The 72,089-nt window shown below is 44.2% G+C and overlaps 2 protein-coding genes across 7 annotated transcripts in view; both read left to right on the forward strand.

Annotated features, from left to right (window-relative positions):
* Positions 1 to 2,595: 2,595 nt before the first annotated feature.
* On the forward strand, positions 2,596 to 17,971 carry Psg16 (pregnancy specific glycoprotein 16). The gene is given in 5 exon segments (NM_001025679.2): positions 2,596 to 2,845; positions 3,857 to 4,213; positions 14,464 to 14,823; positions 15,908 to 16,267; positions 17,601 to 17,971. Coding segments are annotated over 5 exon segments (1,443 nt in total). The 5' UTR covers positions 2,596 to 2,763; the 3' UTR covers positions 17,885 to 17,971.
* A 42,026-nt stretch (positions 17,972 to 59,997) lies between these two features.
* The window catches only part of Ceacam3 (CEA cell adhesion molecule 3), a 12,621-nt gene continuing 529 nt past the window's right edge, over positions 59,998 to 72,089 (forward strand). Inside the window, exons 1-7 of one of the 6 annotated variants that reach the window (XM_087623900.1) lie at positions 59,998 to 60,250; positions 61,265 to 61,624; positions 65,268 to 65,634; positions 67,055 to 67,401; positions 68,597 to 68,950; positions 70,492 to 70,839; positions 71,574 to 71,857. In XM_087623900.1, the coding sequence (XP_087480026.1) occupies positions 60,187 to 60,250; positions 61,265 to 61,624; positions 65,268 to 65,634; positions 67,055 to 67,401; positions 68,597 to 68,950; positions 70,492 to 70,839; positions 71,574 to 71,857 (2,124 nt within the window). In that variant the 5' untranslated portion in view covers positions 59,998 to 60,186. 6 annotated transcript variants of the gene reach the window in all.

Consider the following 72,089-nt stretch of genomic DNA (forward strand, 5'->3'; position numbering starts at 1 on the left):
GGAAGCTCTGGTTGCTTGGCATTGTTGTACTTTTGGGGTCTTGAGCCCCTTCAAGCTCTTCCAGTTCTTTCTCTGATTCCTTCAACAGGGGACCTATTCTCAGTTCAGTGGTTTGCTGCTGGCATTCGCCTCTGTATTTGCTGTATTCTGGCTGTGTCTCTCAGGAGTGATCTACATCCGGCTCCTGTCGGTCTGCACTTCTTTGCTTCATCCATCTTGTCTAATTGGGTGGCTGTATATGTATGGGCCACATGTGGGGCAGGCTCTGAATGGGTGTTCCTTCAGTCTCTGTTTTAATCTTTGCCTCTCCCTTCCCTGCCAAGGGTATTCTTTTTCCTCATTTAAAGAAGGAGTGAAGCATTCACATTTTTTTTTTTTTGTTACTCTTGTGGTACCTGGCACCATTTTTTTTTTAAATTAGCTTCTCAATCATCATCTGGAAAGAAAACATTCTGAGCAACATCATTAAAAACAGCTCTGATAAAGCACGGTCACTACTACGTATCATAAAGCAGGTACAAGCTATTTTACATCCACAGAGGTATGATACAGTACTGTCCTACATCTATAATACTAGAGGATACAATTTAAAAGGCATTATTTGAGACTTGATTCTACTTTTCCAGCAGAGGGCCCAAAGGATGGTGTGACACAGCTTTGTAAAGAAACATACTCTAGACAGGATTTCCTTTCACTAGTGGCACACTTCTAAGGATTCATTCTCTCCATGAATGTCAGCTAAAACCGTTATTAAAAAAATGAAATATCCCTAGAACAAAACCGTATAACCACCGGATTCACATGAAGATGACCTAGTGGAGACAAGCTGGACCTCACCTTACCAACAACTGTTTAAAATAGTGTCCTAGTTAGCCTTTACTGGCACCTTGACACAGCCTAGATTCACCTGTGGAGAAGCGTCTCAACTGAATAACCATCCTTATCCAGTCTGGCTACGGATGTGTCTGTGAGGGATTGTCTTAACTGATGCAGGAGGGCCAGGCCACTGTGGGTAGCAAAATTCCTAGGCAGATGGTCCTTAATCTTATAAGAAAGCTATCTAACCATGTGCCGGAAAGCCAGCCAGTGCATGAGCCAGCCAGAATCATGGATTTTGCCTTCATATCCTTCCCTGCTATTAAATGACCCAGACTCAAAAGGAAAACAAACCTTTTACTCTCTCTTAAGGTGATGCTGCTCAGAGCATTTTTATCACACCAAGAAAAAGATACTTAGAACAGTGTATGGGGAAGAGTAGATGGCACATCCATTTGAATCAATGTTCTACGTACTCAAGAGCTGATGCCCTCAGCACCCTGTGGGCAAAGAGAAGGAAGGATTGAGACCCCAGAGATGGGCCAGCTGGTAGAGGTGCAGTCCTTTCATTATATTCCTCTCCTTTGACTCTGAAGAGAAATGTCCCAGGAATTTCCTCTGAAAGTTTTTGAGAGCAAGGCTCCTCCTGAGGGTGCCCATCCACTGGATGCACACTTCTTCCAACTTTAGTTTAATTCTTCCAGGAGCTCCCAGGAAGAATCTGGAACCCTGCCTAGACCCACCCTACACTAGATGGAAACAGGAGTTCTGCAGAGTACAGTGAGCAGGATGACAGGCACTGCATCCACTTATGCTGAAGGGATCAGGGCAGGTCACAGTTGACTTTTTGACTACCTCTGCTGTAGCCGTAAACATGAGATTGCAGTTCTCTGAGAGAACTCCAGGGGACAATATAAGGACATTCATCCATGCGTGTCTGGGCATTCACACACACACACACACACACACACACACACACACACACACACACACACACACACAATCAGTCAGAAAATTTTTTCCTGAGCCATGACCTTGCCTTACACAGAGGTTTTCATTCCTATCCCTATTAACCTGGGGCACCCTCCCAAGGTTCTTTGTCTGAGAACAGCCCTCTGTCTAGAGAACCTGAAAGTTTCCTTTCTTCTGTCATCTTTGACAAGGGAAGACAGAATTTCTCCAGGGGAATTAACCAGAGAAAGGGTAAAGGTTAATTAAGAAGACTAGAGAGAGCTCAGCTAATTCATAATGCTAGAATGTTGCCTTGAAACCCTCCATACAAAGAGGAACACGTAATCCCTTCCAGGTCACACAGGTCACCTCTTCACAGTACTCAGGACTTGAAACTTGTCATTCAACTGCTTCCGTGCCTATGTCTTGGGTCAGGAACTTGATTGGTTATTATATTTTTATTGGTTATTATTGATATTAGTGATAAAGGATTAATCTTTTTCTCTATTCATCACTCAGGTGGTCCCTTTCCAGCCCTCATAGGCATCTCTGTCATCTTCCTGCTGGGAAATCTCACCTTCCATGAGCACTGAGGACACAGGGCAGACTGGGTGCTCAGCTGAGTCTCTCTGTCACAGGGACACATAGGCAGGATGGAGGCTCCCTCTTTGACACAGACAAACTCAAGACCAGGACTCAGCAGATGTCAGCCCTGGGATGAGCCATTGTTCTCTGAGGGCATGGGGATGTTTATCAGCCTTGTTTCTCAATGAGTGTCTTGGAGGAGAAACATAAAAAGAGAAAAGTTGAGAGAGATGCAGGCAGCAACGAGGGTAGAAAGGACTGAGCAGTGCCTTACACACAAACCCCATGCCCACAGCCCATTGGATTCTGGGAAGTGCTCCTGCCTGAGAGGAAACTCAGTTCAGAAGGAGGAAGGACAGCAGAGGCCAGCTGCCTTGTTGGAGTTGAAGGTCTTCTCCTCAGAGCAAGAACATGACAGTGAGAAGACAGATGGAGGCATCCTCTGTGTTTCCCTTCAAGGGGTGTACCCCCTGCCAAGGGTTCCTCCTCACAGGTAAGAATGCCTACTCCATGATTGTGTGTGGGGAGGAGAACTCAGAGAAAGGCTGAAGTTTCTTGAGAAGACAGGAGCCCTAGAGGAGACTCGGAATTTTGTTTAAAGTCATAGGGCAGAAGGTGCAGTGAGGGCTTAGGTGTAGCAGGCTGAAGCCCTCAAAGGACAGGAGCTAGCTGAGAATGGAGAAAACCCTCAATGTTCTCTACTGAAAGTCAGCCACACTGTCTGCTCTGTTGTGAGTCCCGATGTGTCCAACCATCACCGAGTGACTCTCCAAATGGAAGTCAAACGGATAATAAGATGGCTCAGTGTGCAGACATGACCATCTCCATTCAGTCCTCAGCTCCAGCGTGGTAGTCAGGGAGATGGGACTCCTACAGGTCTTCTCTGCCCTCCACAGCTATGCGGTAGCTTTAACAGTACGTGAAAACACTGAGACATGTGCTGTGGCACATACCCAAACCAGCTCACGCTGAGACATGTGCCTTCGTGAACCTACACATACAATACAGAAGTGTAAGGAAAATTACAATACCCTTGATTATAATTATTGTTGTTAGCTACAAACCTAGAACTATGTAGATTAATCCATGGACACATCCATCCATCCATCCATCCATCCATCCATCCATCCATCCATCCATTCTTTCCTTTTTAATTCTTCATTCCTTTCCTCCTTCCTTGTCCCTCCCTCTCTCCCTCCCTCTCTCTCTCCCTCTCTCCCTCCTTCCTTCCTTCATCCCTTCCTTCCTCTATTGATGCCTGAAAATTTCTCAGGAACCGAGTCTTCCTAATGTCAGATTACTCCCTGTCCTCCCAGAGCCCTGATTCTAGTGGGTCAGAGATCAGTGTACCCAGAGAGTTGATGACACAGTGAGAGTCTTTGAGGGAATGGAGGTCATGGTGCTCACCTCCATCAAGAAGAGTGGGAATACCATACCCATACCCTTAAGGTGAATGCTAATCTCACTTGCTCAATATCAATGGTTGCTCTGTCTTCCCTTTTAGCCTCCCTTTTAACCTGTTTGCTCCTGACCACTGCCCAAGTCACCATTGAATCAGTGCCATCCCAAGTAGTTGAAGGAGACAACGTCCTTCTTCTTGTCCACAATCTGCCAGAGAACATTATAGTCTTAGCCTGGTTCAGAAGGCTAAGGAATATGAACCGTGCAATTGGCCTATACGCACTGAACATTAAAGTAAGCATGATGGGGCCAGTGCACAGCGGTAGAGAGACAGTGTACAGCAATGGTTCCCTGTGGATCTGCAATGTCACACAGAAGGACACAGGATTCTACATCCTACAAACCTTAAATAGACATGGAGAAATGGTATCAAGAACATCCATATATCTCTACGTGTACAGTAAGTGATACTTTGTGAACTCTGGGTGCTGTGTGGGGTTCATTCCAGTAGACACACATAGAAGAGGTAGGCTTCCTACCCCTTTGCAATGTGTCCTCCCATTGGGATGTAAAGATGTAGTGCAGGACAAACTAGGAGAATAGTGACAGTTGAACAGAATCCTTCATTTGACCTCACCTTGCAATCAGCTGGATGTGTGGTTAACTCAGTGAAGGACATCAGTCCTTGTCTAGACTTCTGGGGTTCTTAGCAGTAATATGTTCTTGTGAGGGAGGGGAATTGGGTTTGAATGTGGTACATAGGATCCTCATGGAAGTGAGAACCAGAAAGCCTTGTCTCCAGACCTCTGTCCTGACTCATCTCCTGATGGCCCGAGAAGCATTTTACAAAGGCTGGATTCTGACATCTGTTGGCAGGGAACAGTGCTTTTGAGGAGCAAATCCTTGTGCCACATACAATCACCTGGTGCACGGCCATGAGAGCCACAGTTAGGCGAGGTCTCCTGGATCTCTCCAGTGACTCATCAGGGAGAGAATAGAAAGACAGATGTCCCGGCCACTAAGTTAACTGTTATGATGGCCTTATGAGACTTCCAGGAAGGTCATGGTTGCCAGGAAGAGGGACAAAGGACACAGATCCCCCTGACAGTTGCTTGTCCTTTGGGGTCCAGCTCATAGAAGTCTGTCCTGCAGGCAAATGACACCAGGCTCTGCTGATGTGGATAGCTCCCCAGATGTGAGCTGCAGTTCTCCCAGCGATCAGCAGGGGCCGCCTCAGGGAAACACAATTAACACCCAGAAGAGTATTTGTCTAAACCAGGAACTTACCTCCTCCTCTGGCTAGCTCCCCTGTTCCTACAGACATGGGGGTCACACAGCCTTCTCAGACCTACCAGCTGCCTCCTTTTCTGCTGCCTTGCTAGGGAATTATGTGTAGTGGCTGCTTCGTGTATTTTCTCTGGAAAAGATAGAGTATCCTAAGGGAATCACCCAGACAGAGGTTCAAGGCATCTCTGAAAGGCCAGGCAGCACATGGGCAGAGCCACCTCACAGCTCAGGACCCAGAGGAAGTGTGCCCACCATCTTGAATCCCTGCATGGGATGATGGAGCCCAGAGCAGTCCTTCCAGGACTCAGGTCACCTCCCACACACTCAGGAAGTGAGGCTCTTGACACAGCTGCTCCTGGGCCCCTTTTCTCCCTGAGAATCCTGACTGGTGACTGCAGTGAGAACGCATCTGTCCCCTCCCCAACTCGTCACACAGCTGGCCCCTTGGGATCCTCACACACATCTCTGTCTCCTTCCTCCTGAGAGCAAACTCCATCTTTGCAGGGCACTGAGAACACAGGGCAGACTGGGTGCCCAGCTGGTTCCTGGGTCACCCAGGGAGTGCAGAGGCTCACTCACTGGTGCTGACTGAGCCAGAGTCAGGACACAGCAGGTGGCAGACCCTGGATAAGCAGCTGTTCTTGTAGGGCACAGAGATGCTCATAAGCCTTTTCTTTCACAGCCTGTTCTAGAGGACTGAAACATTAAGAGAGAAGAGGAGAGGGGCATGGGACAGCTGTGAGAATAGAGAAGGGAGTGTTTTCAATAGAGACCTCCCTTCCTCCCCACCCCCATAGCCTGTGGAACTCTGGAAGATGCTCTTGCCTGGGAGGAGGCTCAGTTCAGAGAGGCAGGAAGAGAGAACTAGGGGGCCATACTGGAGCAGATGTGCCACAGAGGGAGGACAGATCTGGCCACAGAGACCAAGGAGGTGCACTCCTTAGCATCGGCAAAGGGTGCAACACCCATCTGGGCTACTGGGAGGAGACCACACAGTGGAGTATAAGAAGACAGGGCTCACCCACTGTCTGAAGTCTCTCTCTCTTTTTTTTTTTTGGTTCTTTTTTTCGGAGCTGGGGACCAAACCCAGGGCCTTGCGCTTCCTAGGCAAGCGCTCTACCACTGAGCTAAATCCCCAGCCCCTGTCTGAAGTCTCTTAAGAGGCACAAGGACCTGAGAGTTGTCTCAGTGTTTGGGGAGGAAAGATGATAGGAGCTCAGCAGCAGAAGGATGCTCTTGGTGAAGAGATGAAATGAGGGGAGAGAAGATTGTTGTTACCCAAAGTAAGTAATCATAAGCACAGAATTCTGAAGACTGCTCTTCTCAGCTATGATGTCCCAAATAAGAAACCAATCTTATCAGTGACATGGCTCAGTGATGTAGGTATTCACTTCATTATCTGACAACCTGAGAACTAATGATCACAAATTGTCCCCTGACCTCCACCTAGGGACTGTGTCCTACACCTACTCCCACACATTGGGACATGCCCTTGATAGAAACACACATACAGACACACAGACACACAGACATACAGACACACAGACACACACAGACATATAGACACACAGACACACAGATATACAGACACACATACACACATACACACACAGACACACAGATATACAGACACACATACACACATACACACACAGACACACAGACACACAGATACACAGACACACATACACACAGACACACACAGACACACAGACATACAGACATACAGACACACAGACATACAGACACACAGACATACAGACACACAGACATACAGACACACAGACACAGACACACAGACACACAGACACACAGACACACAGACACACATACACACACAGACACAGACACAGACACACAGACACACATACACACACAGACACACAGACATACACACACACAGACACACAGACATACAGGCACACAGACACAGACACACAGACACACAGACACACACAACCAAACCCACACACACACCGAGACACACCCTTGCACACAAATTCATACACCGATATAATAAGTAAAAGTGAAAAAAATCATAGCCAATGGAAACTGTCAACACTATGTATACCCTAACATATGAATTTATTTTTTTTAGAATTCAAATATATTTATTAATGCATTTATGTTCTTACGTCTATAAATATATAAAGTTATCATTTTATGTCAAAGTAATTTTTCCTGACAGTTCTAGTAGACAAGGAAATACTAAAATATTGTTTTTTTGCTGGGGTGTGGCACCATGGAACCCCAATGAACCTACCTGTTTTTGTCCTTTTTATTAAATTTATTTATTTATTTATTCAATTTACAGCCTCATATCAGCTCTTTCTCTCCTCCAAGTACCCTTTCTTGTTAGTCCTTTCCCCATTCCGCCTTCCTGTTCCTGAGAAGGGGAAGCCCCCCTCTCAGTGTTGACCCCTTACCTATACCCCTCTCCCCAGCACATCAAGTTGCTGTGGGACTTGGCACATCCTCTTCCACTGAGGCCAGACTAGGTGGTCCATTTAGAGGTTGGCGATTCACAGGCAGCCAGGCAACAGGCTCAGGGACAGCCCCTCCTCCAGTTGTTGGGGAATACCCATAAAGACCAAGCTGCTCATCTGCTACATATGTGCGTGGGGCCTAGGTCCAGCCTGTGCTCACTCTTTGGTTGGTGATTCAGTCTCTGGGAGGCCCCAAGGGTCCATGTTAGGTGACTCTGTTGGGGTTCCTGTCCTCTCCAGTCCCTCCAATCCTCCTCTCAACTCTTCTGTGGGTCTCTCTGAGCTCTAGCTAATGTTGGGGTTTGAGACTCTGCATCTCTCTCCATCAGCTGCTGGATGGAGCCTCTCAGAGGACAGGTATTCTGGGTTCCCGTCTGCCGACATAACCGAGTATTATTAATAGCCTAAGGGATTGATTCTTTCCTATAGGATGGGTCTTAGTTTGGGGCAGTGATTGGTTGGCCATTCCCTCAGCCTCTGCTCTATCTTTGTCTGGGCCCATCTTGTAGGTAGGACACTTTTTGGGTCAAAGGTTTTGTGGATGGGTGGCTGTCCTTATCCTTTTACTTGGTGTCCTGCTTGGCTACAGAAGATGGCCACTTCAGGCTCTACATGCCCTGCTGCTAGGAGTCTCAGGTAGAGCCAACCCACTGACACTCTGCTGCCTCTCCCAACCCAGCACTCTGGCATGTTCTAGAGAGTGTCCCCTCCCCAATTTCCCTTTTCTCTCCCCTGCTCTGTCCTACATTTGATTTCCCCCTCCCTCTCCACTCCCATCCCCATCCCCTCTGCCAACCAGTTCCCTCCCTCCATCGAACTTTGATATTTATTTTGTTTCCCCTTCTTAAAAAGATTCAATCATCCTCCCTTGGGCCCTTGTTGTTATTTGACTTCTTTGTGTCTGTTGATTACAGCTGGATAACCTGAACTTCATGACTAATATCCATTTATAAGTGAGTCCATAGCATGCACGTCCTTTTGGGATTGGTTACTTCACTCAGGATGATATTATCAAGTTCCACTCATTCCCCTCGAAAATTGATGATATCTTTGTTTTTAACAGCTGAATAGTATCCCCTTGTATTCATATACCACATTTTCTGTATCCATTTTTTTTATGTTGATAGACATCTAGGTTGTTTCCAGTTTCTGGCTTTTACGAATAAAGCTGCTATAAACATAGTTGGGCAAATGTCCTTGTGGATGGTGGAGCATCTTTTGGGTTTATGCCCAGGAGCAGTATAACTGGGTCTTGACGTAAAAGTTGCCCCAATCTTCTGAGAAAATGCCAAATTGATTTCCAGAGTGGCTGTACAAATTTGTACTCCCGCCAGCAATGAAGGAATGGTCCCCTTGCTCCACATCCTCCATAGGATGTGCTGTTCTTTAAGGTTTTGATCTTCATCATTCTGATGGGTATCAGATGGTATCTCAGAGTCGATTTGAAATGCATTTCCCTGATGACCAAGGAACTGGTATCTAACTTTTTGAGTTCTTTATATAGTTTGGATATCAGTCCTCTGTCAAATGTATGTTGTCTGAATATCTTTTCACATTCTGTAGGCTGCCTTTTTGTACTAAGGATGTTATCCTTTGATTTGCAGTAGCTTTCAGTTTCATGAGGTTCCATTCGTTTATTCTTGACCTCAGAAAGTTGTCTCCTGCACCAGTGAGTTCCAGGCTATTTCACACTTTCCATTAGATTTAGTGTATCTGGTTTTATTTTGAGGTCTTTGATACATTTGAACTTGAGTTTTGTGCAGGGTGATAAATACAGATCTATTTGCATTCTTCTACATGCAGACAGCCAGTTAGACTAGCACCATTTGTTGAAGATGCTTTTCCTTTTCCTCTGCGTGGTTTTGGCTTCTTTGTCAAAAATCAAGTGTATGAAGGTTTGTGGGATTATTTCTAGGTATTTGATTCGATTCCATTGATCCACCTGTCTGTTTCTATACCCATAGCATACAGTTCTTATCACTATTGCTCTGTAGTACAGCCTGAGGTCGGAGACGATGATACTTCTAGATGTTCTTTTATTGTTCTGGATCATTTCAGCTGTCCTGCTTTTTTCCAAATGAATTTGAGAATTGTTCTTTCAAGATCTGTAAATATTTATGTTCAAATTTTGATGGGAATTGCACTGTATCTGTAGGTTGCTGTTGATCAGATGGTCGTTTTCACTATGTTAATCCTACAGATTCATGAACATGGGAGATCTTTCCATCTTCTGATATCATCCTGAACTGCCTTCTTCAGAGACTTGAAGTTATCATACAGGTCTTTCACTTGCTTGGTTAGAGCTGCAGAAAGCGATTTTATGTTATTTTTGGCTATTGTGAAGAATACTGTTTTCCTAACTTCTTTCCCAGCCTGTTTATTAGTTGTGTAGAGGAGGGCTACTGAGGGCCACATTGCCAAAGCTGTCTAACAGCTTAAGGCATTCTCTGGCAGAATTTTTGGTGTTGCTTATGTATACTATCATATCATCCACAAGTAGGGATACTTTGATTTTTTTCCCTTCCAACTTGTATCTCCTTAATCTCCTCCGGTTGTCTTACTGCTGTGGCTAGGACTTCAAGTACTATATTGATTATGTAGGGAGAGGGTCACAGACTTGTCTTGTCACTGATATTAGTAAAATTGCTTTAAGTTTCTCTCCATTTAGTTTGGTGTTGGCTACTGGCTTGCTGTCTATTACTTTTACTATGTTTAGGTATGTGCCTTGTATCCCTGATTTCCCCAGACTTTAAACATGTACTGGTGTTGGATTTTGTCACAGGCTTTTTCAGCATCTAATGATATGATGTAATTTTTTCTTTCAGTTTGTCTGTATGGTAGATTATGTTGATAGATTTTCATACATTGAATCATTCCTGCATCTCTGGGATTAAGTCTACTTGATCACAGGCACGCATGATACTGAGACATCATTCATTCCTTCATTTATTCATTCACTCTCCACAGGTATTTGAGTTTTTTAATAAAGTCTTTCTTTTTTGTTTTTCTTACTTATTTTTATTAATCGTTGTATTTATTTATATTTTAAACATTTTCCCCCTTCCAGTCTTCCCTCCTAGAGTTCCACCCCCTCACCTTCCCATTTGACTCTAAGAGGGTGCTCTCCGACCCAGTCAACCACTCCCACCTCAGACTTCTAGAATTGCCCTTCTCTGGGGCATCAAGCCACCAGAGGATCGAGAGAATTCCCTCACACTGAGGCTAGACAATGCAGCACTCTGTTACATATTTAGCAGGAACCACAGATTGACCCGTGAATGCTCTTTGGTTGGTGGCTTAGTCCCTGAGAGTTCTGAGGGGTCCAGTTAGTTGATACTGTTATTCTACTTATGGGGTTTCAATCCCTTTCACCTCCTTCAGTTCTTTCCCTAACTCTTCTATTGGGGGTCTCTGGGCTCAGTCTGATGGTTGTCTGTAAGTATCTGCATAATGTAAAGCTATTCAAGAATCTCAGAAATCTATGACCAAATCACAAGACTAAGTCCTTTTTTTCCTTTTTCTAAACAACTAACATTGAACAGAGATAATCATTTCATTAAGTGAATGCTCAAAAGAATTATTTGATCAATTTTTTTTTCAGAGCCGAGGACTGAACCCAGGGCCTTGCACTTGCTAGGCAAGCACTCTACCACTGAACTAAATCCCCAACCCCTTGATCAATGTTAAGATGTAAATGATTTAATAGAAAAAAAAATCTCTGGACTACAGATAAAAAAATAATCAACTGTGTTTTCTAGTTCTTCAATTAACGTTAAGCAACAAGAGGTTAAGGGGGTATATCTTTTTTATTGGATTTTTTAAATTTACATTTCAAATGTTATTCGCTTTCCCAGTTTCCCAGACATAGCACCCTATCCCCTCCTCTCCCCTTCTTCTATAAGGGTGTTCCCCTCCCCATCCATCCCCTTCCCATCCCCAACATTTCCCAACACTGGGGGTCCAACCTTTGTAGGACCAAGGTCTTCTCCTTCCGTTGGTGCCCAACAAGGCCATCCTCTGCTACCTTTGCAGTTGGAGCCATGGGGTCAGTCCATGTATAGTCTTTGGGTAGTGGTTTAGTCCCTGGGAGCTCTGGTTGGTTGGCATTGTTGTTCTTATGGGGTTGCAAGCCCCTTCAGCTCTTTCAGTCCTTTCTCTGATTCCTCCAACAGGGGTCCCGTCCTCAGTTCAGTGGTTTGTAGCTAGCATTCGCCTCTGTATTTGACATACTCTGGCTGTGTCTCTCAGGAGACATCTATATCCAGTTCCTGTCAGCATTCACTTCCTAGCTTCATCAATCTTATCTAGTTTCTGTATATATGTATATATATATTTGGGGTACATGTAGGGCAGGCTCTGAATGGCCATTCCTTCAGTATCTGTTTCAAACTTTGCCTCCATATCCTCTCGTCTGAATAGTTTTGTTCCCCCTTTTAAGAAGGACTGAAATATCCAGATTTGGGTCATCCTTCTTCTTGAGCTTCTTGTGGTCTGTGGATTGTATCTTGGGTAGTTTGAACTTTTGGGCTAATAGCCACTCATCAATGAGTGCATACCATGTGTATTTTTCTGTGATTGGGTTACTTCACTCAGGATTTGTGTTCTCTTAGGGTCTGTATGACATCTGCCCAGGATCTTCTGGCTTTCATTGTCTCTGTTGAGAAGTCTGGTATAATTGTGATAGATCTGCCTTTATATGTTACTTGACCTTTTTCCCTTACTCCCTTTAATATTCTTTCTTTGTTTTGTGCCTTTGGTGTTTTGAGTATTATGTGATGGGAGGAATTTCTTTTCTGGTTCAATCTATTTGGAGTTCTGTAGGCTTCTTGTATGTTTATGGGCATCTCTTTTTTAGGTTAGGGAAGTTTTCTTCTACAATTTTGTTAAAGATATTTACTGGCCCTTTAGGTTGGGAGTCTTCACTCTCCTCTATACCTATTATCCTTAGGTTTGATCTTCTCATTGTGTCCTGGATTTCCTGGATTTTTGGGCTAGGAGCTTTTTGCATTTTACATTTTCATTGACTGTTGTGCAATGTTTTCTATGGTATCTTCTGCCCCTGAGATTCTCTCTTCTATCTCTTGTGTTCTCTTGGTGATGCTTGCATCTATGACTCCTGGTCTCTTCCCTAGGTTTTCTGTCTCCATGGTTCTCTCCTTTTGTGCCTTTTTATTGTTTCTATTTCGATTTTAAGTCCTGGATGGTTTTGTTCAATTCCTTCACTTGTTTGGTTGTGTTTTCCTGTAATTCTTTAAGGGATTTTTGTGTTTCATCTTTAAGGACTTCTACTTGTTTACTTGTGTTGTCCTGTATTTCTTTAAGGGAGTCATTTTTCATTCTTAAATTCCTCCTCCTCCTCCTCCTCCTCCTCCTCCTCCTCCTCCTCCTCCTCCTCCTCCTCCTCCACCACCACCACCACCACCACCACCACCACCACCACCATCATCAAATGTGATTTTATATCTAAATCTTGCTTTTCTGGTGTGTTTGGATATCCAGTATTTGCTTTGGTAGAAGAACTGGGCTCTGATGATGCCAAGTAGTCTTGATTTCTGTTGCTCAGGTTCCGGTGCTTGTCTCTCACTATCAGGTTATCTCTAGTATTAGCTTCTCTTACTGTCTCTGACAGTGGCTTGACCCTTCTGTAGGCCTATGTGTCAGCACTCCTATAAATCTGTTTTCTTTCAGTTGGATCTGAGAACAGAGAGCTCTACTCTTAGGTGTGCTCCTGGTGACTGGCTTTCAGGCTCTTGGTGCAGGCAGAAACCTAAAGGATCCTGCTTCTGACTGCTTCTAGGTCCCTGTGCCCAGGGGTCTCAGATGGCACTAGGTGATTTCCTCTTGGGTTGGGAATGTGGGCAGAGAGTAGTCTCCTCTGAGTTCTTAGGAGTGTCAGCATTTCTGAGGGTCCAGTTCTCTTACCCACGGGATTTGGGTGCAGGGAACTTTGTGACTGGTTCAGTTTAGTTCTGGGCACAGGCGGGACCCAGCAGGTTCCTTCTGCTGACTGCTCCTATATTTCTGTATCCAGAGGCACTATGCCATTTCCTTTTGGGCCAGGGATTTGGGCAGAGGTAAGCAGAAGTGGCTGTCTGTCCTGTGGTCTAAGGATTATCTACACTTCTGCCTGTTCCATTCTCTCCCCCACGGGATTTGGGTACAGGGAGCTGTTGGATAAGTTCAGTTCAGTTCCGGACATAGCCAGAAACCAGAAATGCCCTGTCCCAGAGGACTTCTGCCTTTGAGTCCACCGGGCAGGTCGATTGGAGCAGAAAAATTGGTCTTACCTCTGCTCTCAGATGTGTAGGCGCTCCTGGCAACTGGCTTTCAGCTTTTGGCGCAGGCAGAAACCCGAAGTTTCCTGTCCCTGACTTCTCATAAGTCCCTGTGCTCAGCGGGCACAGATGGGACTAGGCAATTTTCTCTTGGGTCAGGACCAGGGGCAGAGAGTAGTCTCCTCTGAGTTCTCGGGAGTGTCTGCACTTCTGAGGGTCCAGCCCTCTCCCCCTTGGGTGCAGGGAACTGGGTGTGAAGCTTTTCTTTCAAAAGTATGAGACAAATTCCAGTTCTCACAGTTCCCTATTCCTAGTGGACTGGAAGCTCGACCAGCAAAGAAATCTAGAAGGTGAAATCAGGTATAGGGTGTTATCACTAAAGGACAAAAACAAAGAGAGTGTGAAGATTGGGAGGCTTCACCCCAACACCAATCTACACTGAGTGTGGGCAGGGGCCTGAGGACATTGAGGTGGGGCCATGTTGACACCTGAGGAGAAAGAGCATCAAAGAGAGGGAGGTAATGTCCTGACCTCCATCAAGTAAGGCAGGGAGACCCTCACCCACACTCCTCAACTGAGCAACACATACACCTGCTCAAGACACAGGACACCATCCTCTCCAAATACAAAAGCCATAATATTGATGGATCTTTTTTCCCCAGGCTCACTTTTGACTGGCAGACACACTCCTACCTTTTCCCAGCTCAGTATTGAATCAGTGCCACCGAATGTTGCTGAAGGGGCAAGTGTTTTTCTACAGGTTCACAACCTCCCAGAGAATCTTCGAGTGCTTTTCTGGTACAAAGGGGTGGTTGTGTCCAACAATCTCGAGATAGCCCGACACATAAAAGCCAAGAATTCAAGTGTGCCAGGCCCTGCTCACAGTGGTAGAGAGACTGTGTACAGCAATGGATCCCTCCTGCTTCAGAATGTTACCCGGAATGACACTGGATTCTACACCCTACGAACTCTGAGTAGATACCGGAAAATAGAATTGGCACATGTGCAACTTCAGGTGGACAGTAAGTGATTTTCTATGATTGTTCAGTGCTGGGTGGAGCTTTGACACACAGGACTGTCACCCCTGACATGTGGGTAACTCCTCTTTGCCTTTTTATCCCCATGTTGGAGTTGACCACTATGTGCAGGACACATGTGATAGAGAGAAAGGCCCATGGGTCAGACTCCATTGTCTGATTCTCCCCTGTGTCAAGGAGGACCTTGACAGAAAATAACTCAACACTAGATGCCAGACTCTGCCCAGTCTTCTGGGGACTTTTGCCATGCACGTGAGGAAACAATGGCATCCTCACAGAGTGGTGAGCAGTAGGAAGCTCTGGTCAGTCGCCTGTCCCAGGCTTGACTGCAAATGTCTCTGGGAGCATTTTGTCAGCAGTGCTGCTTACTGCCTACATCCTCACAGCCTTCCTATCCTGATCTTGTAGCACCTAAGACACTGAGCCCAGGAGTGGAAATGCTTGCAGTGGCCTAGACTCTCCCACATCAATCACCAATTAAAAATGTACTATAGGTTGGCCCACAGAATATTTTGGTGGTGGCATTTTAAATCGAGGTCCCTTGTTTCAAAAGGCTGTAGCTTGTGTTAATTTGATGTAAAGCCAGCCAGCATGATTCCTGAGCCCTTCCCAATACCTAGGTTTGCCAAGAAGACCACATTCTTCCCACCCATCACCCAGCCTTAGTCCTGGGAACTGCAGGTTGAGCAGTGAGAACATGTAAAATGTGAGACCAGAGGGTGACTGCAGGTACAAAGGAGATGAGAAAGTCAGAGAGTGTGTAGAGACCAAGGTCAGGGGAGGCATCATCTCAAAGCACTATGTGCATGGATGTGTGCAATGTCTGAATGAGGGTAGTGAGGGGACAGTCATGGAGACACAGAGGATGGAGCTCCATGCAGAGGAAATTACAGATTCTAGGGCACTGAGGGAGTGGAGGCCATGTTGCTGACTTCCATCAGGTGTGATAGACACACCCACACCTGCATCTCTAGGCTGAGTGAAGAATCCATCTGCTCAGTATGGAGGTCACCATCTTTCCATCAAGCACAATGATCCCATGTGATGACTTTTCTCCTTTCACTTCCAGCCTCCCTTTCCTCAAGCTGTTACCTTGTCACCTCTGCCCAACTCATGATAGATCCATTGCCACGGCATGCTGCTGAAGGGGAAAGTGTTCTTCTCCAAGTTCACAATTTGCCAGAAGATCTACAGTTTTTTTCCTGGTACAAAAGAGTGTCTAGCATCCAGGTCTTAAAAATTGCAGACTACATCAGAGCCACAAATTCCATCATCAAGGGCCCTGCACAAAGCAGAAGAGAGACAGTGTACACCAACGGATCCCTGCTGCTCCAACATCTCACTGAGAAAGACACAGGCTTGTACACATTACAAACGATAGACAGAAATTTCAACATTGAAACAGCACCTGTGCAAGTCACCGTGCACAGTAAGTGACTCTCAATGACTTCCAGCTGCTGGGTGTGGTTTATCCTATTTCATAACTGGACTGTGAGGAGTGGGCTGTGCCTGCTCTCCCCGCCAGCATTATTTCCTCTCATTGGTGTTTGGGCACTTACTGCAGGGCCCACATGGGGTAGACCAAAAGCATTAGAGCAGAACCCCTCTCCTGTCTTTATCTGTAGAGAGGAAGGCCTGTGTTTGTAAAACTCAGGCCAAGGATGTCACACTCAGCCCTGATCCTTGGGTCTCTCCGCATGCACATGCCTTTTAGGAGGACTCTGTGGGGGAAGAGATCAAAGAGTCAGAAAGTGAGAATTGGGGATTGTAGAGGAAGAAGTGAGGGAAGGCATACCATCTTCACATCTTCTGAGTGTTAGCAGGCATGTGAGGACAGTGAGGTTGGGGCACATGAGGACAGAGTTCCACACAGAGGAAGTGACAAATAGTCAGGTGCACCAAGGTCATGGAGATTGTTTGCTCATTCCTGCCTGTATGTGCAGACACTGCCTCCTACCTCTCCTGAGTGATGGATCCAAGCTTCTGTGGTCACAGACCCCATCTTTTCACCAAAGACAAAGATGTCATTATTGGTGAATTTGTCCTTTTCTATTCTATCTTCCCTTTTAACCCCCCCTCCATGGTCTAGCTTACTTTTGAATCAGTAAAAGAAGCTCCAGGAAGGCAAGGATCCAGACTCAACTGTAGTTGGTCCCAGAGAGCTTCTCTTCAGGGCTAGCATTAAATTTCCTGTTAGAGCTGACAGGGAACAAGACTTTGCTGACTGCCCAAGTCACACAGGGTGTGGGATCAGCTGTGCACCACCATGACAGCTGTAGTCATGTAGGTCACCTATGTACCTCCTTTACTTGAGCCTCAGTGGACAGGTGTCAGGGCAGAAGCCAATTGTTCTGATGGACTTAGGAGACTCAGATGAAAATAGGGAAGGGACAGAGGTGACAGTTCTCCAGGCAGCTTCTTATTCTCAGTAGTCTAGCCTAGGGTAACTGGTATAGATGCTGCTGATGTGAGCAGCTTCCCCACCCCGAGTTCAGAACATTGATCATACCTAATCTTAACTATAGGCACTGCAATGATCATGCACAGGGTGTCCTAGTAGAGGGAATCTGAGGCACATCAAACTCAGTGGTTAATCAGGGTCACACAGCCCTTGGGTCACAAATGCAAAGCACAAGATATGACTGTAGTCACAGCTCCAATTTCTCCTCCCTGGAAGCTTTATTAGGTGTGAGCTATAGAAGGGCTGGTTGAGGTGTCTGAAGAACAACTGTCATTTGGTCCCCTCCTTTGTTTCTTTGCAGAGCCTGTGACACAGCCCTTCATGAGAGTCACCAACAGAACAGTCAGAGTACAGAGCTCAGTGGTCTTCACTTGCTTCTCAGACAACACTGGGATCTGCATGCATTGGTTCTTCAATAATAAGAGTGTCCAGCTCACACAGAGGATCGCACTGTCCCCATCAAAATGCCATCTCAGCATAGATCCTGTCAGTTGGGAGGATGCTGGACAGTATCAATGTGAAGTCTCCAATCCAGTCAGCTCGAAGACCAGTCTCCCAGTCAGCCTGGCTGTGATGGATGAGTGACCCCTCCTCTCATGCTACAGCAGAGCAGTGGCATTCCTTTGTCAAATGGAGAAAAGTTACATGGTTAAAATTGTCAGTAAGCACTCATGTACTGCCATCATGGTGGATTTTGTCTAAAGTCCTGTCAGAACCGTGTGTAGAAGAATAGGCCAGCATTTAAAGTGAGAGTAGTTGTCAAAAGGAAAATAAATACATTGATACAGTAAACAGTATTACAAATGTGTTAAGAGTTTAGATTGTGGATCGAATGTACCACGAACCCTGAGAATCTATGGCAACTAGTATCACAAGTCTCTAAATTTCCGATGCTCCACGTGTTCTGTTAACATGGCCTGGTGTTTGCACAGAGACAAACATGCACTCATATGCTCCAATAGCATCACCTAACCACAAGGCTACCTGGACACCAGTCACCAATGAGAAGTGAGGAAGATGACAGTAGAGACTGCCCACATTTCTCAGTGCACATAACTGGCTACTAAATAGTTTTGATCCAGTTACTTTGATGCACAGAATTGAAATCCTTTGTGTAAACACTAGCTGGAATATTTCTATCCAAAGAGTTGTGGTCACAGTGTGAACTTGCACACAATTTTTTGATATACATACATACATAATACATACATTATATAATACAAAAATGTAAATATATATGTGGTTTCCTTCTGGTACCCAGAGTTTGTTGGCAGTGATGCCCTTAGTACCCTCCATTATTGATGTTAATATTATAGTTAGAGTTAAGTATGACTGGGTTCATGGAAAATCCCCAGCCAGCTGTAGAAGATCAATACAAATCGGGTGGTCAGGATGCCTAATGATATGACAAATTTGTGACCTTTCTGAGAAACCAACATCCTGTTGACTAATGATATGACAAACTTGTGACCTTTCTGAGAAATACAAATCTGGTGGTCAGGATGCCTAATGATATCACAAACTTGTGGTGGTCAGGATGCCTAATGATATCACAAACTTGTGGTGGTCAGGATGCCTAATGATATCACAAACTTGTGGTGGTCAGGATGCCTAATGATATCACAAACTTGTGGTGGTCAGGATGCCTAATGATATCACAAACTTGTGGTGGTCAGGATGCCTAATGATATCACAAACTTGTGGTGGTCAGGATGCCTAATGATATCACAAACTTGTGGTGGTCAGGATGCCTAATGATATCACAAACTTGTGGTGGTCAGGATGCCTAATGATATCACAAACTTGTGACCTCTCCAACATCATGTTGATGTCAGGTGATTGCCTGACCACAAGAGCCAGTGTCCTTGGCTTGCATAGATGTTTCCCACTTCCCTCCTCCCTCTGTTATCCCTGCTATGGTATAAATTCAGCCTTGGGAAAAAAATAAAATTTATCTCCTTGATCAGACTCTTGTCTTGGTGTCCTACTTCGAGTCTCTTGTCCCCCATTCTCTTCTAGTTGGTCCCCAACCTCTGCTAACTGCCCTATGGGCCAGGGAAAACTGGAGCCCAGACATGAGGCTTTTGGGGGTCACAGAGAAGAGAATACCACTCATCAGTGAAGGATAGGCATATCCGTTTATCACAGTAGCACCAGAGAGTGACTTTGGCACAATATGATGCCACGGGACCTGCTGTAAGACTGGGAGATTATAGAGCAGGTGCAGATCTTAAGGTAAGTTTAAGTGATGGAACAAGCATTCTACAGTCACATTTTGTGACAGGACTCAAGGAGTCATTCAAGATATGAGGAATAGGGTTAAGAAAAAAGATTTAAAGAAATTTTTAGACTTTGTGGGAAATATTTGTCCATGATTCCCCCAGGAGGGAACAATTGATGCAAAAAGATAGCAGAGAGTTAGTGATTTTTTTTATTAACTTGGGTATTTCTTATTTACATTCTGAATGTTATTCCCTTTCCCGGTTTCCGGGAAAACATCCCCCTAGCCCCTCCCGCTCCCCTTCTTTATGGGTGTTCCCCTCCCCATCCTCCTCCCATTGCTGCCCTCCCCCCAACAATCACATTCACTGGGGGTTCAGTCTTAGCAGGACCAAGGGCTTTCCCTTCCACTGGTGCTCTTACTAGGATATTCATTGCTACCTATGGGGTCAGAGTCCAGGGTCAGTCCATGTATAGTCTTTAGGTAGTGGCTTAGTCCCTGGAAGCTCTGGTTGCTTGGCATTGTTGTACTTTTGGGGTCTCGAGCCCCTTCCAGCTCTTCCAGTTCTTTCTCTGATTCCTTCAACGGGGGTCCTATTCTCAGTTCAGTGGTTTGCTGCTGGCATTCGCCTCTGTGTTTGCTGTATTCTGGCTGTGTCTCTCAGGAGAGATCTACATCCGGCTCCTGTTGGCCTACACTTCTTTGCTTCATCCATCTTGTCTAATTGGGTGACTGTATATGTATGGGCCACATGTGGGGCAGGCTCTGAATGGGTGTTCAACTGTCTCTGTTTTAATCTTTGCCTCTCTATTCCCTGCCAATATTATTCTTGTTTCCCTTTTAAAGAAGGAGTGAAGCATTCACATTTTGATCATCTGTCTTGAGTTTCATGTGTTCTAGGCATCTAGGGTAATTCAAGCATTTGGGCTAATAGCCACTTATCAATGAGTGCATACCATGTGTGTTTTTCTGTGAATGGGTTACCTCATTCAGGATGATATTTTCCAGTTCCAACCATTTCCCTATGAATTTCATAAAGGCATTGTTTTTGATAGCTGAGTAATATTCCATTGTGTAGATGTACCACATTTTCTGTATCCATTCCTCTGTTGAAGGGCATCTGGGTTCTTTCCAGCTTCTGGCTATTATAAATAAGGCTGCTATGAACATAGTGGAGCACGTGTCTTTTTTATATGTTGGGACATCTTTTGGGTATATGCCCAAGAGAGGTATAGCTGTATCCTCAGGCAGTTCAATGTCCGATTTTCTGAGGAACCTCCAGACTGATTTCCAGAATGGTTTTACCAGTCTGCAATCCCACCAACAATGGAGGAGTGTTCCTCTTTCTCCACATCCTCGCCAGCATTTGTTGTCACTTGAGTTTTAGATCTTAGCCATTCTCACTGGTGTGAGGTGAAATCTCAGGGTTGTTTTGATTTGTATTTCCCTTATGACTAAAGATGTTGAACATTTCTTTAGGTGTTTCTCAGCCATTCGGCATTCCTCAGCTGTGAATTCTTCGTTTAGTTCTGAAACCCATTTTTTAAGAGGGTTATTTGTCTCCTTGCGGTCTAACTTCTTGAGTTCTTTGTATATTTTGGATATAAGCCCTTTATCTGTTGTAGGATTGGTAAAGATCTTTTCCCAATCTGTTGGTTGCCATTTTGTCCTAACCACAGTGTCCTTTGCCTAACAGAAGCTTTGCAGTTTTATGAGATCCCATTTGTCGATTCTTGATCTTAGAGCATAAGCCATTGCTGTTTTGTTCAGGAAATTTTTTCCAGTGCCCATGTGTTTGAGATGCTGCCCTAGTTTTTCTTCTATTAGTTTGAGTGTATCTGGTTTGATGTGGAGGTCCTTGATCCACTTGGACTTAAGCTTTGTACAGGGTGATAAGCATGGATCGATCTGCATTCTTCTACATGTTGCCCTCCAGTTGAACCAGCACCATTTGCTGAAAATGCTATCTTTTTTCCATTGGATGGTTTTGGCTCCTTTGTCAAAAATCAAGTGCCCATAGGTGTGGGGGTTCATTTCTGGGTCTTCAATTCTGTTCCATTGGTCTATCTGTCTGTCTCTGTACCAGTACCATGCAGTTTTTATCACTATTGCTCTGTAATACTGCTTGAGTTCAGGGATAGTGATTCCCCCTGAAGTCCTTTTATTGCTGAGGATAGTTTTAGCTATCCTGGGTTTTTTGTTATTCCAGATGAATTTGCAAAGTGTTCTGTCTAACTCTTTGAAGAATTGGATTGGTATTTTGATGGGGATTGCATTGAATCTGTAGATCGCTTTTGGTCAAATGGACATTTTTACTATATTAATCCTGCCAATCCATGAGCATGGGAGATCTTTCCATCTTCTGAGGACTTCTTCAATTTCTTTCTTCAGAGTCTTGAAGTTCTTATTGTACAGATCTTTTACTTGCTTGGTTAAAGTTACACCGAGGTACTTTATATTATTTAGGTCTATTATGAAGGGTGTCATTTCCCTAATTTCTTTCTTGGCTTGTTTCCCTTTTGTGTAGAGGAAGGCTACTGATTTATTTGAGTTAATTTTATACCCAGCCACTTTGCTGAAGTTGTTTATCAGCTTTAGTAGTTCTCTGGTGGAACTTTTGGGATCACTTAAATATACTATCACATCATCTGCAAATAGTGATATTTTGACTTCTTCTTTACCAATCTGTATCCCCTTGACCTCCTTTTGTTGTCTGATTGCTCTGGCTAGAACTTCAAGAACTATATTGAATAAGTAGGGAGGGAGTGGGCAGCCTTGTCTATTCCCTGATTTTAGTGGGATTGCTTCAAGTTTCTTTCCATTTAGTTTAATGTTAGCAACTGGTTTTCTGTATATGGCTTTTACTATGTTTAGGTATGGGCCTTGAATTCCTATTCTTTCCAGGACTTTTATCATGAAGGGGTGTTGAATTTTGTCAAATGCTTTCTCAGCATCTAATGAAATGATCATGTGGTTTTGTTCTTTCAATTTGTTTATATAATGGATCACGTTGATGGTTTTTCATATATTAAACCATTCTTGCATGCCTGGGATGGAGCCTACTTGATCATGGTGGATGATTGTTTTGATGTGCTCTTGGATTCGGTTTGCCAGAATTTTATTCGGTATTTTTGCATCGATATTCATAAGGGAAATTGGTCTGAAGTTCTCTTTCTTTGTTGTGTCTTTGTGTGGTTTAGGTATAAGAGTAATTGTGGCTTCGTAGAAGGTATTCGGTAGTGCTCCATCTGTTTCAATTTTGTGGAATAGTTTGGATAGTATTGGTGTGAGGTCTTCTATGAAGGTCTGATAGAATTCTGCACTAAACCCATCTGGACCTGGGCTCTTTTTGGTTGGGAGACCTTTAATGACTGCTTCCATTTCGTTAGGAGTTATGGGGTTGTTTAACTGGTTTATCTGTTCCTGATTTAACTTCGGTACCTGGTATCTGTCTAGGAAATTGTCCATCTCCTGCAGATTTTCAAGTTTTGTTGAATATAGGCTTTTATAGTAAGATCTGATGATTTTTTGAATTTCCTCTGAATCTGTAGTTATGTCTCCCTTTTCATTTCTGATTTTGTTAATTTGCACACACTCTCTGTTTCCTCTCGTTAGTCTGGCTAAGGGTTTATCTATCTTGTTGATTTTCTCAAAGAACCAACTTTTGGTTCTGTTGATTCTTTCTATGGTCCTTTTTGTTTCTACTTGGCTGATTTCAGCTCTGAGTTTGATTATTTCCTGTCTTCTACTCCTCCTGGGTGTATTTGCTTCTTTTTGTTCTAGAGCTTTTAGGTGTGCTGTCAAGCTGCTGACATATGCTCTTTCTTGTCTCTTTCTGCAGGCACTGAGAGCTATGAGTTTTCCTCTTAGCACAGCTTTCATTGTGTCCCATAAGTTTGGGTATGTTGTACCTTACTTTTCATTAAATTCTAAGAAGTCTTTAAGTTCTTTCTTTATTTCTTCCTTGACCAGGTTATCGTTGAGTAGAGCATTGTTCAAGTTCCACATATATGTGGGCGTTCTTCCCTTATTGTTATTGAAGACCAGCTTTAGGCCGTGGTGGTCTGATAGCACGCATGTGATTATTTCTATCTTTCTGTACCTGTTGAGGCCCGTTTTTTGACCAATTATATGGTCAATTTTGGAGAAAGTACCATGAGGAGCTGAGAAGAAGGTATATCCTTTTGCTTTAGGATAGAATGTTCTATAAATATCTGTTAAGTCCATTTGGTTCATGACTTCTCTTAGTCTGTCTACGTCTATGTTTAATTTCTGCTTCCATGATCTGTCCATTGATGAGAGTGGGGTGTTGAAATCTCCTACTATTATTGTGTGAGATGCAATGTGTGTTTTGAGCTTTAGTAAGGTTTCTTTTACGTATGTAGGTGCCCTTGTATTTGAAACATAGATATTTAGGATTGAGAGTTCATCTTGGTGGATTTTTCCTTTGATGAATATGAAGTGTCCTTCCTTATGTTTTTTGATGAGTTTTAGTTGAAAATTGATTGTATTTGATATTAGAATGGCTACTCCAGCTTGCTTCTTTTGACCATTTGCTTGGAAAATTGTTTTCCAGCCTTTCACTCTGAGGTAGTGTCTGTCTTTGTCTCTGAGGTGTTTTTCCTGTAGGCAGAAGAATGCAGGGTCCTCGTTGCGTATCCAGTTTGTTAATCTCCGTCTTTTTATTGGGGAGTTGAGACCATTGATGTTGAGAGATATTAAGGAATAGTGATTATTGCTTCCTGTTATATTCATATTTGGATGTGAGGTTATATTTGTGTGTTTTTCTTCTCTTTGTTTTGTTGCCAAGACGATTAGTTTTCTAGGGTGTAGCTTGCCTCCTTATGTTGGGCTATACCATTTATTATCCTTAGTAGTGCTGGATTTGTAGAAAGATATTGTGTAAATTTGTTTTTTTCATGGAATATCTTGGTTTCTCCATCTATGCTAATTGAGAGTTTTGCAGGATACAGTAACCTGGGCTGGCATTTGTGTTCTCTTAGGGTCTGTATGACATCTGTCCAGGATCTTCTGGCTTTCATAGTGTCTGGCGAAAAGTCTGGTGTGATTCTGATCGGTCTGCCTTTATATGTTACTTGACCTTTTTCCCTTACTGCTTTTAACATTCTTTATTTTGTGCATTTGGTGTTTTGACTATTATGTGTCGGGAGGTGTTTCTTTTTCTGTTCCAATCTATTTGCAGTTCTGTAGGCTTCTTGTATGCCTATGGGTATCTCTTTTTTTTAGGTTAGGGAAATTTTCTTCTATGATTTTGTTGAAGATATTTACTGGTCCTTTGATCTGGAAGTCTTCACTCTCTTCTATACCTATTATCCTTAGGTTTGATCTTCTCATTGAGTCCTGGATTTCCTGGATGTTTTGGACCAGTACCTTTTTCTGCTTTACATTATCTTTGATAGTTGAGTCAATGATTTCTATGGAATCTTCTGCTCCTGAGATTCTCTCTTCCATCTCTTGTATTCTGTTGGTGAAGCTTGTGTCTACAGCTCCTTGTCTCTTCCTTTGTTTTTCTATATCCAGGGTTGTTTCCATGTGTTCTTTCTTGATTGCTTCTATTTCCATTTTTAATTCCTTCACCTGTTTGATTGTGTTTTCCTGGAATTCTTTCAGGGATTTTTGTGATTCCTCTCTGTAGGCTTCTATTTGTTTATTTATGTTTTCCTGCATTTCTCTAAGGGAGTTCTTCATGTCTTTCTTGAAGTCCTCCAGCATCATGATCAAATATGATTTTGAAACTAGATCTTGCTTTTCTGGTGTGTTTCGATTTTCCATGTTTGCTTTGGTGGGAGAATTGGGCTCCAATGATGCCATGTAATCTTTGTTTGTGTTGCTTGGTTTCCTGCGCTTGCCTCTCGCTATCAGAGTATCTCTAGTGTTACTTTGTTCTGCTATTTCTGACAGTCGCTAGACTGTCCTGTAAGCCTGTGTGTCAGGAGTGCTGTAGACCTGTTTTCCTGTTTTCTTTCAGTCAGGTATGGGGACAGAGTTTTCTGCTTTCAGGTGTGTAGTTTTTCCTATCTACAGGTTTTCAGCTGTTCCTCAGGGCCTGTGCCCTGAGTTCACCAGGCAGGTCGCTTGGAGCAGAAAAGTTGGTCTTACCTTTGGTCCCGAGGCTCAAGTTTGCTCGTGGAATGTTGCTTATGAGCTCCCCCTGGGGGGGGGGCAGCAACCAGGAGGAGGATCGGCGCCGCTGTCTCCGGGAGCCCCCGTGCACCAGAGTCCCAGATGGCGTTTGGTGTTTTCCTCTGGGGTCAGAGATGTGGGCAGAGTGTAGTCTCTTCTGGTTTCCCAGGCATGTCTGCCTCTCTGAAGGTTTACCTCTCCTTCCCCTGGGATTTGGGTGCAGAGAACTGTTTATCCGGTTGGTCCCTTCACGTTCCAGCGGTGTCTCAGACGCAGTGGACTTGCTGCTCCTGTGCCCTTATCCAAGGGAACCCAGAGGCCCTATACAGTTTCCTCTTGGGCCAGGGATGTGGGCAGGGGTGGGCAGTGTTGGTGGTCTCTTCTGCTCTGCAGTCTCAGGAGTGCCCCAAGTTAGTGATTTTTTTAAGACTATTATGAGAGTTCTGGCCCTGGAACAATTCCAGTCACTGCCTTCAGTTACTGGTTTCTTATTAATGATATCCTTAGGACTATCCCCGAAGTAGCCAGTTCCTGCTCCTGTGGTCAGAATACCCCAAGTTAGAGGGCAGGGGAGCCCCTAAAGTAGTTCCAGAAAGAGTCTCCAGCAGATTGAGAGGAACTTTGTTTTGCCAGACAGAATTCAGAACAGGCTTTGGCTGGGTTTACCCTGGGATATCAGGAGGAAGCCTTGGCACTGGATCTTCTGCTTACTCCAACTGGAGCCTGTGGCCAAGGTCAGGATCAATGTTTTCTTTTCCATGGGCCTTTTTCACAGTGAGACAGTTTGGTGAAGGGCTGGGAACTGCTACTGGAGTCCTGGAATTCAGAGGTATGGGTAGGGCTGTAGTTCTATTAAAGGCCAGTACTCCAGAGTTAGTAATCTCTTTATTGGATGTAAGAGGCAGGAAGCCCAGCTCAACTATGACTCCTGCCTCAGGAATGGCAGTGGAAAGAGTCCCTATAGCCCCAGGTGAGCCAGTTATCTCTGACTATAGCTTACTCTCTGATACTTGAGGGTTCAATCAGATCACACCTCACCCTGTGCAAGCCTCCCTTCAACACTCTAGAGGCTCAAGCTTTTCTCCCCTGGACTCTTGGCAGAGACAGCTGATTTGGTGTCCCAGGGCCTGAAAACCCTTTTTTAAACAGCTAATTTTTGAAAATGCCAACCCCTCTAGGGGTTCTTCCTTCTGGACACTGGACTCCCTAGACTCTGGGCATGCCCAGTGCTCTCCCCACCAGTCCAACTAGAGCTGCCCTGGAGCTGGAGCTCCAGGTCTGCAAGCGATCCTAGGTGGGGTCAGGGCAGTGTAGTCCTAGGACTCCCAGGTCTGTTGAAATTTCCCAGATGTGACTTCATCTACAGCCTGCACTCCACCTAGAGGAGCTGCTTGCTCAAAGAGCTGCACTGCCATCGCACAAGAAAAATTGGAAGTTCTGCCACCCATTCCAGGACAGCTGAGACATGTATTCTTTCATAATGCGATACCTTTCACAGGGTTTGGCTTTTTGGATAACACAATTATGATTGTTGCAGGAACCCAAATTGAATTGTCTATTGGAATTATTCTGAGAATTTCAACAATGGCAGTCAACATGCTATCTTTTCCTTCTACGTATCAACATATTGTTTAACTTTCTGTCATTGATACTGTACTGTACTGACTTGAGGTTTGCTTATTTCTTACATAACATGCACTGGATACCCATTTATGTCTTTATTTTTTTCCTGATGGTTATAGTTCAATGCTGAGGTTTCTCCAAATTATTTAACATGTTTAATGTGAGTTAAAATTGTAATTCCCTGCCTGGTGGCATCCCTTCTGTGATATTTCACAGTAAATATTTACAATCATATAAATTCATTCAATTTTTAAACCTCCACATCTATCCAAAATGGAGCAGTGTTTTAAATATATCTGACTTTTAATTTTGGCCCACACTGTCTTTAAGAGTCAGCGGTTAATCAGAAAGAATAGTTGTCTGGCCCCCTTTTACATAAAACATACATGCTAACAAGTGTACTTATTTCTGATTGGCTTTTTACCTTTAATTTCTCAACTTTGAACAATCACAGTGAATTCTGGTTTGTGAGAGAAAGGCAGTACTTGGATACTTCTTGTGTCTTAGAATAGGGTTAGAGAGCATGAAAAAGGTCAGAGAGGCTTAGAAAAGAAAAAAATGAGAAAGAAAAAGCTGAGAGCTGGTATCAAAATTGGTTCTCCACCTCCCCTTGGTTGTCCACCCTGCTTCCCTCCCTGTTGGGTCCCCTATTAGGCCTTCTTTTGCTTATATCTCTTGACCCATGGGCATTTAATCATTTAACCAGCTTTATTAAACAACAGGTAGATACTATGTTAGCGAAATCTATTCAGGTATATTATCATAGGCTAGCTATGGAGGATCCTTTTGATGAGGGCTGAGCTCACCTACACATCTCCTCCCAGACCAGGCAAGGACCTTTTTGTCCTTGGGCCAAAGGAGGTCAATATTCTTTTTCCTGCCTGTTGTCCTGATGCCTTTGCTGAAACATCAATGAATCGTCACCCCTGTGTGCTGAGCTGGACAGTCAACGACGGGTAAGAGAATGATATACTCACGAGTAAAGGGCCTAAGACATGAGGGCCACCATTAGCTGCTGCCTTATCTCATGACAGACCCTGGGCATGACATTCTCTTGGCCATGTGACAAATATCGTTCCAACCTAAGACAGACACAGTTCCCAAGGGGCTCATTCCAGGCTATTGGTCACCTTTTCATTTGATTATAAGGAAGGGGGAGATGTTGGGAGCGATGACCTTAAAACTCTCCATTATTGATGTTAATATTATAGTTAGAGTTAAGTATGAATGGGTTCATGGAAAATCCCTAGCCAGCTGCAGAAGACTAATACAAATCTGGTAGTCAGGATGCCTAATGATATGACAAACTTGTGACCTTTCTGAGAAATACATCTGACAACAGGATGCCTATGATATGATACTCACTATGACAAATTTGTGACCTTTCTGAGAAATACACCTGGTGGTCAGGATGCCTAATGATATGACAAACTTGTGACCTTTCTGACAAATACATCTGGAGGTCAGGATGCCTAATGATATGACAAACTTGTGACCTTTCTGAGAAACCAACATCCTGTTGACTAATGATATGACAAACTTGTGACCTTTCTGAGAAACCAACATCCTGTTGACTAATGATATGACAAACTTGTGACCTTTCTGAGAAATACAAATCTGGTGGTCAGAATGCCTAATGATATCACAAACTTGTGGTGGTCAGGATGCCTAATGATATCACAAACTTGTGGTGGTCAGGATGCTTAATGATATGACAAACTTGTGACCTTTCTGACATCCTGTTGATGTCAGACAACTGCCTGACCACAAGAGCCAGTGTCCTTGGCTTGCATAGATGTTTCCCACTTCCCCTCTCCCTCTGTTACCCTTGCTATGGTATAAATTCAGCCTTGGGAAAAAATAAAATTTGTTGCCTTGATCAGACTCTTGTCTTGGTTTCCTTCTTCGAGTCTCTTTTCCTCCATTTTCTCCTAGGTGGTCCCCAACCTCTGCTAACTGCCCTGTGGGCAGGAGCAGGAGCTGACCCTGTGCAGCCACTCTCAGCACCTTTCCCTGAGATAGTCTGTCTCCCAGGAGTGCTGACACACTTAAGCTCACGGGTTTGACTACCACTAATACTTGGCCCAACTGGGACCTTCCAAGAGTCCACAGGAGGCAGGAACCACTGAGCAGCTGGGGACATGATCCTTCTAGTTTAATCTGCCCCCTGGAGCTGACCCTATGCCATAGCTCTTCACACCCCTATCTTGCTTGGAGATAGCTTGTCTCCCAGGTATGCTGAAACGCCCAGGCTCACAAGCTCACAAGAGGGACAAGCTCCTCTCAGAGACAGCAAGACCAGCTAGCTTCAAAGATAAGTGGAAGGCAAGAGGCAAAGGCAAGAACCTAAGCAACACAAACCAAGGCCACTTGGCATCATCAGAACTCAGTTCTCCTACCACAGCATGCCCTGGATGCCCCAATACACCTGAAAAGCAAGATTCTGATTTAAAATTACATCTCATGATGATGATGGAGGGATTTAAGAAGGATATAAATAACTTCCTTAAAGAAATACAGGAGAAAACAAGTAAAGAGTAGAAGTCCTTAAAGAGGAAACACAAAAATCCCTTAAAGAATTACAGGAAAACACAACCAAATATTTGAAGGAATTGAATAAAACTATCCAGGATTTAAAAATGAAAATAAAAACAATAAAGAAATCACAAAGGGAAACAACCCTGGAGTTAGAAAACATATGAAAGAGACCAGGAGTCACAGATGCAAGTATTACCAACAGAATACAAAAGATAGAAGAAAGAATCTCAGGGTCAGAAGACACCATAGAAAACATTGACACAACAGTCAAAGATAATGTAAAATTCAAAAAGCTCCCAACCCAAAACATCCAGAAAGTCCAGGACACAATGAGAAGATCAAACCTAAGGATAATAGGTATAGAAGAGAGTGAAGACTCCCAACTTAAAGGGCCAGTAAATATCTTCAACAAAATCATAGAAGAAGACTTCCTTAACCTAAAGAAAGAGATACCCATAAACATACAAGAAGCCTACAGAACTCCAAATAGATTGGACCAGAAAAGAGAGTCCTCCCGTCACATAATACTCAAAACACCAAAGGCACAAAGAAAGAATAATAAAAGCAGTATGGGAAAAATGTCAAGTAACATATAAAGGCAGACCTATAAGAATTACACCGGACTTCTCAACAGAGACTATGAAGGCCAGAAGATCCTGGGCAGATGTCATACAGACCCTTAGAGAACACAAATGCCAGACAAGGTTACTGTATCCAGCAAAACTATCAATTAACATAGATGGAAAAACCAAGATATTCCATGACAAAGCCAAATTTACACAATTTCTTTCCACAAATGCATCCCTCCAAAGGATAATAGATGGAAAACTCCAACACAAGGAGGGAAACTGCACCCTAGAAAAAGCAAGAAAGTAATCTAATTTCAACGAAACCAAAAGAAGAGAGACACACAAACATAATCCCACCTCTAACAACAAAAATAACAGGAAATGACAATCACTAATCCTTAATATTTCCTAACATCAATGGAAACAATTCCCCACTAAAAAGATATAGATCTATCTATCTATCTATCTATCTATCTATCTATCTATCTATCTATCTATCTTATCTATCTATCTGTAATTCATACACTTAAACATATAAAGAACACATTGTATTTTCAAAATGGAAATAATGTAGTTTCATTTTTTCTCACCACTATATGATAGAACTGAAAATAACAATTGTATTTTGATATATCTGTATCACGTTTTTCAATTATAAACTTCTTTTTGAAAAGAAGTTTGATAATATATTTTCCATCTTAGCAGTAGAGAAAGATGGTACACATTTATTTTAAGTTATTTTAAGTATTTTACTACTACTACTGCTGCTGCTGCTGCTGCTGCTGCTGCTGCTGCTGCTGGTGCTGCTTTCCCAGATACAAAGTTCTTTCTGTATTTCAAAAAATAAATTATTATTATTGCTTTCCTAAAAAATCCAATAAAATATATCTAATATAAAAAAGAAATCTAAATTAAAATATCCAATAAAAAAAGAAAAAAGACATAGACTAAAAAACTGAATATGTAAAGAGGACCCAACATTTTGCTGTATACAGGGAACATATTTCAGTGATAAAGACAGACACTACCTCAGAATAAAAGGCTAGAAAACAATTTTCCAAGCAAATGGTCCCCCAAAACAAGCTGGAGTAGTCATTCTAATATCGAATAAAATCGACTTTCAATCAAAAGTTATCAAAAAGATAAGGAAGGACACTTGATATCCATTAAAGAAAAAATCCACCAAGATGAACTCTCGATCCTGAATATTTATGCTCCAAATGCAAGGGCACCCACATTCATAAAAGGAACCTTACTAAAGCTCAAAGCACATATTGCTCTTCACACAATAATAGTGGGAGACTTCAACACCCCACTCTAATCAACAGACAGATCATGGAGACAGAAACTAAACAGAGACATAGAGAACCTAACAGAAGTTATGAACCAAATAGATTTAACAGATATCTACAGAACATTTCATCCTACAATACAAGATTATACCTTCTTCTCAGCATCTCATGGTACCTTCTCAAAAATTGACCATATAATCAGTCACAAAGCAGGCCTCAACAGACACAAGAAGATTGAAATAATCCCATGCATCCTATCAAGTCACCATGGACTAAGGCTGGTCTTCAATAACAACAAAAAACGACAGTAAGTCCACATACACGTGGAAGCTGAATTCTCTACTCCATGACAAGTTGGTTAAGGAAGGAACAAAGAAATTAAAGACTTTTAGAATTTAATGACTATGAAGGCAGAACATACCCAAAATTATGGGACACAATGAAAGCAGTGCTAAGAGGAACACTCATAGCTCTGAGTGCCTCCAAAAAGAAACTGGAGAGAGCATACACTAGCAGCTTGACAGCACACCTAAAAGCTCTAGAACGAAAAGAAGCAAATATACTCAAGAGGAGTACATGGCAGGAAATAATCAACTCAGGTCCTAAATCAATCAAGTAGAAACAAAAGGACTACACAAAGAATCAACAAAACTGGGAGCTGGTTCTTTGAGAAAGTTAACAAGATAGATAAACCCTTAGCCAGACTGACCAGATGGCAGAGAGAGAGAGAGAGAGAGAGAGAGAGAGAGAGAGAGAGAGAGAGAGAGAGAGAGAGAGAGAGAATACCAATTAACAAATTCAGAAATAAAATGTGAGACATAACAATAGAAATTTTAAAAAATCATCAGATCTTACTTCAGAAGCCTATACTCAACAAAACTAGAAAATCTGGAGGAAATGGACACTTTTCTAGACAGATACCAGGTACCAAAGTTAAATCATGATCAGACAAACCATCTAAACAGTTCCACAATGCCTAAAGAAATAGAAGCAGTCATTAAAAGTCTCCCAGCCAAAAAAAGCCCAGGACCAGATGGGTTTAGTGCAGAATTCTATCAAACCTCCATAGAAGACCTCATACTAATACTGTCCAAAGTATTCCACAAAATAGAAACAGAAGGAGCACTACCAAGTTCCTTCTGTGAAGCCACAATTATGCTTATACCTAAACCACACAAAGACCCAACAAAGAAAGAGAACTTCAGACCAATTTCCCTTACGAATATTGATGCAAAATACTCAATAAATTCTTGCAAACAGAATCCAAGAACTCATCAAAATGATCATCCATTGTGCTCGTGTAAGCTTCATCCCAGAGATGCAAGGATGTTTCAATATATGAAAATCCATCAATGTAATCCACTATATAAACAAACTGAAAGGAAAAAAAACCCCACATGATCATCTCATTAGATGCCGAGAAAGCACTTGACAAAACTCAACACCCCTTCATGTTTAAAGTCTTAGTAAGTTCAGGAATTCAAGGCCTATGGGCTAAACATTTTAAAAGCAATATACAGCAAACCAGTATTCAACTTCAAACTAGAGAGAAACTTGAAGCAATCCCACTAAAATCAGGGACTAGACAAGGCTGCCCACTCTCTCCCTACTTATTCAATACAGTACTTAAAGTCCTAGCCAGAGCAATCAGACAACAAAAGGAGGTCAAAGGGATACAAATAGGAAAGGAAGAAGTCAAAATATCACTATTTGCAGATGATGTGATAGTATATTTAAGTGATCCCAAAAGTTCCACCAGAGAACTACTAAGCCTGATAAACAACTTCAGCAAAGTGGCTGGGTATAAAATTAACTCAAATAAATCAGTAGCCTTCCTTGGCTCAGAAAGAAATTACGGAAACCACACCCTTCGCAATAGTTCCGAATAGCATAAAATACCTTAGTGTGACTCTTTTTTTTTTTATTAACTTGAGTATTTCTTATATACATTTCGAGTGTTATTCCCTTTCCCGGTATCCGGGCAAACATCCCCTTCCCCCCTCCCCTTCCTTATGGGTGTTCCCCTCCCGACCCTCCCCCCATTGCCGCCCTCCCCCCACCAGTCTAGTTCACTGGGGGTTCAGTCTTAGCAGGACCCAGGGCTTCTCCTTCCACTGGTGCTCTTACTAGGATATTCATTGCTACCTATGAGGTCAGAGTCCAGGGTCAGTCCATGTATAGTCTTTAGGTAGTGGCTTAGTCCCTGGAAGCTCTGGTTGCTTGGCATTGTTGTACATATGGGGTCTCGAGCCCCTTCAAGATCTTCCAGTTCTTTCTCTGATTCCTTCAACGGGGGTCCTATTCTCAGTTCAGTGGTTTGCTGCTGGCATTCGCCTCTGTATTGCTGTATTCTGGCTGTGTCTCTCAGGAGCGATCTACATCCGGCTCCTGTCGGTCTGCACTTCTTTGCTTCATCCATCTTGTCTAATTGGGTGGCTGTATATGTATGGGCCACATGTGGGGCAGGCTCTGAATGGGTGTTCCTTCAGTCTCTGTTTTAATCTTTGCCTCTCTATTCCCTGCCAAGGGTATTCTTGTTCCCCTTTTAAAGAAGGAGTGAAGCATTCACATTTTGATCATCCGTCTTGAGTTTCATTTGTTCTAGGCATCTAGGGTAATTCAAGCATTTGGGCTAATAGCCACTTATCAATGAGTGCATACCATGTATGTCTTTCTGTGATTGGGTTAGCTCACTCAGGATGATGTTTTCCAGTTCCAACCATTTGCCTACGAATTTCATAAAGTCGTTGTTTTTGATAGCTGAGTAATATTCCATTGTGTAGATGTACCACATTTTCTGTATCCATTCCTCTGTTGAAGGGCATCTGGGTTCTTTCCAGCTTCTGGCTATTATAAATAAGGCTGCAATGAACATAGTGGAGCACGTGTCTTTTTTATATGTTGGGGCATCTTTTGGGTATATGCCCAAGAGAGGTATAGCTGGATCCTCAGGCAGTTCAATGTCCAATTTTCGGAGGATCCTCCAGACTGATTTCCAGAATGGTTGTACCAGTTTGCAATCCCACCAACAATGGAGGAGTGTTCCTCTTTCTCCACATCCTCGCCAGCATCTGTTGTCCCCTGAGTTTTTGATCATAGCCATTCTCACTGGTGTGAGGTGAAATCTCAGGGTTGTTTTGATTTGCATTTCCCTTATGACTAAAGATGTTGAACATTTCTTTAGGCGTTTCTCAGCCATTTGGCATTCCTCAGCTGTGAATTCTTTGTTTAGCTCTGAACCCCATTTTTAATAGGGTTATTTGTTTCCCTGCGGTCTAACTTCTTGAGTTCTTTGTATATTTTGGATATAAGGCCTCTATCTGTTGTAGGATTGGTAAAGATCTTTTCCCAATCTGTTGGTTGCCGTTTTTTTTTTTTTTCCCTCCATCTTTATTAACTTGGGTATTTCTTATTTACATTTCAACTGTTATTCCCTTTCCCGGTTTCCAGGCCAACATTCCACAACCCCTCCCCCTCACCTTCTATCTGGGTGTTCGCATCCCCGTGCTCCCCCCATTACTGCCCTCCCTGCAACAATCACATTCACTGGGGATTCAGTCTTGGCAGGACCAAGGGCTTCCCTTTCCACCAGTGCTCTTACTAGGCTATTCATTGCTACCTATGCAGTTGGAGTCAAGGGTTAATCCATGTACAGTCTTTGGGTAGTGGCTTAGTCCTGGAAGCTCTGGTTGGTTGGCATTGTTGTTCATATGGGGTCTCAAGCCCCTTCAAGCTCTTTCAGTCCTTTGTCTGATTCCTCCAACAGGGGTCCTGTTCTCAGTTCAGTGGTTTGCTGCTGGCATTCACCTATTTGCCGTTTTGTCCTAACCACAGTGTCCTTTGCCTTACAGAAGCTTTGCAGTTTTATGAGATCCCATTTGTCGATTCTTGATCTTAGAGCGTAAGCCATTGGTGTTTTGTTTAGGAAATTTTTTCCAGTGCCCATGTGTTCCAGATGCTTCCCTAGTTTTTCTTCTATTAGTTTGAGTGTGTCTGGTTTGATGTGGAGGTCCTTGATCCACTTGGACTTAAGCTTTGTACAGGGTGATAAGCATGGATCGATCTGCATTCTTCTACATGTTGACCTCCAGTTGAACCAGCACCATTTGCTGAAAATGCTATCTTTTTTCCATTTGATGGTTTTGGCTCCTTTGTCAAAAATCAAGTGACTAGGTGTGTGGGTTCATTTCTGGGTCTTCAATTCTATTCCACTGGTCTATCTGTCTGTCTCTGTACCAATACCATGCAGTTTTTATCACTATTGTTCTGTAATACTGCTTGAGTTCAGGGATAGTGATTCCCCCTGAAGTCCTTTTATTGTTGAGGATAGCTTTAGCTATCCTGGGTTTTTTGTTATTCCAGATGAATTTGCAAATTGTTCTGTCTAACTCTTTGAAGAATTGGATTGGTATTTTGATGGGGATTGCATTGAATCTGTAGATTGCTTTTGGTCAAATGGCCATTTTTACTATATTAATCCTGCCAATCCATGAGCATGGGAGATCTTTCCATCTTCTGAGGTCTTCTTCAATTTCTTTCCTCAGTGTCTTGAAGTTCTTATTGTACAGATCTTTTACTTGCTTGGTTAAAGTCACACCGAGGTACTTTATATTATTTGGGTCTATTATGAAGGGTGTCGTTTCCCTAATTTCTTTCTCGGCTTGTTTCTCTTTTGTATAGAGGAAGGGAACTGATTTATTTGAGTTAATTTTATACCCAGCCACTTTGCTGAAGTTGTTTATCAGCTTTAGTAGTTCTCTGGTGGAACTTTTGGGATCACTTAAATATACTATCATGTCATCTGCAAATAGTGATATTTTGACTTCTTCTTTTCCGATCTGTATCCCCTTGATCTCCTTTTGTTGTCTGATTGCTCTGGCTAGAACTTCAAGAACTATATTGAATAAGTAGGGAGAGAGTGGGCAGCCTTGTCTAGTCCCTGATTTTAGTGGGATTGCTTCAAGTTTCTCTCCATTTAGTTTAATGTTAGCAACTGGTTTGCTGTATATGGCTTTTACTATGTTTAGGTATGGGCCTTGAATTCCTATTCTTTCCAGGACTTTTATCATGAAGGGCTGTTGAATTTTGTCAAATGCTTTCTCAGCGTCTAATGAAATGATCATGTGGTTTTGTTCTTTCAGTTTGTTTATATAATGGATCACGTTGATGGTTTTCCGTATATTAAACCATCCCTGCATGCCTGGGATGAAGCCTACTTGATCATGGTGGATGATTGTTTTGATGTGCTCTTGGATTCGGTTTGCCAGAATTTTATTGGGTATTTTTGCATTGATATTCATAAGGGAAATTGGTCTGAAGTTCTCTTTCTTTGTTGTGTCTTTGTGTGGTTTAGGTATAAGAGTAATTGTGGCTTCGTAGAAGGTATTCAGTAGTGATCCATCTGTTTCAATTTTGTGGAATAATTTGGATAATATTGGTATGAGGTCTTCTATGAAGGTTTGATAGAATTCTGCACTAAACCCGTGTGGACCTGGGCTCTTTTTGGTTGGGAGACCTTTAATGACTGCTTCTATTTCCTTAGGAGTTATGGGGTTGTTTAACTGGTTTATCTGTTCCTGATTTAACTTCGGTTCCTGGTATCTGTCTAGGAAATTGTCCATTTCCTGAAGATTTTCAATTTTTGTTGAATATAGGTTTTTATAGTAAGATCTGATGATTTTTTGAATTTCCTCTGAATCTGTTGTTATGTCTCCCTTTTCATTTCTGATTTTGTTAATTTGGACGCACTCTCTGTGTCCTCTCGTTAGTCTGGCTAAGGGTTTATCTATCCTGTTGATTTTCTCAAAGAACCAACTTTTGGTCTTGTTGATTCTTTCTATGGTCCTTTTTGTTTCTACTTGGTTGATTTCAGCTCTGAGTTTGATTATTTCCTGCCTTCTACTCCTCCTGGGTGTATTTGCTTCTTTTTGTTCTAGAGCTTTTAGGTGTGCTGTCAAGCTGCTGACATATGCTCTTTCCTGTTTCTTTCTGCAGGCACTCAGCGCTATGAGTTTTCTTCTTAGCACAGCTTTCATTGTGTCCCATAAGTTTGGGTATGTTGTACCTTTATTTTCATTAAATTCTAAAAAGTTTTTAATTTCTTTCTTTATTTCTTCCTTGACCAGGTTATCATTGAGTAGAGCATTGTTCAATTTCCAAGTATATGTGGGCATTCTTCCTTGATTGTTATTGAAGACCAGTTTTAGGCCGTGGTGGTCCGATAGCACGCATGGGATTATTTCTATCTTTCTGTACCTGTTGAGGCCCGTTTTTTGACCAATTATATGGTCAATTTTGGAGAAAGTACCATGAGGAGCTGAGAAGAAGGTATATCCTTTTGCTTTAGGATAGAATGTTCTATAAATATCCGTTAAGTCCATTTGGCTCATGACTTCTCTTAGTCTGTCTACGTCTCTGTTTAATTTCTGTTTCCATGATCTGTCCATTGATGAGAGTGGGGTGTTGAAATCTCCCACTATTATTGTGTGAGGTGCAATGTGTGTTTTGAGCTTTAGTAAGGTTTCTTTTACATATGTAGGTGCCCTTGTATTTGGGGCATAGATATTTAGGATTGAGAGTTCATCTTGATGGATTTTTCCTTTGATGAATATGAAGTGTCCTTCCTTATCTTTTTTGATGACTTTTAGTTGAAAATTGATTTTATTTGATATTAGAATGGCTACTCCAGCTTGCTTCTTCTGACCATTTGCTTGGAAAATTGTTTTCCAGCCTTTCACTCTGAGGTAATATCTGTCTTTGTCTCTGAGGTGTGTTTCCTGTAGGCAGCAGAATGCAGGGTCCTCGTTGCGTATCCAGTTTGTTAATCTATGTCTTTTTATTGGGGAGTTGAGGCCATTGATGTTGAGAGATATTAAGGAATAGTGATTATTGCTTCCCGTTATATTCATATTTGGATGTGAGGTTATGTTTGTGTGCTTTCATTCTCTTTGTTTTGTTGCCAAGACGATTAGTTTCTTGCTTCTTCTAGGGTATAGCTTGCCTCCTTATGTTGGGCTTTACCATTTATTATCCTTTGTAGTGCTGGATTTGTAGAAAGATATTGTGTAAATTTGGTTTTGTCATGGAATATCTTGGTTTCTCCATCAATGTTAATTGAGAGTTTTGCAGGATACAGTAACCTGGGCTGGCATTTGTGTTCTCTTAGGGTCTGTATGACATCAGTCCAGGATCTTCTGGCCTTCATAGTTTCTGGCGAGAAGTCTGGTGTGATCCTGATAGGTCTGCCTTTATATGTTACTTGACCTTTTTCCCTTACTGCTTTTAATATTCTTTCTTTATTTTGTGCGTTTGGTGTTTTGACTATTATGTGACGGGAGGTGTTTCTTTTCTGGTCCAATCTATTTGGAGTTCTGTAGGCTTCTTGTATGCCTATGGGTATCTCTTTTTTTAGGTTAGGGAAGTTTTCTTCTATGATTTTGTTGAAGATATTTACTGGTCCTTTGAGCTGGGAGTCTTCACTCTCTTCTATACCTATTATCCTTAGGTTTGATCTTCTCATTGAGTCCTGGATTTCCTGTATGTTTTGGACCAGTACCTTTTTCTGCTTTACATTATCTTTGACAGTTGAGTCAATGATTTCTATGGAATCTTCTGCTCCTGAGATTCTCTCTTCCATCTCTTGTATTCTGTTGGTGAAGCTTGTATCTACAGCTCCTTGTCTCTTCTTTTGGTTTTCTATATCCAGGGTTGTTTCCATGTGTTCTTTCTTGATTGCTTCTATTTCCATTTTTAATTCCTTCAACTGTTTGATGGTGTTTTCCTGGAATTCTTTCAGGCATTTTTGCGATTCCTCTCTGTAGGCTTCTACTTGTTCTCTAAGGGAGTTCTTCACGTCTTTCTTGAAGTCCTCCAGCATCATGATCAAATATGATTTTGTAACTAGATATTGCTTTTCTGGTGTGTTTGGATATTCCATGTTTGTTTTGGTGGGAGAATTGGGCTCCGATGATGTTATGTAGTCTTGGTTTCTGTTGCTTGGGTTCCTGCGTTTGCCTCTCGCCATCAGCTTATCTCTAGTGTTACTTTGTTCTGCTATTTCTGACAGTGGCTAGACTGTCCTATAAGCCTGTGTGTCAGGAGTGCTGTAGACCTGTTTTCCTCTCTTTCAGTCAGTTATGGGGACAGAGTGTTCTGCTTTCGGGCGTGTAGTTTTTCCTCTCTACAGGTCTTCAGCTGTTCCTGTGGGCCTGTGTCTTGAGTTCACCAGGCAGCTTTCTTGCAGCAGAAAAGTTGGTCTTACCTGTGGTCCCGAGGCTCAAGTTCGCTCGTGGGGTGCTGCCCACGGGCTCTCTGCGGTGGCAGCAACCAGGAAGACCTGTGCCGCCTCTTCCGGGAGCTTCAGTGCACCAGGGTTCCAGATGGCCTTTGGTGTTTTCCTCTGGCGTCTGAGATGTGTGTGCAGAGAGCAGTCTCTTCTGGTTTCCCAGGCTTGTCTACCTCTCTGAAGGTTTAGCTCCTCCTCCCACGGGATTTGGGTGCAGAGAACTGTTTATCCGGTCTGTTTCCTTCAGGTTCTGGCAGTGTCTCAGGCAGGGGTCCTGCCGCTCCTGGGCCCTCCCCCACGGGAGCCCAGAGGCCTTATACAGTTTCCTCTTGGGCCAGGGATGTGGGCAGGGGTGGGCAGTGTTGGTGGTCTCTTCCGCTCTGCAGCCTCAGGAGTGCCCACCTGACCAGGCGGTGAGGCCTCTTTCCCAAGGGGTCTGGGAGCAGAGAGCTGCTGCGGGCCGGGATCCGCGGGCGTGGGACCTCCGGCAAACACAGGACGTGCCCGGTCCTAGATGAACTCTGCCTCTGTGTGTCTGTATCTCACCAGGCAGCTCTCTTGCAGCAGACAAGTTGGTCTTACCTGGGGTCCCGAGGCTCAAGTTTGCTCTCGGGGTGCTGCCCACGGGCTCTCTGCGGCGGCAGCAACCAGGAAGCCCTTAGTGTGACTCTTAACCAAACAAGTGAAAGGTCTGTATGACAAGAACTTCAAGTCTCTCAAGAAAGAAATTGAAGAAGATCTCAGAAGATGGAAAGATCTCCCATGCTCATGGATTGGCAGGATTGATATAATAAAAATGGCCAATTTGGCAAAAAGCAATCTACAGATTCAATGCAATCCTTATCAAATTTCCAACTCGATTCTTCATAGAGTTAGAAAGAGCAATTTAAAAATTCATTTGGAATAACAAAAACACAGGATAGTGAAAAATATCTTCAACAATAAAAGATCTTCTGGGGGAATTACCATCCCTGACATCAAGGAGTATTATAGAGCAATAGTGATAAAAGCTGTATGGTATTGGCACAGAGACAGGCAAACTGATCAGTGGATAGAATTGAAGACCCAGAAATGAACCCACACATCTATGATATTTGGTCTTTGACAAAGGAGCTAAAGCCATCCATCCAGTGGATAAAAGACAGTATTTTCAACAAGTGGTGTTGGTTGAACTGGAGGTCAGCATGTAGAAGAATGCAAATAGATCTATTCTTATCACCTTGTACACAGCTTAAGTCCAAGTGGATCAAGAACCTCTACATAAAACCAGATACACTCAAACTAATAGTAGAAGAAAAAGTAGGGAAGAGCCTTGAACACATGGGCACTGGGGGAAATTTCCTGAACAAAACACCAATGGCTTATGCTCTAAGATCAAGAATCAACAAATGGGACTTCATAAAATGGCAAAGCTTCTGTAAGGCAAAGGACACTTTCATTAGGACAAAATGGCAAGCAACACATTGGGAAAAGATCTTTACCAATTCTGCATCCAATAGAGGGCTAATATCCAATACATATAATGAACTCAAGGAAGTAGACTCTAGAGAACCAAATAACCCTATTAAAAATGGCGTACAGAGCTAAACAGAATTCTCAATTGAGTAATACCAAATGGCTTAGAAGTACCTAAAGAAATATTCAACGTGCTTAATCATCAGGGAAATGCAATTCAAAACAGCCTTGAGATTCCACTTCACACCAGTCAGAATAGCTAAGATAAAAACTTTAGGTGACAACAGATGCTGGTGAAGATGTGGAGAAAGAGGAACACTCTTACATTGTTGGTGGGATTGCAAGCTGTTACAACCACCCTGGAAATCAGTCTGGAAGTTCCTCAGAAAATTGGACAAAGTACTAACTGAGGACTCAGCTATATGAGTCCTGGGAATATACCCAAAAGATGCTCTAACATATAAGAAGGATACATGCTCCACCATATTCATAGCACCCTTTTTTATAATAGCCAGAAGCTGGAAAGAACCCAGATCCCCTTCAACAGAGGAATGGATACAGAAAATGTGGTACATTTTCCCAATGGAGTACTACTCAGCTATTAAAAACTATGACTTCATGAAATTTATAAGCAAATGGATGGAACTAGAAAATATTCTGAGTAAGGTAACTCAAATACACACAGAAAAAACCATACCCAAACCCCCCCATACACACACACACACACACACACACACACACACACACACACACACAGTATGCACTCACTGATAAATGGATATTAACCCAAAAGCTCAGATTATCCAAGATACAATCCATAGACCACATGAAGCTCAAGAAGGATGATCAAAATGCAGATGCTTCAGTACTTCTCAGAAGTCAGAACATGAGACACCGCCCGGACATGAAGGGACCCGATCAACAGTTCTTTGCACCCAAATCCCGTGGAAGGGAGAGCTAAACCTTCAGAGGGGCAGACAAGCCAGGGAAGCCAGAAGAGCTACACTCTGCCCACATTTCTGACTCCAGAGGAAAACACCTAGGGCCATCTGGGACCCTGGTGCACAGGGCCCCCTGAAAAGGTGGCGCAGGCCCTCCTGGTTGCTGCCCTCACAGAGAGCTCAACAGCAGCCGCCCATGAGCAACTTAAGCCTCGGGACCACAGGTAAGACCAACTTTTCTGCTCCAAGTGACCTGCCTGCTGGACTCAGGACACACAGAGGCAAAATTCCTCTGGGACCGGACACTTCAGGTTTCTAGCTGGAGCCCCAACCTTGCTGATCCCGGCCCACAGCTCACTGCCCCCAAACCCCTTGGGAGAGAGAGCTCTACTCAATGATAACCTTGTCAAGGAAGAAATAAAGAAAGAAATTAAAGACTTCTTAGAATTCAATGAAAATGAAGTTACAACATACCCAAACTTATGGGACACAATGAAAGCTGTGGTAAGAGGAAAACTCATAGCTCTCAGTGCCTGCAGACAGAAACAAGAGAGAGCATATGTCAGCAGCTTGACAGCACACCTAAAAGCTCTAGAACAAAAAGAAGCAAATACACCCAGGAGGAGTAGAAGACAGGAAATAATCAAACTCAGAGCTGAAATCAGCCAAGTAGAAACAAAAAGGACCATAGAAAGAATCAACAAGACCAAAAGTTGGTTCTTTGAGAAAATCAACAAGATAGATAAACCCTTTGTCAGACTAAAGAGAGGACACAGAGAGTGTGTGCAAATTAACAAAATCAGAAATGAAAAGGGAGACCTAACTACAGAATCAGAGGAAATTCAAAAAATCATCGGATCCTACTACAAAAGCCTATATTCAACAAAACTTGAAAATCTGCAGGAAATGGACAATTTCCTAGACAGATACCAGGTACCGAAGTTAAATCAGGAACAGATAAACCATTTAAATAACCCCCTAACTCCTAAGGAAACAGAAGCAGTCATTAAAGGTCTCCCAACCAAAAAGAGCCCAGGTCCAGATGGGTTCAGTGCAGAATTCTATCAGAACTTCATAGAAGACCTCATACCAATACTATCCAAACTATTCCACAAAATTGAAACAGAGTGCTACTGAATTCCTTCTATGAAGCCACAATTACTCTTATACCTACACCACACAAAGACCCAACAAAGAAAGAGAACTTCAGACCAATTTCCCTTATCAATATTGATGCAAAAATACTCAATAAAATTCTGGCAAACTGAATCCAAGAGCACATCAAAACAATCATCCACCATGATCAAGTAGGCTTCATCCCAGGCATGCAAGGATGGTTTAATGTATGGAAAACCATCAACGTAATCCATTATACAAACAAACTGAAAGAACAAAACCACATGATCATTTCATTAGATGTTGAGAAAGCATTTGACAAAATTCAACAGCCCTTCATGATAAAAGTCCTGGAAAGAATAGGAATTCAAGGCCCATACCTAAACATAGTAAAAGCCATATACAGCAAACCAGTTGCTAACATTAAACTAAATGGAGAGAAACTTGAAGCAATCCCATTAAAATCAGGGACTAGACAAGGCTGCCCACTCTCTCCCTACTTATTCAATATAGTTCTTGAAGTTCTAGCCAGAGCAATCAGACAACAAAAGGAGGTCAAGGGGATACAGATCGGAAAAGAAGAAGTCAAAATATCACGATTTGCAGGTGATATGATAGTATATTTAAGTGATCCCAAAAGTTCCACCAGAGAACTACTAAAGCTGATAAACAACTTCAGCAAAGTGGCTGGGTATAAAGTTAACTCAAATAAATCAGCAGCCTTCCTCTATACAAAAGAGAAACAAGCCGAGAAAGAAATTAGGGAAATGACACCCTTCATAATAGACCCAAATAATATAAAGTACCTCGGTGTGACTTTAACCAAGCAAGTAAAATATCTGTACAATAAGAACTTCAAGACTCTGAAGAAAGAAATTGAAGACCTCAGAAGATGGAAAGATCTCCCATGCTCATGGATTGGCAGGATTAATATAGTAAAAATGGCCATTTTACCAAAAGCGATCTACAGATTCAATGTAATCCCCATCAAAATACCAATCCAATTCTTCAAAGAGTTAGACAGAACAATTTGCAAATTCATCTGGAATAACAAAAAACCCAGGATAGCTAAAACTATCCTCAACAATAAAAGGACTTCAGGGGGAATCACTATCCCTGAACTCAAGCAGTATTACAGAGCAATAGTGATAAAAACTGCATGGTATTGGTACAGAGACAGACAGATAGACCAATGGAACAGAATTGAAGACCCAGAAATGAACCCACACACCTATGGGCACTTGATTTTTGACAAAGGAGCCAAAACCATCCAATGGCAAAAAGATAGCATTTTCAGCAAATGGTGCTGATTCAATTGGACGACAACATGTAGAAGAATGCAGATCGATCCATGCTTATCACCCTGTACAAAGCTTAAGTCCAAGTGGATCAAGGACCTCCACATCAAACCAGATACACTCAAACTAATAGAAGAAATACTAGGGCAGCATCTCAAACACATGGGCACTGGAAAAAATTTCCTGAACAAAACACCAATGGCTTATGCCCTAAGATCAAGAATCGACAAATGGGATCTCATAAAACTGCAAAGCTTCTGTAAGGCAAAGGACACTGTGGTTAGGACAAAACGGCAACCAACAGATTGGGAAAAGATCTTTACCAATCCTACAACAGATAGAGGCCTTATATCCAAAATATACAAAGAACTCAAGAAGTTAGACCGCAGGGAGACAAATAACCCTATTAAAAAATGGGTTTCAGAACTAAACAAAGAATTCACATCTGAGGAATGCCGAATGGCTGAGAAACACATAAAGAAATGTTCAACATCTTTAGTCATAAGGGAAATCCAAATCAAAACAGATTTCACCTCACACCAGTGAGAATGGCTAAGATCAAAGACTCAGGTGACAACAAATGCTGGCGAGGATGTGGAGAAAGAGGAACACTCCTCCATTGTTGGTGGGATTGCAGACTGGTACAACCATTCTGGAAATCAGTCCAGAGGTTCCTCAGAAAATTGGACGTTGAACTACCGGTTATTGAGGACCCAGCTGTATCTCTCTTGGGCATATACCTAAAAGATGCCCCAACATACAAGAAAGACACATGCTCCACTATGTTCATAGCAGCCTTATTTATAATAGCCAGAAGCTGGAAAGAACCCAGATGCCCTTCAACAGAGGAATGGATACAGAAAATGTGGTATATCTACACAATGGAATATTACTCAGCTATCAAAAACAATGACTTTATGAAATTCATAGGGAAATGGTTGGAACTGGAAAATATCATCCTGAGTGAGGTAACCCAGTCACAGAAAAACACACATGGTATGCACTCATTGATAAGTGGCTATTAGCCCAAATGCTTGAATTACCCTAGATGCACAGAACAGATGAAACTCAAGGATGACCAAAATGCGAAAGGTTCATTCCTTCTTTAAAAGAGGAACAAAAATACCTTTGGGAGCGAATAGGGAGGCAAAGTTTAAAACAGAGGCAGAAGGAACACCCATTCAGAGCCTGCCCCACATGTGGCCCATACATATACAGCCACCCAATTAGGTCAGATGGATGAAGCAAAGAAGTGCAAGCTGACAGGAACCGGATGTAGATCTCTTCTGAGAGACACAGCCAGAATACAGCAAATACATAGGCGAATGCCAGCAGGAAACCACTGAACTGAGAACCGGACCCCCGTTGAAGGAATCTTAGAAAGGACTGAAAGAGCTTAAAGGGGCTCAAGACCCCAATATGTACAACAATGCCAACCAACCAGAGCTTCCAGGAGTAAGCCACTACCTAAAGACTATACATGGACTGACCCTGAGCTCCAACCTCATAGGTAGCAATGAGTAGCCCAGTAAGAGCACCAGTGGAAGGGGAAGCCCTTGGTCCTGCCAAGACTGAACCCCCAGTGAACGTGATTGTTTGGGGGAGGGCGGCAATGGGGGGAGGATGGGGAGCGGAATCCCATATAGAAGGGGAGAGCGAGGGGTTACGGGGATGTTGGCCTGCAAACCGGGAAGGGGAATAATAATTGAAATGTAAATAAGAAATACTCAAGTTAATAATGATAAAAAAATGGAAAGAAATACTCAAGTTAATAAAGAGGGGAAAAAAGAAGTCGGAACACAAATATTCATAAGAGGAGATATGAAGACAAAGTTTGGCACAGAGTCTGAGGGAATGGCCATCCAAAGACTGCCTCACCTGGAGATCCAGCCTATATACATACAGCCACCAAACCTAGACAATATTCCTGATGCCAAGAAGTGCATTTCGACCACAACCTGATACAGCTGTCTTCTGAGAGGCTTTGCCAGAGCCAGACAAATACAGAGGTGAATGCTCGCAGCCAATCATTGAACTGAGAACAGGGTCACCATTGGAGGAGTTAGAGAAAAAGATCGAAGGAGCTGAAGGGGTTTGCAACCTCATGAGAACAACAATACCAACAACCAGAGCTCCCAGGGACTAAACCACCGTCCAAGGAGTACCCATGACTCCAGCTGCATATGGAGCAGAGGTTTGCCTTGTTGGGCACCAGAGGGAGGAGAAGCCCTCCCTGTAGGGGATATCAGGGCAGAGAGTGGGGAAGGGTTGGGTGGATGGGTGGGGGAGGCTTCTATAAGCCTCCCTTATAGAAGATCAGGGAGGGGTGATGGGATAGGTGTTTTTGGGTGGGAACCTGGGAAAGGAGATAAAATTTGAAGTGTAAATAAAAAATATCCAATAAAAAATAAGTCAGTCATATCTAGCTTAAGTCCTCAGAATGCACATCTACGCATTGGAAGTTCTTAATAAACCCTATCGGGAGGCTGAGGGCAAAAATGGTTATAAGAAATCAATCATCGCCAATCCAGCCTCAGTGAGAGTGATGTCAGCCAGTGCTGCCGCTGTTTTTGTTTCATGAGTATGAGAGGTCTGTAGCTTAACCAATAAGAGTGTGCCCTGCTGAATGAGCTTCAGATTCTTCCCTAAGATTTTCTACATCAGACCCAGTAGTAAAAACATCTCAACCTGGCTTCACTAAACAACTTTACTTTTTCAAATGTTTTCTAAGGGCAGTAGCCATTGCTGACAATCTTCGTCTCTACGTTGTTCTTTGGGATGGTAATTGAATCATTAATCTGTTCCAGCAGCAATTCCTGAAAGAGATCAATCATTATTATAGTGAGTGCCAGATGTATTGCTGGGATATATAAGCTGTATATAAGTCCCCAGTGAGGGTCTGGAAGAACCCTTAGATTTTTCATGTGATTCTTAGCTTAAGAGAAATGTGAGGGCAGCAAGCAGAGAAGTCTACAACAGGGTAAAGTCCTCAGGACACATAGTTCTCTGGCTGTGTCACAGTGAGGCTCACCCATGTAGCTGTGGTCATCCGTGGGTCACATCCCACGAGTTCTAAAGCCATTTCCAAATGTCATTCCTCCTGTATGGCCCACAGCAAATAAGTCTAGCAAGTCCTCTCCTGTAGACAAATAGGAACAGACGCTGCTGATCTGGACAGCCATCTTGCCCCAGTGTCAGGGCCTTGTTCATACTTAGGGATACTTTGTGGACACTGCAACAATTGTTCCCCAAGTGTGCTATCACTCGGACACTGAGACACAGGGAACACAGGGTTCACATGAGTCTCACACAGGCGACGGGTGACGGAAGTGAAGCCCAAGCGATCTGTCTGCAGCCACATATCCAGTGTCTCCACCCTGGAGGCCATCTCAGCTGTCCGTAGATCAGAGAGGAGCTGATGCTAATCTTGGTCATCAGCTGCTTAAGGGGACATCTTGCCTAGGAATCAAAAACAAATGGACAGTTAGGTCTGACTCTTGTCACCTGTCTCTGGAGGATTTCTGAGTAATTCTAGGTCTGTTAGCCCGCATACTAGACAGGAAATCATGTGTTTCTGGTGTGACACAGTCACTACTCCTGGAAGGTGAAGGGTTTTGTTTAGCCCCCCTTACTTCAGTAGTTCCTGCATGGAACACAGGACTCTCTCTGCTCAGAGAGTCACTGGTTTCAAACAACTTTAGCATTTGTCTCTCATCTCATTGTGCTCTTTAGAGAAATCCTTGCAGGGATTGCCTCAGACCCCGAGTATCAGTAACAATGGTCTCATATGCTGAAAACTAGCATCCCGAATCCCTATCCAAGATCTGACAAACACCTGCCCTCCTAACCTGAGTTCTAGCCAGTTCTTGCACTCCATTTTTTTTGCCAGTCAGATCTGCTTCTGAAAGAATCCACTGGGAATGTTGAAGAGATGGCTCCGTGGTTATGAGCACTGGATGCTCTTGTAGAGGGGCCAAGTTCAATTCCAAGCACATCCATGGCAGCTCATAACCACCCCAAACTCCAGTTTCAGGTGATCCAATGCCCCCTTTAGCTTGTGTGAAAGCCGGGCATGTTTGTGGCGCACACATACACACGCAGCCAAAATAACCATATACATAAAATATTAAAACAAAGCAACATGTGGATCAGGAAATATAACTGTATGACTCTCAGCTCTGGAGAAAAGGGCTCAAGGAAAAGAATTATCATTCTGTTTCAAGCCTGTTTGCCTGTCCTTCATACACTCTATTCTTCTGAGGCTCATCCTTTGACCTTATATGGTCCTGTGCCTCATGCCACTCACCATGGAGCCCCTGGGGACGTTGGTCCATGTTATGATGGTCTAGCCTGGGTAGTGAACTGAATACCAGGTTTTTTCATTTTCTCACATGAGATTTCTGAACACACATCAGGCCCTGAGGTCAGGCTGTGGATGTCCCTAAGGGAAGCTCAGTGTGCTGTCTTCTTACATCTGACTGGAGGACATCTTTAGGCTGCAATGCCTTGGAGGTCGCTGACCCAGGCTCAGCAGTAGATGGCAGTGTAGCTGGAGGGACACAGCTCCATGGAGCAAGGCAGGCAGTGGGTCAGTGAGGACCAGGAGAGACCTGGCCTGTGACTCTAGGTCCTAGGTCTGTACCATCAAGCTCTGCAGCCCAGCTCCCATGTGACAAAGACTGCTTCTCCCACACAGCACAGGACACCACCATGTCTGAGCACTCAGCTCCTCCTGCATCTGCCTGAGTCACCTTCTTCCTGGTTCTCCAAGGACACAGATTGGGGACAGAGGTTACAGAGACCAACACTGGCTGAAAGAGGCCTTTGCAAAGATTAAGGGTCCCACAGGGAGCCAACTTATCTTTGTTGTCTGCACAGTACTGCTACCCAAGATCACCATCAGAAGTGACAATTCTAACCCAATAGAGGGTGAAGATGGTAAACTTAAAGCTTGAACCTGAGACTCACAATACAACTTACCTGTGGAGGATACAATGTCATGGCCTCTCAGAAGGTGCCAGGCTGAATTTCTCAAAGGACAGTGGGATTCTCACATATTTATGTCCCCAACTGACACAGGACCCTAGGACTGTGAAACCTGGAACTCAGTGACTATCATCTATGGTGACCCAGGCAACCTGAACATTACCTATGAGTAATTTCTGTCACATCCTTTCTACAACTATATAAATATAGAGGGATAGAGTCAGGACACAAGGTCACTTGTTAGCTCATAGTAGATCCTACATGGACATCTAGGTTTGCCAGGGCATCGTGGCCTAGCCCAAGTACATGCAGTCAGGTCCAGCATTGAGCTAGTATAGGCTGGAGGGACTTCTGCCTAGGGAGGCTTATGGTGATGGGGACACAGGGGACATGTTGTACTCAGGATCAGTGAATACATGAATGTCTAATGGGGCTGTTCTCTCTGTGTGTGTTGGTTATGGATCAGGGCTTGTGCATACTCTTGTACTAACCTGCGCCCCATCTCTGGCTTTTCCGCATCAGACATCAGATTGTTGCTGGGGTCTGGATCTGCTTAACTGAGGTTATAGCACAGATACTATGGCCTTCTATAGACCAGCGTTTCCCCTTCCTTCTGTTGATGTCGCAGGTGGCTTTATTCTGTTTGCTCCAGTGGCTCAGATGTCCTGCTGATGCCCTCCTCAGATACTCATTTCCATCCAGGGTCAAACCTCAGCCTCTCCAGTCAGGCAGCCTCTCACCCTCTTGCACATCTCTCCTGGATTATCAATGGGAAGCCCCAGTCCTGCTCCCAAGGGCTCTTTATTCCCAGCGTCACTACTGCTCATGGATCCTATATTTCCCTTTTCCAGAACTTGACCATTGGCCTCGATGGAAACACAGTGAAAAAAAAACTTACAGTTAAATGCATTATTCAAATGTGAGCATTGAGCTTTGGGAGGAAGCCTTGGCTTTATGGATAGACACAGACACTAATTTCCAGGCTGAGTCCTCGGGCACAAACAGTTCCCAGTCTCATGAGATCCAGCTCTGTCTCTTCTACTTCTTCTTGCCTCTCTGGTTTCTCCTGGGTGATCCTGGATAGGTCTTTGGGGTGGAGGAGAGAGAGAGAGAGGGAGAGAGAGAGAGAGAGAGAGAGAGAGAGAGAGAGAGAGAGAGAGACTTTCATCTCTCAGGTGGGAGGCACTTCCTAGGGGGAGGGGTGTACCTAAGGTCATGTGGATTTTCATTTCTGTCACCCACTCATGCCTTTTTGTCCCCTCCATTTACCTCTATGACCTCCATGACCCAGAAGGAACACTCAGAACTTGGAGTCATGGTCATGTTTTTTACCCCAATGCTCCCATCTCAGGTCTCATCTCAGCTGGTGATTGACTTCTGTTCTGAATCCAGTGGAGTCAGAAGAGGTAGGGGATGAAGGCGACTGGGAGGCCTGTCCCAAGTCAGGCTGGAAGGGATGTGTTGATGATGGTGTTTCACTAACTCTTCTTCTTTTTTTTTTTTTAATTTTTTTTTTATTAACTTGAGTATTTTTTTTTTTTTTGTGGGTGCATGCTTTTAGGTTCTTTTTTTATTTTTTTTTATTTTATTTTATTTTTTTTTATTAACTTGAGTATTTCTTATATACATTTCAAGTGTTATTCCCTTTCCCGGTTTCCGGGCAAAATCCCCCTCCCCCCTCCCCTTCCTTATGGGTGTTCCCCTCCCAACCCTCCCCCCATTGCCGCCCTCCCCCCATAGTCTAGTTCACTGGGGGTTCAGTCTTAGCAGGACCCAGGGCTTCCCCTTCCACTGGTGCTCTTACTAGGATATTCATTGCTACCTATGGGGTCAGAGTCCAGGGTCAGTCCATATATAGTCTTTAGGTAGTGGCTTAGTCCCTGGAAGCTCTGGTTGCTTGACATTGTTGTACTTTTGGGGTCTCGAGCCCCTTCAAGCTCTTCCAGTTCTTTCTCTGATTCCTTCAACGGGGGACCTATTCTCAGTTCAGTGGTTTGCTGCTGGCATTCGCCTCTGTATTTGCTGTATTCTGGCTGTGTCTCTCAGGAGCGATCTACATCCGGCTACTGTCGGTCTGCACTTCTTGCTTCATCCATCTTGTCCAATTGGGTGGCTGTATATGTATGGGCCACCTGTGGGGCAGGCTCTGAATGGGTGTTCCTTCAGTCTCTGTTTTAATCTTTGCCTCTCCCTTCCCAGCCAAGGGTATTCTTTTTCCTCATTTAAAGAAGGAGTGAAGCATTCACATTTTGATCATCCGTCTTGAGTTTCGTTTGTTCTAGGGATCTAGGGTAATTCAAGCATTTGGGCTAATAGCCACTTATCAATGAGTGCATACCATGTATGTCTTTCTGTGATTGGGTTAGCTCACTCAGGATGATATTTTCCAGTTCCAACCATTTGCCTACGAATTTCATAGACTCGTTGTTTTTGATAGCTGAGTAATATTCCATTGTGTAGATGTACCACATTTTCTGTATCCATTCCTCTGTTGAAGGGCATCTCGGTTCTTTCCATTTTCTGGCTATTATAAATAAGGCTGCGATGAACATAGTGGAGCACGTGTCTCTTTTATATGTTGAGGCATCTTTTGGGTATATGCCCAAGAGAGGTATAGCTGGATCCTCAGGTAGTTCAATGTCCAATTTTCTGAGGAACCTCCAGACTGATTGCCAGAATGGTTTTACCAGTCTGCAATCCCACCAACAATGGAGGAGTGTTCCTCTTTCTCCACATCCTCGCCAGCATCTGCTGTCACCTGAGTTTTTGATCTTAGCCATTCTCACTGGTGTGAGGTGAAATCTCAGGGTTGTTTTGATTTGCATTTCCCTTATGACTAAAGATGTTGAACATTTCTTTAGGTGTTTCTCAGCCATTCGGCATTCCTCAGCTGTGAATTCTTTGTTTAGCTCTGAACCCCATTTTTTAATAGGGTTATTTGTTTCCCTGCGGTCTAACTTCTTGAGTTCTTTGTATATTTTGGATATAAGGCCTCTATCTGTTGTAGGATTGGTAAAGATCTTTTCCCAATCTGTTGGTTGCCGTTTTGTCCTAACCACCGTGTCCTTTGCCTTACAGAAGCTTTGCAGTTTTATGAGATCCCATTTGTCGATTCTTGATCTTAGAGCATAAGCCATTGGTGTTTTGTTCAGGAAATTTTTTCCAGTGCCCATGTGTTCCAGATGCTTCCCTAGTTTTTCTTCTATTAGTTTGAGTGTGTCTGGTTTGATGTGGAGGTCCTTGATCCACTTGGACTTAAGCTTTGTACAGGGTGATAAGCATGGATTGATCTGCATTCTTCTACATGTTGCCCTCCAGTTGAACCAGCACCATTTGCTGAAAATGCTATCTTTTTTCCATTGGATGGTTTTGGCTCCTTTGTCAAAAATCAAGTGACCATAGGTGTGTGGGTTCATTTCTGGGTCTTCAATTCTATTCCATTGGTCTATCTGTCTGTCTCTGTACCAATACCATGCTGTTTTTATCACTATTGCTCTGTAATACTGCTTGAGTTCAGGGATAGTGATTCCCCCTGAAGTCCTTTTATTGTTGAGGATAGCTTTAGCTATCCTGGGTTTTTTGTTATTCCAGATGAATTTGCAAATTGTTCTGTCTAACTCTTTGAAGAATTGGATTGGTATTTTGATGGGGATTGCATTGAATCTGTAGATTGCTTTTGGTCAAATGGCCATTTTTACTATATTAATCCTGCCAATCCATGAGCATGGGAGATCTTTCCATCTTCTGAGGTCTTCTTCAATTTCTTTCCTCAGTGTCTTGAAGTTCTTATTGTACAGATCTTTTACTTGCTTGGTTAAAGTCACACCGAGGTACTTTATATTATTTGGGTCTATTATGAAGGGTGTCGTTTCCCTAATTTCTTTCTCGGCTTGTTTCTCTTTTGTATAGAGGAAGGGAACTGATTTATTTGAGTTAATTTTATACCCAGCCACTTTGCTGAAGTTGTTTATCAGCTTTAGTAGTTCTCTGGTGGAACTTTTGGGATCACTTAAATATACTATCATGTCATCTGCAAATAGTGATATTTTGACTTCTTCTTTTCCGATCTGTATCCCCTTGATCTCCTTTGGTTGTCTGATTGCTTTGGCTAGAACTTCAAGAACTATATTGAATAAGTAGGGAGAGAGTGGGCAGCCTTGTCTAGTCCCTGATTTTAGTGGGATTGCTTCAAGTTTCTCTCCATTTAGTTTAATGTTAGCAACTGGTTTGCTGTATATGGCTTTTACTATGTTTAGGTATGGGCCTTGAATTCCTATTCTTTCGAGGACTTTTATCATGAAGGGGTGTTGAATTTTGTCACATGCTTTCTCAGCATCTAATGAAATGATCATGTGGTTTTGTTCTTTCAGTTTGTTTATATGATGGATCACGTTGATGGTTTTCCGTATATTAAACCATCCCTGCATGCCTGGGATGAAGCCTACTTGATCATGGTGGATGATTGTTTTGATGTGCTCTTGAATTCGGTTTGCCAGAATTTTATTGAGTATTTTTGCGTCGATATTCATAAGGGAAATTGGTCTGAAGTTCTCTTTCTTTGTTGTGTCTTTGTGTGGTTTAGGTATAAGAGTAATTGTGGCTTCGTAGAAGGAATTCGGTAGTGCTCCATGTGTTTCAATTTTGTGGAATTGTTTGGATAATATTGGTATGAGGTCTTCTATGAAGGTTTGATAGAATTCTGCACTAAACCCGTCTGGACCTGGGCTCTTTTTGGTTGGAAGACCTTTAATGACTGCTTCTATTTCCTTAGGAGTTATGGGGTTGTTTAACTGGTTTATCTGTTCCTGATTTAACTTCGATACCTGGTATCTGTCTAGGAAATTGTCCATTTCCTGAAGATTTTCAAATTTTGTTGAATATAGGTTTTTATAGTAAGATCTGATGATTTTTTGAATTTCCTCTGAATCTGTAGTTATGTCTCCCTTTTCATTTCTGATTTTGTTAATTTGGACGCACTCTCTGTGTCCTCTTGTTAGTCTGGCTAAGGGTTTATCTATCTTGTTGATTTTCTCAAAGAACCAACTTTTGGTTCTGTTGATTCTTTCTATGGTCCTTTTTGTTTCTACTTGGTTGATTTCAGCTCTGAGTTTGATTATTTCCTGCCTTCTACTCCTCCTGGGTGTATTTGCTTCTTTTTGTTCTAGAGCTTTTAGGTGTGCTGTCAAGCTGCTGACATATGCTCTTTCCTGTTTCTTTCTGCAGGCACTCAGCGCTATGAGTTTTCCTCTTAGCACAGCTTTCATTGTGTCCCATAAGTTTGGGTATGTTGTATCTTCATTTTCATTAAATTCTAAAAAGTTTTTAATTTCTTTCTTTATTTCTTCCTTGACCAGGTTATCATTGAGTAGAGCATTGTTCAATTTCCACGTATATGTGGGCATTCTTCCCTTATTTTTATTGAAGACCAGTTTTAGGCCGTGGTGGTCCGATAGCATGCATGGGATTATCTCTATCTTTCTGTACCTGTTGAGGCCCGTTTTTTGACCAATTATATGGTCAATTTTGGAGAAAGTACCATGAGGAGCTGAGAAGAAGGTATATCCTTTTGCTTTAGGATAGAATGTTCTATAAATATCCGTTAAGTCCATTTGGCTCATGACTTCTCTTAGTCTGTCGACATCACTGTTTAATTTCTGTTTCCATGATCTGTCCATTGATGAGAGTGGGGTGTTGAAATCTCCCACTATTATTGTGTGAGGTGCAATGTGTGTTTTGAGCTTTAGTAAGGTTTCTTTTACATATGTAGGTGCCCTTGTATTTGGGGCATAGATATTTAGGATTGAGAGTTCATCTTGGTGGATTTTTCCTTTGATGAATATGAAGTGTCCTTCCTTATCTTTTTTGATGACTTTTAGTTGGAAATTGATTTTATTTGATATTAGAATGGCTACTCCAGCTTGCTTCTTCTGACCATTTGCTTGGAAAGTTGTTTTCCAGCCTTTCACTCTGAGGTAGTGTCTGTCTTTGTCTCTGAGGTGTGTTTCCTGTAGGCAGCAGAATGCAGGGTCCTCATTGCGTATCCAGTTTGTTAATCTATGTCTTTTTATTGGGGAGTTGAGGCCATTGATATTGAGAGATATTAAGGAATAGTGATTATTGCTTCCCTTTATATTCATATTTGGATGTGAGGTTATGTTTGTGTGCTTTCATTCTCTTTGTTTTGTTGCCAAGACGATTAGTTTCTTGCTTCTTCTAGGGTATAGCTTGCCTCCTTATGTTGGCCTTTACCATTTATTATCCTTTGTAGTGCTGGATTTGTAGAAAGATATTGTGTAAATTTGGTTTTGTCATGGAATATCTTGGTTTCTCCATCAATGTTAATTGAGAGTTTTGCTGGATACAGTAACCTGGGCTGGCATTTGTGTTCTCTTAGGGTCTGTATGACATCAGTCCAGGATCTTCTGGCCTTCATAGTTTCTGGCGAGAAGTCTGGTGTGATTCTGATAGGTCTCCCTTTATATGTTACTTGACCTTTTTCCCTTACTGCTTTTAATATTCTTTCTTTATTTTGTGCGTTTGGTGTTTTGACAATTATGTGACGGGAGGTGTTTCTTTTCTGGTCCAATCTATTTGGAGTTCTGTAGGCTTCTTGTATGTCTATGGGTATCTCTTTTTTTAGGTTAGGGAAGTTTTCTTCTATGATTTTGTTGAAGATATTTACTGGTCCTTTGAGCTGGGAGTCCTCACTCTCTTCTATACCTATTATCCTTAGGTTTGATCTTCTCATTGAGTCCTGGATTTCCTGTATGTTTTGGACCAGTAGCTTTTTCCGCTTTACATTATCTTTGACAGTTGAGTCAATGATTTCTATGGAATCTTCTGCTCCTGAGATTCTCTCTTCCATCTCTTGAATTCTGTTGGTGAGGCTTGTATCTACAGCTCCTTGTCTCTTCTTTTGGTTTTCTATATCCAGGGTTGTTTCCATGTGTTCTTTCTTGATTTCTTCTATTTCCATTTTTAATTCCTTCAACTGTTTGATTGTGTTTTCCTGGAGTTCTTTCAGGGATTTTTGCGATTCCTCTCTGTAGGCTTTTACTTGTTTATTAATGTTTTCCTGTGCTTCCCTAAGTGTGTTCATGTCTTTCTTGAAGTCCTCCAGCATCATGATCAAATATGATTTTGTAACTAGATCTTGCTTTTCTGGTGTGTTTGGATATTCCATGTTTGTTTTGGTGGGAGAATTGGGCTCCGATGATGGCATGTAGTCTTGGTTTCTGTTGCTTGGGTTCCTGCGCTTGCCTCTCGCTATCAGATTATCTCTAGTGTTACTTTGTTCTGCTATTTCTGACAGTGGCTAGACTGTCCTATAAGCCTGTGTGACAGGAGTGCTGTAGACCTGTTTTCCTCTCTTTCAGTCAGTTATGGGTACAGAGTGTTCTGCTTTCTGGCGTGTAGTTTTTCCTCTCTACAGGTCTTCAGCTGTTCCTGTGGTCCTGTGTCTTGAGTTCACCAGGCAGCTTTCTTGCAGCAGAAAATTTGGTCTTACCTGTGGCCCCGAGGCTCAGGTTCGCTCGTGGGGTGCTGCCCACGGGCTCTCTGCAGCGGCAGCAACCAGGAAGACCTGTGCCGCCCCTTCCGGGAACTTCAGTGCACCAGGGTTCCAGATGGTCTTTGGCTTTTTTCTGGCGTCCGAGATGTGTGTGCAGGGAGCAGTCACTTCTGGTTTCCCAGGCTTGTCTGCCTCTCTGAAGGTTTAGCTCTCCCTCCCACGGGATTTGGGTGCAGAGAACTGTTTATCCGGTCTGTTTCCTTCAGGTTCTGGCGGTGTCTCAGGCACAGGGGTCCTGCCGCTCCTGGGCCCTTCCCCACGGGATCCCAGAGGCCTTATACAGTTTCCTCTTGGGCCAGGGATGTGGGCAGGGGTGAGCAGAGTTGGTGGTCTCTTCCGCTCTGCAGCCTCAGGAGTGCCCACCTGACCAGGCGGTTGGGTCTCTCTCTCACCGGGTCTGGGAGCAGAGAGCTGCTGCGGGCCGGGATCCGCGGGTGTGGGACCTCAGGTAAACACAGAACGTGCCCGGTCCTAGAGAAATTCTGCTTTCCTGTGTCCCAAGCTCACCAGGCAGCTTTCTCGCAGCAGAAAATTTGGTCTTACCTGTGGTCCCGAGGCTCAGGTTCGCTCGTGGGGTGCTCCCCACGGGCTCTCTGCAGCGGCAGCAACCAGGAAGCTCACTAACTCTTCACATCAAACATCAGATTGTTGCTGGGGCCAGTATCTGCCAAGTGGGAAAAGTGAAACTCAAGGTAGATTCCCCTGAGCAGTGTCCTGGCTCTGAGGGTCCGGCTGTGAGAGGCTGTGGACGGCAGCACTTGTGATGTCTGCAGACTCACTTAGAGAATGGGGAACTTCCCGTGGAGTTTGGAGGAGGAGAACCTCACAGTTTGATACTGTGTTTTGGTTATTAACTGTCACCTTGACACAGCCCAGAGTTACCTGAGGGAAAATTCTTTTTTTTTTTTTTTTTTTTTTTTTTTTTATTAACTTGAGTATTTCTTATATACATTTCGAGTGTTATTCCCTTTCCCGGTTTCCGGGCAAACATCCCCCTCCCCCCTCCCCTTCCTTATGGGTGTTCCCCTCCCAACCCTCCCCCCATTGCCGCCCTCCCCCCATAGACTAGTTCACTGTGGGTTCAGTCTTAGCAGGACCCAGGGCTTCCTGAGGGAAAATTCTTAACTGAATAACTTCCTTATAGGTCTGGCCATGGACTTGTCTATAAGGGATTGTCTTAATTGATACAGGAGTCGCAGAGCACTGTGGGCAGCACCATCCCTAGGCAGATGGTCCATGGTTGTATAAGAGAGGTAGTCAAGCATGAGTCAGAGCATGAGACAGCAAACAAGACAGCAAGCAGCATATGTTCTGCTTTGACTTCCTTCAGTGCTACACTATGACCCAGACCTGGACAGGAAATGCATGCTCTGATCTCCTGAATGGTTTCTGTTCAGGGTGTTTTTTTTTTTTTTCACAGTAGGAGAAAGAGACCTAGAGCAGAGTGTAGGTAAGAGCAGTTGGTACATCCGTTTGAATCACTGTTCTGTTCCCTGTCCTCAGTAGCAGACCCCTCAGTACTCAGTGGTTCAAGAGAAGGAAGCAATGAGTTCCCCGACATGGGCCAGTGGGTGTACTGTCATTACTGTCATTTCCTTTAATGTACCAGGAATTTCCTTTGAAATTTTGTGAGCACAAGCTCCTCCTGAGGCTGCCCATCTTCTGGATGCACACTTCTTCCAACTTCAGTCAAGGACGTCCCAGATAGCATCTGGAACCCTGTCTAGACCCACCCTACACTAGAGGAAATTAGATCTGCAGAGCACAGTGGGCAGGACGACACCCTCTGTGGTGAAAGGATCAGAGAAGGTCACATTTGACCTGTCACCCATGCCTGTTGTAGTCCTAGACAGGAGTCCGCAGTTCTCCTGGTGATCTCCAGGGGGACATATCAGAACAAACAGTCAACACTCTGACAATTGTTTCCCTGAGCCATGGTCTTGCCTAGGAGATTGGTTTCCATCCCTGTACCTACTAACCTGGATCTCCCTAGACCCTGCTCTGTTTCTTGAGGATACCCCTTTGTCTGGTGAACCTGAAAGTCCCCTCCTCCCTGGCATCTCCCACAGGGGGAAGAGTGGATATCTGCAGGGGAATCACCCAGACAAAGGACATAGGTGACTCAAGAAGACCAGAGAGAACCTGGGCTCACCCAACAACAGCTCAGCCAACACATAATATTGGAAAGGTGCTTTGAACCCCTCCATAGGAAGAAGAACAGTCTCTTCCAAGACACACAGGTCACCTCTTCCCAACATCCAGCACATGAAATTTGTCACACAACTGCTCCAGGACCTCTCTCCTGGGTCAGAAACTTGACTGGTGACATTAGTGATAAAGGATTAATCTTCATCCCCACTCAGTCCCTTTCCAACCCTCACAGATATCTGTCGCCTTCCTGCTGGGAAATACCACCTTCCCAGAACACGGAAGACACAGGGCAGACTGGGTGCTCAACTGGGTCTCTGTGTCACAGGGACGCATGGGTAGGATGGAGGCTTCCTCTTTGGTGCTGACAGATTCAAGACCAGGACTCAGCAGATGTCCTGGGATGAGCCATTGTTCTCTGAGGGCATGGGGATGTTTGTCAGCACAGCTCCTCAAGGTGTTGCCTGGAGGAGAAGCACAAAGATAGAAAAGTTGAGACGGATGCAGGGTAGCATTGAGAGTGGAAGGGACAGAGCAGTGCCTTGGACACAGACCCCACCACCCCACAATCCACAGATTCTGGGAAGTGCTCCTCCTTGAGAGGACACCTAGCTCAAGAGGAGGAAAGACAATAACAGTTAGGTGCCTTGCTGGAACGAAAGCTCCTCTCCTAAGAGTGAGGCCATTCTAGTGAGAAGACAGATGGAGCTGTCCTCTGTGCTTCCCTGCAAGAGGTGTACTCCCTGGCGGGGGCTCCTGCTCACAGGTAAGGGTGCTTACTCCATGGTTGTGTGTGGGGTGGGGGAGGCCCAGAGTCTCCTGAAATGGACAGAATCCTTAGGGAAGATGTGTAGTTTCTGTTTGTAATCATGTTATAGAAGGTGCAGTGAGGGAACAGGAAGCTCTGAGCAGACAGGAGCTGAGGAGCAGAATAGAAAAGCCTCAGCTGCAATTATTCAAATTCAGTCACAGGGTGAATCTCCAAATAGAAATCAAACATGGGAGGGCCAGTGAGATGGCTCAGTGTGTGGATACAGGACAGTCTGAATTCACTCCTCAGCTCTCACAGCATAGATGGACATACAGACTCCTGAAGGCTCTTCTCTTCCCTCCACACTGGTGTGTGTCACGTACCTGTAGTGTGCACACTGGGACATGTACCTTCCCAAACCCTCACGAACAATACAGAAATATTAAATTACACTTGAATATAATTATTTTTATGTGCTATAAACATGGAAATTATGTAGACAAACCCAGAGATATCTTTTCTTCCTTCCTTCCTTCCTTCCTTCTTCCTTCCTTCCTTCCTTCCTCTTTTTCCATACTAGTTTCTGAGATTTTTTGAGGAACTGAACCTTCCAAAAAGACCATACCAATCCCTGTCCTCAAAAAGCCTTTTTTTTTCTAATGGACTGGAAATCATTGTATCCAGAGGAGAAAGTCAATGATTTAGTGGAACCATAAATAGAACAGAAAACATTCAGGAAGTGAGGATTGTATGGAGGAGGAAAAAGAGGAGGAGGAGGAGGAAGAGGAGGAGGAGGAGGAGGAGGAGGAGGAGGACCGAGAGCCGGTTCTCCACTCACCAGACACTTTATGGAAAGAGTGATATGGGGACACCTGAGTAGAGGATTCCACAGAGAGGAAATGACACCCTTTGAGGTTCTGAGGGCATGGAGGTCATGCTGCTCACCTCCATTAAGGGTGCATCCTACCTACAGGCTGAGGGATGCTCACACCTGCTCAGGATTGTCAACTTTTCTCTCTTCCCTTCTAGCCTCCCTCTTAACCTGCTGGCTCCTGCCCACCACTGCCCAAGTCTCCATTGAATCCTTACCACCCCAGGTGGTTGAAGGAGAAAATGTTCTTCTACGTGTTGACAATTTGCCAGAGAATCTCATAGCCTTTGTCTGGTACAAAGGGCTGACAAACATGAGCCTCGGAGTTGCACTGTATTCACTAACCTATAACGTAACTGTGACGGGACCTGTGCACAGTGGTAGAGAGACATTGTACAGCAATGGGTCCCTGTGGATCCAAAATGTCACCCAGAAGGACACAGGATTCTACACCCTACGAACCATAAGTAATCATGGAGAAATTGTATCAAATACATCCCTGCACCTTCATGTGTACTGTAAGTAATTCTTTGTGAATTCTGGGTTATGGGTGGGGTCCTTCCACTAGACACACAGAAGTGTCAGGCCTGGCCTGTGTCTCCCTTCCTTCTGCATTGTATCTACATGTTGGGGCTTGAACATTTACTGCAGGACTCATATGCTGGAGAATAATGTCAATTGGACACAATCCTTCATTTGATTTCACCTTGGAGAAACCTGGATGCATGGTGGGCAAGTCAGCCAAGGACATCAGCCTCTGTCTAGACTCTTGGGATGCTGAGTAGGAAACTGTCCTTGAATAGTCCAGGAGGGGGGAAGGTCATGCCTGGTTGAGGATGCCCTGTGCTCCTTATGCAAGTGAATACCTGATAAGCCCTGATTCCAGACCTCTGTTACAGACTTATCTCCTCATGGCCCCGAGAATCATCTTACTAGGGCTGGGCTTTGCCTCTCTCTCAGCAGAGACCAGTGCTTTTGAGTAGTGAAAGTATTTTGCTATGTGTAAGCAGACAGTGCATTGCAATGAGAGCCATGGTTGGTTAGGTCTCCTGGATGTCCCTAGTGACTCAGCAGGGTGAGGATAGCAGGGCAGGTGCCCAGTCCATCATCTAACTCTTCTAATGGTCTTAGGAAACTTTCAGGAAGGTCAGGATCCCTAAAGAGAGGGACAGAGGACACAGGTCCTCCTGACAACTTCTTGTCTTCTGGGGACAGTTCAGTGATTTCTCCTCTGCGTGCACAGGCTCTGCTGATGTGGACAGGTCCTTGTGAGGCAAGTGGATCTGTGTCCCCAGGCAAAAACTGAGAAGGTTGAGTAGATTCAGAAACCCTGGTAAATTTTCATATCTGAGAATGGTAGACCTTTGATCTACTCTGGACCTGGTTCCTGTCCTGGAGCATGTGACCATGACACCCCACACAAGGATCATAACAATCATGTAGCACAGAGCACAGAGCACAGAGCACAGAGTTCTCCATGCTACTGAGGTATGTAGATGGGCTAGCTCTGAGGGTTTAGCCAATAAGTTTCCCTTTTTGGACATTCTTCCTTGCAAAAGGTCCACCCTGAGTAAGCTGTAGGCATCTATTTCCCACTACCAATAAACAATTTGGACACGGAAGGACATGTAAGGTTCTCTCTCATCAAGAACCTCCGTGGGGGAAGCTGCAGAGATCAAGGACAAGGACACTCACCCCTGAACTAAAAAGCTGGATTGGCTCTCCCTCCAACCCCTGTGCCTGTCTGCCCTGATGCACTGGGCTCACTGAAGGCCCTCAGACCAGTCCCCACTCACCGAGAGTCCCAAAGGTGTCTGAATGACCAGGAATTTGAGAACCCCAGCTTCAGCCCCAGCCCATGTTGTTTCTCACCTGGGGCCCTCATTTTGCCCCATAATATAGCCTAATGCCTACCATTTCATCTGCCTGAGCTGTGTTCACAAACCCAGTTGTAAGGTGGAAAGGGGATCCACAATTCCTCAGAAATGAGCTGAAGTTCCTATAAGTGACCAGGAGGAGGCAGCATCAGGAAGTACAATGACTACTTAGGGAAGTATTTTCTGTACCAGGAACCCACCTTGTATCCTGGCTTTTATCTCTGTTCCCATAGACCTGGAGGTCATTGGCACAGCCTTCTCAGACCTCTCAGCTGCTTCCTGTATCTGCTGCCCCACCAAGGGATCATGTTCGCATTCCTGACATTCATTTTCTCTGGGAAAGCAAGGGTGTCCTATGGGAAGCACCTAGACAGAGGTTCAAGGCATCTCAGAAAGGCCACGCAGCACATGGGCAGAGCCACCTCACAGCTCAGGACACAGAGGAAGTGTGCCCACCATCTTGAATCCCTGCATGGGACGATGGAGCCCAGAGCAGTCCTTCCAGGACTCAGGTCACCTCCCACACACTCAGGAAGTGAGGCTCCTGACACAGCTGCTCCTGGGCCCCTTTTCTCCCTGAGAATCCTGACTGGTGACTGCAGTGAGAACGCATCTGTCCCCTCCCCCACTCGTCACACAGCTGGCCCCTTGGGATCCTCACACACATCTCTGTCTCCTTCCTCCTGAGAGCAAACTCCATCTTTGCAGGGCACTGAGAACACAGGGCAGACTGGGTGCCCAGCTGGTTCCTGGGTCACCCAGGGAGTGCAGAGTCCCCCTCCTTGTTGATGCTGAGAAAGGCCAAGGTAGAGCAGAGGGCAACGTCTGGGTGAACAGCTGTTGTCTCAGGGAACAAGGCTGTTCAAAGGCTTGTTGTTCATAGTGTGTTCTGGAGGACTGAAGCATAAAGAGCCAAGGGGGGAGGGTTTGTGGGAAGCACTGAGAATATACAGGGCAGGAAACACAGCATTCTCTACCCCCCACACTTCATGGGACTCCTGCCTGGGAGATCGCTGAGCCTAGAGCCGGTAAAACAAGAGAACTGGGGAGCTGTGCTGGAGCAGACTTGCCACAAAGGGAGGATAGCTATGGCTTCAGAGACCAGGAAGGTACTCTGTACTCTCTGAGAAGGTTTTACCACCTTCCAGGGCCTACTAATCATGGGTGAGAAGACAAACTTTACAGAGTGTGAGAGGAGAGCACTCACCTATTCTCTGTAGTCTCCTCAGGGGCTCAATGACTTGAGAGGAGTCTCAGGGTTTTTAGGAGAGAAGACACAGTGGGACAGAGGCTCTTGATGAAGAAAGAGGGGAAGGAGGAGATTGTTCTCACCCACAGTTCATCATCATGAACCCAGTGTTCTGAAGACTGAGGTTCTCAGCTGTGATGCCCCAAATAAGTAACCAAGCTGGTGTTGATCAGTGATGTGGCTCAGTGGATATGGGTGTTTGCTTCATGTCTGACAACTTGAGAACCAGTGAACACAAGTTGTTCCCTGACCTCCACCTAGGGATGGTGTCCTGCACCCACTAACACACACACTGAGGCACAACCTTGAAAGAAACACACACACACACACATGCATACACACACACACAAACACACACACTGAGATAAATCCATGCTCTGAAACTCACACACAAATATAATTCATAAATAAGTAAAAATAAAGAAAATGGAAGATTCAATACTGTATCTCCAAACTGATGAATTTTGTAAATAAATCTATGTATTGGCAGTGTCCACGAACATTTCTAAGCATAACTACTGTTACTGCTACTGCTACTGCTACTGCTGCTGCTGCTGCTGCTACTACTACTACTACTACTACTACTACTACTACTACTACATGTAAGACATATCTGTGTTCTCATGAAGCTCCAGTCCTTGTGCCCTGAAAGACAGATCTATAATGAAAGCCAGAAGATGAGGTCAGGTGTGGACTAGAATCACTAAAACAACAGAAACTTAACAACAGAAAGTTGGAGAGTCAAGAAAGGGTGTGTAGGGGAAGAGTTGGGGAGGCATCACCCCAACACCTCTCTAGTGTATGCAGAGATCTGAGGACAGTGAGGCGGGGCCACATTGGCACCCAAGAAAAGAGTACCATAGAGAGGAGATGACAAGTGAGGTAAAGCGCATGGAGGTAAAGCACTGACCTCCACCAAGCTGGGCAGGGAGACTCTCATCCACGCACCTCGCCTGGGTAATAGACACATCTTTGGGTGCCATCTTAGCCAAATACAAAAGCCCTAATGTTGATGGATCTCTGTCTTCCTTCTAGTCTCCACTTTGACCTGTGGACGCGCTGCCACCTCTGCTCAGCTCAGTATTGAATCAGTGCCGACCAGCATCTCTAAAGGAGAAAGCGCTCTTCTCCTTGCTCACAATCTCCCAGAGAATCTCCGAGCCATTTTCTGGTATAAAGGGGCGATTGTGTTCAAGGACCTTGAGGTTGCTCGATATGTAATAGGCACAAATTCAAGTGTGCCGGGGCCTGCCCACAACGGCAGAGAGACAATGTACAGCAATGGATCCCTCCTGCTTCAGAATGTCACTCGGAACGATGCTGGATTCTACACCTTAAAAACTCTGAGTACAGATCTGAAAACTGAAATAGCCTATGTGCAACTCCAGGTGGACAGTAAGTAGTTCTCTGTGATCATTCAGTGTTGGTCCAGGTTTAGACACACAGCAGTGTTTTGCTTGCTCTGTACCTGCCTTCCCTCTGCACTTTGTCCCCATGTTAGTATTTGAGAACTTTGTGCAAGACACACATGGTGTGTTCTGACTCCACCCTCAGAGAGTATCGTGTACGCATGCGTGCGTGCGTGCGTGCGTGCGTGCGTGCGTGCGTGTGTGTGTGATAGGAAAGGGACTCAATCTAGTCTCTTGAGGCTCTCACTATGAACACGGTATTGAGAAAAACCATCTTGACACCAGGCAGATTTTGATATCTTCACAGATGTGCACCAGGAAATGCTGGCTGCAGACCCCTGGCACAGGCGGAACCTTAAGTGACCCTGAAGAGTATTTTGCCAGCTTTGGACCCTTACTTCCTGTTGAAACTGACAGGGAATAATGGTTTTTGGCTGTCTGTAATTCCTAGCATGCAAAATCAACTAGTGCACTAATTTGAGAGCCACTTGTAAGCGAGGTCACCTGGGCGCCTCCTTCCAATACTCAGCATGGAGAACATAGCCGGACAGGTCATCAGGCCATGAGCCAACTATTCACATTGGCTTATGAGACTTCACAGGAAAGTCAGGGTATCCATGGGGAAGAATAGAGGGCACAGGTCCTCCTGACAAAGGCTTGCTTGTCCTTTGAGGTCCAGCTCAGGGAATCCTCTCCTGTAGCCAAACAGTAAGAGGCTTTGCGGGTCTTGACAGATCCAAGAAATGAGCTTCAGTCCTCCCATTGGTCACCAGTGGGTGGTATTAGCTCATGCTCACACAGTGAGATGCTGGTTTCCCGGAGAAGAGGAAAGCAATGATTTCCATTTCTGTCCCAATAGACTCAAAGGTCCCTCCCACAAGGCCACACTGACCCACTGGCTGCTTCCTGTGGCTGTCCTATAGCCACTAGTGTAGTATTCCAGTGCTACACCAGGGAACCTTCCTTGTTCAACCTTCTCTCTTCTAGCATCTTTTACAGGGAAAGAGAGGGTGACCACAGGGAAATTGCCAAGGAAAGGACATTCCTAAAATGCCAGGGTGGACGTGGGCTGACCCGAGCTACATCTCAGTTAACAAAGGAAGCTGGAATTCAGGTTTCCCTTTGAAACCCCCCACAGCAGAGTGAGCCCACACCTCTCTGGGGCACAAGGGATGTGTGGCCAGTGAGCCAGGGCCACGTTGATGCCCAAGGAGAGAGTGTCACACTGATCAGATGGTAATTGCAGAGTCACGGAGTGCATGGAGGTAGTGTTGACCTTCGCCAAGTAGGGCAGAGGGACCGTCACCCACGGGAATGGAGACCTCAGCTCAGGGTACAGGGCGCCATCTTAGTCAAATACAAACACCCCAATATTAATGGATCTCTCTCTTCTTTTCTAGCCTGTTTTATGAGCTATGCTGGCCCTCCCACTTCTGCCCAGCTCACTGTCGAATCAGCGCCTACCAGCGTTGCTGAAGGAGCAAGCGTTCTTCTCCTTGCTCATAATCTCCCTGAGAATCTCCGAGCCATTTTCTGGTATAAAGGGGCGATTTTGTTCAAGGACCTTGAGGTTGCTCGATATGTAATAGGCACAAATTCAAGTGTGCCGGGGCCTGCCCACAGCGGCAGAGAGACAATGCACAGCAATGGATCCCTCCTGCTTCAGAATGTCACTCGGAACGATGCTGGATTCTACACCTTAAGAACTCTGAGTACAGATCTGAAAGCTAAAGTAGTACATGTGCAACTCCAGGTGAACAGTAAGTGAATCTCTGTGATTAGTCTGTGCTGGGTGGGGCTAGACACACAGGAATGTCCTTTCTGGCCTGTGCATAGTGTCCCCATGTTGAGGTTTGGGCGCTTAGTGCAAGACAAACATGGCGGAGACAAATTGCCATAGATCAGACTTCATTGTCTGATTCCCTTCTGCATCCAGGAAGACCTGGATGGAAAGCAACTCGGCCTAAGATGTCAGGTACTGTTCAGTCTTGTGGGGTTCTCGATGTATGTTCCCCTAAGAAAGACCTCAATCAGGCAGGCGCTGGTTGAGGAAAGGATGGCATCCTAAGAGAGGTGAGCACCAGGAAACCTTGACTGCACACATCTGTATGAATCTCAACAACTTGTGACCCAAGAGAACATTTTGTCAGGGCTAGACTATTAACTCTCAGAGCTGACAGAGAACAATGGTGTTGGCTGTCTATGTCAAACCGGGGTAGATATTTTCTCCAAACATGAGTTTCATATATAAAATCTAGAAACTTTACAGAGCCCATGGAGGGGTGCTGCTTATGGGCTTGCTCCTTGTTGCTTGCTCAGCCTGGTTTCTTATAGCACCCAGGATCCCCAGTGGACTGGACTCTTCCCTATCAATAACCAATTAGGAAATGTACTCTGGGCTTGCCCACAGGCCAATATGGTGGTGATTTTACAACTGAGGCTCCCTCTTTCAAATCTAATCGAGCATGTTGAAGTTGGCACAGAGCCAGCCAGCATAGTTCCTGATCCTTTTCTGAGACTTGAGCCTGCCAAGAGTATCAGATTGCTTCCAGCCCTCACCCATCTCTAGACCTGTGGGTTGGAGAGCACGGTAGCAAGAACATTTAGAAGTAAAAATGGAGTTGAATGGAGCCACAAAGGAAACTGAGAAAGAAAGTCAGAGAATGTGGTGTCTGTGGAGAAAAAGTTCAGAGAAGGCATAATCTACCTCGTGTGAGCATGAGTGTGCACAGTGTCTAAGAGCAGTGAGGAGATGACATCTGAGAAGAGGAAATGACAGGTTCCAGGGCGCTGAGGGAACAGAGGTCAGATTGCTGACTTCCACCAGGTGGGGTAGAAATGTCTACACCTGCATCTCTAGGCTGAGTGAAGAGTCCATCTGCTCAGGATGGAGGTCGCCATCTTTCCACCAAGCACAGTGATCCCATGTGATGACTTTTCTCCTTTCCCTTCCAGCCTCCTCGTGCTGTGACCCTCTCACTCCTGCCCCACTCACGATAGACCCAGTGCCACGGCATGCGGCTAAAGGGGAAAGTGTTCTTCTTCAAGTTCGCAATCTGCCAGAGGATCTGCGAATGTTTATCTGGTTCAAATCTGTGTATACCTCCCAGATCTTTAAAATAGCAGAGTACAGCAGAGCCATTAATTACGTCTTCAGGGGCCCTGCACACAGCGGAAGAGAGACAGTGTACACGAATGGATCCCTGCTGCTCCAGGATGCCACTGAGAAAGACACAGGCTTGTACACACTACAAATAATATACAGAAATTTCAAAATTGAAACAGCACACGTTCAAGTCAGCGTGCACAGTAAGTGACTCTCAATGGCTTCCAGATGCTGGGTGTGGTTTATTCTAATTCATAACTGACTGTGAGGTCTGGGCTGTGCCTGCTTTCCCCCACTGCATTGTGTCCTCTCATGGGTGTTTGGGCACTTACTGCAGGGCACACATGGGGTAGACCAATAGCATTAGAGCAGAACTCCTCACCTGTCTTTACCTGCAAGAGGAAGGCCTGTGCTGGGTAAATTCAGGCCAGGATGTCACACTCAGCCCTGACCCTTGAGTCTCTCATCATGCACATGGCCCCGAGGAAGACTCTGTGGGGGTCAGTTAGGCCCTGCCTGAAGAAGTAACTTCAGGTCCTCACAGAGAGCACCAGGAAGCTCTGGCTGTTAATTTCCATCCCTGTTTAGACTCCAGGGGACACTGGGGATTGTTTTTGTCACTGCGTGTTTTTGGAATCCTGTTGGAGCTGACATGAGACAAAGCTCTCTTGGCATGTGGAACCAGCCAGTGAACTGCCATGAGTGTCATGGTTAGGCTAGTTCCCCTGGACACCTACCTCAGAGACTCAGCAGGGAGAGCATAGCTGGACAGGTGCCCAGGCCATTAACTACTGTCCTGATGGGATTATGAGACCTCACAGGAAGGTTAGCATCCCAAAGTGGAAGGACAAAGACATCAGTCTTCCTTGCAAGTGGTTGACCTTTGGAGTACAGCCCCCTGAATGCTGTTCTGCCAGAAAATGGGAACAGTTGCTGAACTGGACAGAACCAAGACATGGTCTGCAGTTCCCCCAGTGACCACTAAGTGGCTATAGATGGCCACAACCACTGCCTAGAAAAGTATTTCCAGGAGCCATGTGCTTTGTAGCTTAGCTTCCATCTCCCTCCCCATCTCTACAGATCTGGAGTCCTCTGGTACAACCTTATCAGAGCTACATACCATCCCACCCCATGGCCCACATATGCATAAACTAACTGAAGTATTAACCAGTGTCAGTAGCTCTGAATATGAGAATTTCATCAACACCTGGACATGCAAGGACTTGAGACATCAGTCTTTTATCCACCCACATGTATCTGAGTCTGTTCAGGCACTGAACCTTCCTAAAAGATCAAACTAGTCTTTCCTATCAGGACTCTAGCTCTAGTCGACTGGACGACAGACAAGGAAGCTCACTTTGAAGTGAAGTCAGGGATTGAATGGAACCAGAAAAGGACTATGTCAAAGAGAGCAGAAGGTAAAGACTTCCTCTGTAGAGGAAGAGGTGATGGAAGGTACCCTCATCCTCCACATCTCCTGAGTGTGAGCAGGCACGTGAGGACAGGGAGGGTGGAGACACGTGAGGACAGAGTTTCACGTGTAGCAGAGGAAGCTACACACAGTCAGGTGCACCAAGGGCATGGAGGTCGTTTGCTCACTCCCTCTGGGTTGTGCAGACATTGCCTCCCACCCGATGAGTGATGGATCTAAGCTACTCTGGTCACGGGACCACATCTTTTCACCAACGGCAGAGGCGTCAATATTGATGGATTTGTCTCTCTTCTTTTCTATCTGCCCTTTTAGCCTGTGTTCACCCTTCTACCACTGGCCAGCTTGTAATCGAATCGGTGCCACCCAATGTTGTTGAAGGGGGAGACGTTCTCCTACTTGTTCATAATATGCCAGAGAACCTTCAATCCTTTTCCTGGTACAAAGGCGTAGCCATTGTCAACAGACATGAAATCTCTCGGAACATAATAGCCAGTAATAGAAGCACATTGGGGCCTGCTCACAGTGGCAGAGAGACAATATATTCTAATGGCTCTCTTCTGCTCCACAATGCCACCGAGGAGGACAATGGATTATACACCTTATGGACTGTAAACAGACATTCTGAAACTCAAGGGATACACGTGCACATCCACATATACAGTAAGTAATTCTCTGAGATGTCTTGGTGCTGGTGGGGTTGAACCCATGTTACACACACAGGAGTGTCAGGTGTGAACTATGCCTTTCTTGCTCTCCATGTGTCTCCATGTTGGAGTTTGAGAACTTAGTGCAGGGCATATGCCTAGTAGACGTACTTAAATGGGTCAGAATCCCTCACCTGTCTCCACCTGCAGAACAGGTGTGGAGATCTGCTGTGCACTGCCGTGACAGCTGCAGTCATCTAGGTCACCTGTGCACCTCCTTCTCCTGAGCCTCAGTGGACAAGTGCCAGAACAGAATACAACTTTCTTATGGGCTTAGGAGACTCACAGGAAGGTCAGATCTCCTAGTGGAGGGACAGAGGTTATGATTCTCAGGGCAGCTTGTTGCCCTCAGGGGTCCAGCTTAGAATAAATGGTAAGAGATGTTGCTGCTTTGAACAGCACCCCCATCCCAAGGTCAGGCCATTGCTCTTATCTAAGCATAACCCATAAACACAGCAGTGATCATGCACTCTACTAGTGTAGGAAAGCAAAGACCTAGGATACACGGCGGCTGAATCAGGGCCACACAGGCCAGGCATGGCAGATCCAAAGCAGAAGAGATCTGTCTGTGGTCACAGCTCTGATGTCTCCACCCTGGAGGTTCTTTTAGGCATCTGATCACTACAGTGGTGCTGCCTGAGCTCTCTGAAGGACTCCTGTCATTTGGTCCCCTCCTCTGTTGCTTTGCAGAGCCTGTGGCACAGCCCTTTATCCGAGTCACTGAATCCTCAGTCAGAGTGAAGAGCTCTGTGGTCCTCACCTGCCTCTCAGCTGACACTGGAACCTCCATCCAGTGGCTCTTCAACAACCAGAATCTGCGGCTCACACAGAGGATGTTGCTGTCCCAGACTAAGTGCCAACTCAGCATAGATCCCGTCAGGAGGGAGGATGCTGGAGAGTATAGGTGTGAGGTCTCCAACCCGGTCAGTTCGAAGACGAGCCTCCCAGTCAGCCTGGATGTGATCATTGAGTGACCCCCCACCTTCTCTCATCCTACAGCAGAGTGGGGGACATTTCTTTATCAATGGGTACAAAATGGAGCAAAATTATGTGGTGAAAATTGTCAGTTGCTACTCAGGTACAGTCAGCATGTTGAGTCATGTCTGTATCCCTAGGATAAACATGTACAAGGACAAGCCAGAACATAGAGACTCAGTTTCCAAAAAAAAGAAAACATCAATACAGTAAACAGTATTGTAGTGGTGT

The sequence above is a fragment of the Rattus norvegicus genome, chromosome 1 (genome assembly GCF_021556685.1).
Source record: "Rattus norvegicus strain SHRSP/BbbUtx chromosome 1, alternate assembly SHRSP_T2T, whole genome shotgun sequence".
Lineage (NCBI taxonomy): Eukaryota > Metazoa > Chordata > Mammalia > Rodentia > Muridae > Rattus > Rattus norvegicus.